At 48.4% G+C, this 71,763-nt stretch overlaps 1 protein-coding gene and 2 long non-coding RNA genes across 3 annotated transcripts in view; all 3 read right to left on the bottom strand.

Annotated features, from left to right (window-relative positions):
* The window catches only part of AR (androgen receptor), a 49,585-nt gene extending 36,728 nt beyond the window's left edge, over positions 1 to 12,857 (bottom strand). Inside the window, exon 1 of the mRNA XM_021405900.1 lies at positions 11,881 to 12,857. Within this exon, the coding sequence (XP_021261575.1) occupies positions 11,881 to 12,857 (977 nt within the window). The remainder of the gene's footprint in view (positions 1 to 11,880) is intronic.
* LOC110403085 lies at positions 17,092 to 19,073 on the bottom strand. The gene is made up of 3 exons (XR_002441495.1): positions 19,045 to 19,073; positions 18,831 to 18,895; positions 17,092 to 17,855 (listed from the first exon to the last, which is right to left on the bottom strand). It is a non-coding gene; the product is annotated as an uncharacterized LOC110403085 (long non-coding RNA).
* LOC110403405 lies at positions 49,440 to 64,259 on the bottom strand. Its single transcript, XR_002441648.1, has 2 exons — positions 64,221 to 64,259; positions 49,440 to 50,668 (listed from the first exon to the last, which is right to left on the bottom strand). It is a non-coding gene; the product is annotated as an uncharacterized LOC110403405 (long non-coding RNA).

Below are 71,763 nucleotides of genomic sequence, written 5' to 3'. Positions count from 1 at the left end.
CTCCTTTCAGCAAACACGTATCTGTTTCTGAAGGAATGGCATGACTTCAGATTTTCCATTCCGTAACACAGAAAATGCTGCATGGCACATTTTTTATTTATTAGATGCCAGATGAATGCTTAAATTGTGATGAAACGGGTCCATAAAATCAAAAGAAATGTGAACATTTTAAGTCGTTCTTCTGGCAAGTCAGGACTAAATTCACCAAAACAGACTGTTTCTCACATTAATTGTCTGCTGAAGCCAAGAAACATCATTTGTAAGCTGTAAACTGCGCTGTCTCATCTTTGTCTAAGGTTTCATGCCGCTGTTTCATGTCTCATACTTCACACAGGCTGGAGGAAATCCTCCTGCACTTGCTGTCTGCTCAGCCCTGAACAGGTCTCGCTCTGGACGACCACCCTCCCAACTGCCCTGACTGAATACATTGGTTTGCCTCTGGCTACCTGGCCACTTCAGAGCTGGTTTAGCAACACAGCGAACTCCTAGCATTGACTTCTCCTGGGAATCTGGCCTCCTGCAGACTTCAGCAGCAGCTGTGCACCACCTACCATTATGTCTGAGTCAAACAGATCCTAGTAAACATAGGTTTCCCCATTCTTTCGCAATGAGAAAGTAGGAATCAGGCTCCACACCTTGCTCTGCTTGCAACATGAGCATAGCAGCCCTCCTCTTACTGCTCGCTTAATGGAAGACAAACGGCCCTGTCAGCTCTGCAGCTGGAGACAACATCTTCTGGAACTTTGTCTTTATAATCCCAGCCCCTGGTTCTCGCCCTGTGGAAGGGGTTGGTGTGCGCAGGGCTGAGCCCATCAGATCCCAAATGTAGCTCCTGCAGCAGGAAAGCAGTGCTCTGTGCCTGGCTGCTGGGGATTCGCTTCCAGGCTTGGATATTTAAAACACATAATATTTTCCCCACTTTATTTGGCAGTGAAATATTGCTACGGAAACCGGCGTCACAAATTCTGCATTTTTATGCCTCTATTGGATGAAGCTTGAGTTGAAAATGGGCAGATAATAAGAAATCTGGCACAGAAAATCCAGAAGACAAACAGCGATGAGAGCTCCGGCCCAGGAGGCACAGCACTGCCCACGCAGGCGGCCCCGCAAAGAGCTGGGGTGTGGGGAGGAGGTCCTGGGCGCACGGCTTCCCCCGGGGCACCGCAGTGCTTGGGACGGGAACAGCAGCGTGCAGTGCAGCCACACTCCTGTTATTTTTAGGCATGTTTATACCAAGACCAAACCCCTGCACAGATACAGTTGCTGGGGCAGAGAGGGGGTTTGGGATATTTTGTCTGGAGAGCAGTGTAAGCTGTATCTGCAAAAATTCTCTCTCACTCCACTGGCAAGCCACTTGTTTTCTAGAGAAGACCTCGCAACTTATGCAACGACATGATCTCCCAGCGTCCTCAAAGCAGATCACGCTCTGAGTCATCTCAAAGAACAAGCGTGCAAGTTATAATGAAGGTTTCATGCTCTTGTGGCCTTCTTGGCACCCTCAGCCTCGCACTCAGCTGTGAGCACAGCACCCAGAGGCACGTCCCTCTGCACCCACACCAGCAGCTTGCCACCAGCCACGCTTCGTGGTCCTATGCCGCACTGCAGCACACACCGCTGCAGACACCTGAGGGCCCCTGCTGCTATCCTGCACCTTGGAGTGCATGGGCCTGTAGTGAGCGTGTGCAGCGCTGGAAAGGACCCTGCGGGATGCTCAGCGGTGACCCTTGAGTGCAGCGGCCCCAGAAGGATGAGGGAAGCTTGGGCTGTGGGTAGCACGCTGTATCCAGGGATGCATGCCATGGAGCACGTGCCTGCCGTATCCAGAGGCTGCAGGCATTTCCTGGGAAACGCAGCTCCCAGCACAGCCCCAGCAGAACACGGCTCCAACGGGAGCCTCTCCCAGCACCGTGCACCATGGGAGCAGCACCCGCCCTCCCAGCCGCTGTGTGCACTGCAGCACTGTGAGGCCACAGCCCTCCTGGCCCCGCTGCGCAGAGCAGCACTTTGCCTGTTTGCTCTTGCCTCTCCCCTGCCTCATGCTCCCCCAGCAGTGAAGCCAGGAGTCGTTTTCTTCCAAGCCTGCCTTGCAAACCAAAACACAGATGTCAGGGCTAATTTTAGGCAGCCAGCCTTGAGAGCACTCACTCAGCTCTCTCCTAGGCCAGCAGCAGGATCTCAGGACAAATCCACCATGGGTGTAGGGTGAGGATGGGGCCAATTTGCCCCTGTGCTGCGGGGAGCGGGTGAGTGCAGGACCGTGGGGCAGGGGGTCTGAGGGGACACACAGCAGCATCAGGAAAGTGAGGAGCTGGAAAACAGGGCACTATATCCATTGGAAAGGGCTGAGCTTCCTTGAACTGCCTCACATTTGTGGAACGGCAGAAGCACACAGACTGACAAGCCACGCACCTGGAACTTGCCCACAAATGCACGCACACATCCATAGAAAATCCAGATGCAGATCATCTGAAAAGCACTTGCATGTGGGATCGTTCCAGTTAATGTGCCTCGCTGCCGCCCAGATTAAAGCAATTAACCGACTGGCAGACAAATTACTTTTCTCCTTTTCTATCCTTCTAAAACTTCTAAAAAGGGAAAGGTGCTGCAGAGCCCATTCAAGTCCCCCCAGCAGCACCCGCACCGCACGGCCCCGAGATGCAGGGGGGAGGAAGGAACCTTCACTGGGAATGTCTGATACCAGGACTCGTTCCCGCGCTGTTCTCAGCACACCAGCCAAGGTCAAAGTGCTTTTTCTGCCATTTCCAACCAGCAAAGAAGCTTATGCAGCTAAAATATGTAGCAGGACTCAAACTGCTAAGGAGCCAGGGAAAAAAAAAAACAACAGAAAGCCAGCAAAGAACCATCTTGGTAAGGTAACAGTGGGAGAGCAAAGCACCATATGTTCCTGCCCTGTCCCAAGAGCTGAACATGTCTCAGTGCACCCAGCAAGCGCTTTTGGGAAAGCTGCCCAGACAGCACAGAAAATCAGCAGGCGCTGCACAGAGCCACTGCAGGGACACCTGAGATGCCGGGGGAGCCCAGGGGCCGACCCGGTGGGATGGTGCTGGCACTACACACAAACACCTGCCAAGCTGGGGCTGGGCTTCGAGATGATCTCCATTACCATAAAACCACACCGCGCTCTGTTTGTGTCCTGACAGTTTGTACTACTTCTCAGGAGTGTCAGCATCTGACTGTGTTCTCATTCTGTAGACAGGCTCTCCCAGACGCAAACTCTGGCATTTCCAAGCCCCAGCAGGGCATGGGTGACCTTGCTCCTCCTGGCTTCTGCTCAGATCGCATTAAAAGTAAAAAAGCAGAGGGAGGAGTGCTCTCCTGCAGTACCGTGCCCCGTAAATGCTGTCCTGGTGCCAGGCTGCACAGGGCCAGGCTGTGCTGGGGTGAATGGTGCTGCCAGTGGTGGCTGCAGTGCACCCCTGCCCTGCGCCTCCAGAACCGCCCTGGCCCTACAGCTCCAGGAGCCCAACCAATGCCAGCAGTGCTGGGGCAGGCAGCGCTCACACCTGGAGGGACTTCTGCCAAAGCACCCGCTCACCAAAACCGTGCTCCCCCGCCCTATTTATTGAGAAGAAATCATACCTATTTTGCCTGGTTGCCTGGATGCTAAATGAGCTGCTGCTCAGCAGTGCTTTTGGAAGTGCCATAGAAGAACAGTAAAACCCTTGTAGCGTTTTTATCACTGTTAGAAGATATATTGAACTTCACTTATAATCACTCCTGAAGAGGAACCAGGGCTGTAATCATTGTCATTAAAGCAGGGCAGAGCACACACAGGCAGTGCCGCGCCGGAGCCCGGGGCTGCAGGAGGGAAGCAGGGCTGTGCTGGGTGATCGCACAGCCGGTCCAGCAGGGCGTTTGCCATGACAACAGGGCCACTATCTTTTACTTTAACAAGCTTTCTCGCAGCACCATTATTGTTACAAAACAAAAGCAGTTCTGGTGCATGCAGCATGCCGTGACTGCTGATCCCAGCACCAACAGCACTGAGTTAAAATCCCAACATGAGCAGACTGTATTCTGCAATCACGCCGGGCCGGTGAGCACTGCCTGACCCGAATCAGCTCTGCTCTCCCAGACTGAGAGCGACCAACTGCCGTCCCTGTCCCCACACCAGTGCAGGTTGCTGTGTCTGCCCGTCCTGCAGGCACTGAGGTGACATGGGATGGCGGCACTGCGCTCCCACCACTGCCAGAGGAGGATGAAGGGATAACACCGTTGCATACACCCAGTTATTTCCTCCCAGCCCCCCCAAGCAGCACAGTCCTGAAGCTCACCGGCAGCTGCCCTGGCTCTCCCACTGGGACAAGAGTGGGGTTGCTCTCACCTCATGTTATCACCATGCTGCCAGAGCAGATTTCTCATGGCCCTGCTGTCACAGCCAGCATCACAGAGTGCTGAGAGCTGCCTGACTGATGGGCAATCAGAGAATCACAGAATCATGGAATTTGGAAAAGCCCTCTCAGATCCCCAACCCCAGCCCACCCCACCATGCCCATCACCACATCCCTCAGTGCCACATCTCCACAATGCTGGAACACCTCTGGGAACGGTGATCCTACCAACTCCCTGGGCAGCTGTGCCGGTGCATCACCACTCTTTTGGAGAAGAAATTATTCCCAGTGTCCAACCTGACCCTCCCCTGGCACACGAGGCCACCACCTCTCATCCTATCACTGTTACCTGGGAGCAGAGGCCGACCCCATTTTACTACAACTTCCTTTCAGGGAGCTGGAGAGAGCGGTGAGGTCTCCCCTGAGCATCCTCTGCTCCAGACCAAACCATCCCATTCCCTCAGATGCTGCTCATAAGACACAGACCAGCACACAGCACCAGCACCAAATCTTCCCTCAAAGCATGCCGTGTCTGGGGATGCTCAGGGTGTGCTGGCTGTGGGCTCACACCACTGCACGTGAGATCTGCATCCTCCCACCACCCCAGCAGTTCCTTGGCCACGGGCTCAGGCCGAGCAGGAGTCGTGCTTTCCCCCCATACATGTTTGACTCTCAGCCACACAAGCAGTGCATGCACCACAGGGATCTGCCCAAGCAGCTCACAGCAGCAAGGGTTTCTTTCTAGAGAGTGTCCCCCAAAACAACTGCCTGTCAGTAAATGCTCATCTGATAAATTTGAAATGTTATCAGTCCCGGAATGGTAAAATATGAAGGTTTTTGCTTTTGTGTTTAGCTCTGCAGTGCTAACCTACAGTCACAGGAAGAAAGGATCCATCTGCAGCAGAGCAGCCAGGCAGCAGCAGAGCACCCTATGTGCACCAACAGCAGATCGCAGCAGTACCCAGCATGGAAATCGGCATCCACGCCTTAAGACCAACTATTTCTACAATCAGAATTAAATGAAACGGTGAGACAATGCGAATGGCAAAAACTACAGACCAGAGAGCTACTTCTCTCTATTACAAATTATTTTTAACTCTGCAAAAGGAAACTGCTTTCATCATACTGGGACAAAGTGTTCCCATACAACCACAAAAATCTGCAATATGTTTTAGGAAATTTGTGGATTCCTTGCTGCAAGAAGTGGCACCGCGTCCCATTCTCCGGGGGGTTCGGGACGCACTGGGACTCGCCCACTCCCAGCACCAATGGTGAGCTCCCATCAGCCCCCGTTTCACTGCGGGTTTGCCCTGAGCCCGAGGCACTGCTGGCTCCGCTGCAGCCCCGCGGTGCCGTCCTGGCTCGGGCACAGGGCAGCGGTCCCTGCCCGGAGCTGGGAGCGAGGAAGCGCGGCGCTTCCCCGGAGGGGGGGGGTATCTGGGGCACAGATGGCATTCAGCTGCGATACAATGTTTTGTTTTAACTGCCGCACGGACCGTCCCACGCCCCTCGGCCCCAAGCCAAGCACGGGGGCAGAGACTTCCAGGAACCGTCGGCACCGCGCTGCGTCCCGGGGCCGCCCCGGCCGCTGCTGCCGGCACCGCGATGCCCGAGGACGGTGCGCGGGGATGGGGTCACGCTTCGTCGCTGGGGGCTGCCGCCGAGGACCCTGCCCCGCTCGGCTGTGCCCCTGCATCCTGCCCGAGCTGCAAACTGCACCTCATCCCACAGACACTGAAATACACGCGGCCCTTTTAGCCTCGGCAGGAAGCTCCACCGACGTTTCACTCGCGGTCTTGGGCTGGAACGGACTTTCCCCACAGCGGCAGAGCTGTGCCTTGCGCTGCGGACTGACTGCAGAGAGAAGGAAGAACAGCGGCGTCTGTGTAACACAGTAACACCGGCAAATACGGTAACCGGAGCAAAGGCTGCAGCAGCTGCCGGGGGCAGACGAGTTGCCTCCAGCGAAGCCCCGCTTTCCCAGCGCTGTCGCAGTGGCCGGCCGTGCAGGACAGAGAATGCAAACAGCCCTGCAACTAAGCCCCACCAGTGCTCTCACACCATTTTATATATTATTCCTTCGGTGAATTTTTCCAAGTCCTCAGACAAGTGGAGCTCATCCTTCCACTGCATCAAGCGCTTTAGGGAAACTGGGGAAGAAAATCACTGAACACACCAGGAATGAGACTTTGGAACCAACCTCCAGAGAGTGAGAGCTCAGCAATGCAAGAGTTGGGGGGCAGAAGGGGGAAAGCACCGAGGAGGACAGGGGGAGTCTGCCCTGGAACATTTTTGCAGTGAATGGATGAGAAAGCACAGGGCTGCACAGCACCCATGGGGCATGCACCCCACAGCGTGTGGAGACAGGGCTGGGCAGGGGCATGGACATGGTGGGAGAGAGGAAACCCTGTCGTGGCACTTGGTGCTGGTGGTAAAAACAGGGGGAGAAATCCAGAGCCAGACCAAGGTGAGTGTGAGAAGCAAACCGGCTAATAAGGAACGGTGGAAACTGGTGGTTTTCCTTCATTCACTCCTCGAGGGATTCAGGAGGGGTCCCATGCACCAACAAGCACTGGGAGGTGCCCGGTGCCCAGCGGTGGCACAGCTGGCCCCAGTAAGGGCACAGCTCTGCAGGCTGAGCAAAGCTAACACTGGGAAAGAGAATCTCATTTTGATAAATGAGAACTAACATGGAAAAGATGAAATAAATGAGCAGCATCAAAATGAAATGAGAACAAATCACCCAGCTAAACATGAAGTAAATGAGGCCTCACCAGGAGTACTGCTGAGGCCTCACCTGGAGCACTGCATCCAGATGTGGAGTCCTCAGTACAGGAAAGACACAGACCTGTTCAAGCACATCCAGAGGAGGGCCACAAAAATGATCCCAGGGATGGAACACCTCTCCTATGAGGACGGGCTGAGAGCTGGGGCGGTGCAGCCTGGAGAATAGAAGGCTGCGAGGTGACCTGAGAGCGGCCTGTCAGTATCCAAGGGGGAGTGACAAGAAAGAAGGGGACAGACTCTTCAGCAGGGTCCATGGTGACAGGACAAGGGGAAATGGCTTCAGTCTTAAAGAGGGGAGATTTAGGTTGGATATGAGGAAAAGGTCTTTTCCAGTGAGGGTGGTGAGGCACTGGCACAGGCTGCACAGTGATGTGGTTGAAGCCCCGGCCCTGGACACTCTCAAGGTGAGGCTGGATCAGGTGTTGGGAAACCTGATGGAGCTGTGGCGTCCCTGTGCATTGCAGGGGAGTTGGACTAGATGACCATTATAGGTCCCTTCCAGCTCTAAGGATTCTTTGATTCTATGAAATGAGCTTGGCCTCACATGTTGCCATTTTGCAAGCAGATCTTGGGAGAGCATTGGAACCTCAGATGATTTGCTGCCAGCACTGTGTGACCCCAAGGGTGCTGCCCGGTGCTGCTCTGCAAGGACATGGTGCGGGCACAACAGAGGAGCAGCTCGGCATGCTTGCTGAGGAGGCAGCTCCTATGGAAGCGAGTCTCTGTTCTTCTCAACAACAGTGCTATTTGGGAACCAGCTGCATCCCATCCTGTGCTCAGAGCAGCCTCCTCAGCCCATCAGTGGGGAACCTCTGGAAGCAGCCTCTGAGTGCTGCACCCCGTGGGGAGCTCAGGTCCAGTCCCCCCTTCCCATGCCTGCCCTGCATCCCGCTCTGCACACTGCCAAGGCCTTTGCCCCAGCCCCAGCCCCCTGGCTCTGGTTGCACACGGAAGTGGAGCTCTGCCAGAAGCAAGCAACAGGGGCTACAAGAATTTAAGACACTTTCCAGGTGTGTCCTAGGGATGTTATCTGCAAGCTTGCTGTGATCTCTGCTGCAGCCTGGAGCACTCAGCACTGATGCAATTCACAGCCTGCTGAGTGAGATGGAGCATGTGGCACACTGCTGTGCACGGGGCTTTGCCTCATGCAACAGTGTCAGAATGTAATGCCCAAACTCTCCTGGAAAGAGGCAAATACTTCCCTGTGTGGTGGAGGAGGAATCCCAACCCACCTGAGGGAACTGACAATGGCAGTGCCCAATGTCTGCATTTACAGAAAAAAAAAAAAAACAAAAAAAACAAAAAAAAACCAAGAACTGAATGGTGATGAGGAAGAATTTTTCTTATGCTTTTTCCTCTCCTTTTATCAAGAGCCATCAGAGTCGTAGCACATCAGCGACTTTCCCAGCTGCCTGCGGCTCACTGTCCGTGGGATCTGTACCCACAGCCGTGCACTATTTGTACACGTTACAGAGCTGCCCCCAGGGATGGGCTTCAGAATCAGCATTCCTCCACGCACCGCTCCTCTTCAAAAGAAGCATTTACATAATATTGCCATTCCCCGAGCAAAGAGGTCAGGTTGGCAACAAGGGGAGGGTGAATCCCACTTCTGCAAAAGCTTTTGAGTTCTTCCAGCACAAAGCTGGGGATCTGCAGTGCAAAGCCCAGCAAAGGCGAGCACGGTGCGGGCTCCTGGCACGCAGCCCAGCACAGCACAGCTGGGGGGCACGGCGCAGTGCAGGGGCAAAGCTGAGAATCATGGCATGGCTGGGGAGCCCAGCACTGCAGAAGCACGGCCTTCTGCTTGGCCTCATCTTCTAGGGCAGGAAGCTGCCCTTGATCTCATTGCCAGAGCCTTATCTCCTCTAACAGGCAGAAATTGTTACAGGTGTTATCTGCGAGTGGTATCATGATTGCAGGGCTGGCCACAAAGAAGAGTGTGTGGCCATTGTGCCAAGTGATGCATAACCCCACGGCACATACCCACACGGATCGCAACTGGACAGGAGAACGGAATCTGCAGAGAGGTACAAGCAGCACACACCGGGACACGGAGCAGACAGCGGCGATAGGAAATGCCCTGTGGGCACTTCAGAGTGAGCGGGGTTTTTCTGAGCCAAGTATCCTCTAAGTTCATTTATCACCTTCATACCCATTATGACAACAATAGTTCCCTCTTTGCATTTATTTTAGTTTAAAACAAACAGCCTAAGCCGTTTACTTGCTTCTGTGTTTTAATCTAAATGTCACCTTGACCCTGTGAGCTTGAATTTATTCTATCTAGTCAGAGTCTTGTTCCCGAACCAGGTTATGTGGTCAGCTCACAGACGGCAGGCGACAGTTACTCAACAGACAGAGCAGAGACCAGCAGCCTCGAGCCCACAGTGGAACAAAAGCTTGGATTAATTTGTTAATCACACATAAGCATTACTGCCACATTCACATACACTGTATCAAAAGCTTAATGTTCAGTCAAGTTGTGTTAATGCCCGCTTTGTTTCCTTTGTGACATACCAGTGCCTCTAAACACGGGCAAACCCTTGCACAAGCCCAGGGGCTGGCAGCAATGCTGCATCCATCGCTGCTGCTCCAGCCCCATCCCACACCACACCCAGCCCGCTGCCCACAGCGAGCGGCAGCAATGGGACCCCGGGAGCAGCATCCGAGCGGGGTTAACGCCGGGCCTGGCTGCTGCTGACAGTGTCACATCACAGCCATGTGCCACCAGCAGAGCCATGGCAGCTGCACATCTCAGCCCCACCAGGCAGCCGCCTTCTCTCAAGGCTCTGGAAGGGAAAACCCAAAACTAAACCCATGGTGCTCTATGTAAAAGGGAAGTATAAACAGTTCCCCACAAACATGCTAAGAAACAGAGGTCGTGTTCAGGTCTGGCTGTTGCATACAGGGTAAGGCATCTGCTAAAGTGCCTGTACCTAACCCATACTTTGCAAGCACTCAGAAAAGCAGACTGTAGTGCAGCTGCCAACGTTGCAAAGGCATAGGATCCTGAAATGCAACAGGACAGTGCCGCTGCTGCGAGCCCCGCAGAGCACTTGTGCCTCCCAGGGACACAGCCAATGCATTGGGCTTTCTGTGCCAGCTGGCACCCCACGCCAACTGGGGTAGGATTGCCACCAACTGCCTTTGGAAACCAACAGGGTTACATGAGGGCCAAGCAGAATGCCCTTCAGCACGGGAACTTGACTGTGCAGTGTTCCAGCTCCCTCATCCCTCCCTCCTTAGCATTGCTCTGCTTGAGCTGGGCATGGCACGTTGCCCCCAGCTCCAGCCCACTACTAAGCCAGGAGAAAACAAACCCAGTGAGCAGCAGCTGAGGGGCTGCACGCAGCACAGCGAGCAGAGGTTTCACGCAGACATACGCAAACCCGAGGGGACCAGCCTTGGTAGCCTCAGCCTGAGCTGAACATAGACAAGCATTCCACTTCCTCCCAGCATCGCACCGAACACACAGCAGGATAAGCACTGCCACTTGCTCACTGTGGCTACACAGCAGTGCAGGAGCACTGGGTCCAAAGCACAAGATCAAGGTGTTCTAAAGATTGGAGGGTTCCCACTGAGCTCTGCTGCAGAGGTGTCTGGGCACAGGACAGCAGGGGACAGGGACGGAGCACCACATACACCCAACCCCACCATCCTTCACCCAGCATTCCTTACTTATAAGCAGTTCTATCACACGGACTCACATTCAGACAGCACAGCCCAGGGCTTAGCCCACTGCACCCAGGAACATCCATCTCCAGGTGTCAGCATTTAGAAAGCAAAACTTCAGCTGTAACCATCCCCACCAACCTCATGCTGCTCTCAGCAGCTTTATCTGGCTCAGGAGCAGTGCACTATGCACACAGCTCCTGCTGCTGGCGTTCTGTTCACAGCTGCACTCAGTGGGACCCTTCCTCACTTCTATCCCATTCTTTTTCCCCAAACTGCTTCTACATAGAATACACAAATTCGTTATTGTGTAGATGACAGTTAGTACACTAGCCAAATACAAATGTGAGTGCTTCGAAGCAGCAGAACGAGCACAGCAGCGCAGGTGGGATGTGCTTGTTCGGAGCTCTTTTCAGGGAAAATCCCATTGTGCATTCCAAGCTCTGATGGCAGCGCCCGGCGAGGTGCAGCGCTGCGCCCCGGCTGGGGCTGTGACACCACCTGTGGCTGCTTCCGAGCCTGCAGTCCCCACCGGCGCTTTTTAGTGTTCGAAATTCAAGGAAAATCCCCTCACCGTTGTTTTCTCACTCCCGGTTCTATAAGCTGCAGCGACTCTGTCCGTCAGTAACGCTCTTAGCTATGAGGAGCAGATCTCTCAGAGTCACACAGAAGCATGATGTTTGCCCGCTGCTTTGGACTGCGTGTGCCTATCATACAGAGACCAGCCATCTCCTTTTTTGAGGTTAATTCACCAAGAAAACTACTTTTGACCCAGCGCGTCTTCTCAAACACATCAAGGTTTCCTCCTTTTCCATACTTCTGAATACCGCGTTATCTCGACCCAGAACACATCTACTCGTACACAAACCGGCGCCGCGAAGCCCGCTCGGTGTTTCGGCTCCCGCACACCGCACCGCTCGCGCTCGGTGCAGAACGCCGGAGCTGCGTGCGGCTTTCGCACACCGGCGCCGCGCGGTGCTCGGGGCGCAGCGCTCCGCCCGCACGAGGCACCGAGAGGAGCTGCGGGAAGAACGGGGCAGCGGAGCCGCGAGCGGCAGCGGGCAGCACTCACCGGACGTCGCCGTAGGCTCCGGCGTAGCCCTCGGCCCAGGGTCCCAGCTCGCTCTTGATGCAGGCGCCGGGGGCGGCGTAGGGCGCCCGCGCCACCGGGTACCACGCGTCGGCGGCGAAGTCGGCGTTCTCCGCGCGGCCGCAGCCGAAGGCTCCGGAGGGCGGCTCGGCGCAGGGCCCGTACAGCTGCCCCTCGTCGGCGAAGAAGGAGGGCCACGGCGGCGCGGGGACCGGCGCGCCCCAGGCGCCGACGGCCGCGGGCTCGGGTGGGCTCTCCAGCTTGATGCGGGCGGACGGCGGGAGGACGAAGCAGTCGCGGCCGGCCGGCTCCTCGGGCGGCGGGGAGGCGCGGTACAGCGGCAGCCCCGCGGGCACCTCGACGGCCAGGGAGGCCTCGACGCCGCTGCCCTTGAAGGCGGCCGGGGCTGGCGGCTCCGGCGGTTCGGCGGCGTCGGGGCGCGGGGCGTGGGGCGGCCCCCCGGGCAGCGCGAACATGCAGTCCTCGCGGGGCAGCGGCTCTCTGGGCGCCTCCAGCGCCTCCACCGCCAGCCCCATGGAGGCGGACACGGCTTTGCAGAGCTCCTTGGCGCTGTCGCCCAGAAAGTCTTCCTTGGGCGCCGGCTCGGCGCGTCCGGCCCCCGGCTCGGCCTCGGGCGGCAGCAGCGGCAGCGCGCCCGGCTCGGCCAGCAGCTCCTTCAGGTCCCCGGCGCACGGGAAGGGTGAACCCATGGCCGGGCGGGCGGGCGGGCGGGAGACGGCGCGGGGCTCGGGCAGCGGCAGGAAGGCGGGCGAGGCGACGGGCGGCGGGCGGGGGCTCTGCGGGCACGGGGCGCCCGGTGCGGGCAGGCCGGGGCCCGGCTCGTCCCGCGGCGCCTGGAACGCTTCGCACACGCTCTGGAAGAACGACTGGAAGGCGCCGCGGAAGGTCCGTCCCGGCGGCCGCGGGTACACGCGCCCGATCCCCAGCTGCACCTCCATGCCCGCGGCGCGGCCCCGGCGGCGAAGCGCGATCCGAGCGGCGGCCCCGTTAGCGGCGGTTCAGCCCCGCGGTTCCCATCCCGGGGCGGGGGCGGTGCGGAGTGCGCGGGGCTCCACGCAACAGGCGGGGAAAGTTGGGCCGGGAGCTGCGCGGGCCGGGCCTCCGCCGGCGTCTGCGGCGCGCGGCTCCTCGTAGCGCTTTTGATCGGCGCCCGGGGAGAGCGGCGGCGGGAGGCAGGCTCGCGCGGAGAGGAGGTGCAGCGCCGGAGACCGCCCCGCGCCGCGAATTCGGTCCTGGGTCTCTGCAATGATTAATCCGGTAACTCGCGCCCGGTCCGGCTCGCGGGCGGCGGCGGGGGCAGCGCTGGGGGCGGTGAGAGCGAGCCCCGGGGGCGGCCCCGCACGGCGCGGAACCGCAGCGCCGCCGCCCGCTCCGCCGCTCCCGGGCTCAGCGCCCACCGCCCCCGGCGCGGCCCCCGCGGGCGGAACGGGGCTATCGCGGGCTCTGGCCGGGGGCCGGGACCGCTCCGCTCCCCTCTCGCCCTCCTATGCCCGGGGGCCGCTGAGCTCGATTATCCCATCCCCGCTCTCGCCCATCTCCGGCACAAGGCAGAGTGCCGCACGTCGCGCCTCGGCCCCGCTTTGGCCACGAATGACCTGACCATCTCTGAGGTCCCCCCAGCCCTAACTGTTCTGCCCTTCGCCTGCTCCAATCTGTGCAGCAGGGCGGAATTCAGGGAAAAGCGTTCCCCTCACTGGGCTCTGGCACGGCCATCGGGACTTAGCTCAGCCGCGCTGCCCTAAAGTGCCCCTTTGCACTTCAGTATCTGCACAATTTTCACTCTGCACCTAAAGAAGCCCAGCGCCCGTTGTCGGTGAGCAGTGAGGGGGCTGCGCCCTCCGTCCCCTGCTCCACCTCTGCCATGGGAGCAGCAGTGGGTGCCCGTGTCCTGCAGGCAGTGCAGCGCTGTGCCCACACGGAGTCATGGCCAAGGAGCCAGCGGACCCCATCGGTGTAGGACCTACTGCGGACAAGACTTGAGCTCCCCTTACTGGCCCCATCAAAACAGTCCTAAGGCCACTTTCTGTGGTAGGCGCCATTCCCAGGTAACCCGATAACAGAGCTGTGTGCAGCTGACATACAGTGGAATAAGCCCATTAATTCCAACTCATTTGGAGATAAAGGGGAAAAGAAAAGCAACGGTTTGTTGCAAATGGATGGGAAGCGCAGCCAGCTGGGAAAACGAAGGATCATATTCCATCTTTTAAAAGCATTTTTACAAGCCAGAGAAGATGGAAAGAAAGAAATCAAAACGCAGCCCCGCGGGGTTTGGCCATGTCCCCACACCCAGGGCAGCGGAGCCCCATGGCCGGGTCGGGCAGCACTGGGCTGCAGCCCTGGGGTGAGGGCGTTGCGTGGGCTCTGGGCACACGTGGGACACCAAACGAGTTTATGACGGGTGGCACAGCCCTGTGGGGGAAAGCACAGCTGAAACCTCAACACGTAAGAATTGAGGGAGATACCGTAACACGTGTGCACCATGTCCATCCAGACCCTCCAGAGCTCAGCGGTCCCCCCCAGCTGCATGCGGCTCCGTCCCGGGGCTCTGCGGGGGTGGGGGCTGCGAGGGAAGGAGCCACCTGCGGGTATGTTCACATGGAAAGGGTTTTCCCGTAGGAATACGCTGACATGCGTTCTCTCAAAGAACAGGTACAAGGCTTTACTTGGCTTTTCTGAAACAATAGCAGCAATATTTCAAATAACTTTTTTTTCCCTATTTTTGCACAGGTGAGTGTATGAACTCACTCTGTCACAGCTGCGTGCTGATCGTGGCCTGGCCCTGCTGAAAGCTGCTCTGCGCTCCAGGAATGGCGGCACAAAACCAGGATCCACAACCGAACCTTGCAATGGTATCCCCTGAGAATGATGGAGAAAAGGAACCAAGTGTCTGGAAAGATCCGCTGCTGCCCCAAAAACAAGCAGACACCTGCCAAGTGCTGCATATTCCTATGCCTTTGCTCCTCCAGCAGCCAATAGCTGAAAAGCTCCAAAGCAAAATGTATGGACTCTGGAACACATCAAGGGGAAGATTCTCACTATTGGCACCTAGAAATGTATTGGAAAAAAGTTGAGGGTCAGCGTTGTAGTGTAATATCACCCAAGAACCAGATGGCTCTGCTTTCAGAGAGCGGGTGTTCCCATGTGCGACGCCGACAAGCCGTGCAAGAACTGTGCTGGACACCACTGCGGCCACCAGGAATGTGACGTCCTCAGCCTGCATGCACGGAGAACACTGGGAACCATGGGGACCTGGGAGAAGTGAGACGTCTTTTGTTGAAATAATCCATTCAGTTTGGGACTGGATATACCTGTGCCTTTGCATGCGTGTTCCTGGCTCTCAGCTCTGCAGCTGCTGTTGTCCTGCTGCCCCTGGTGCTCTCGGGGCAGCTCGTCCCTTTGCAGTGTCTGTGGGTGAGTGCATTGTGCCACATCTGCAGCTTGCTGCCTGTCTGTGGGACGCCATCAGATGTGCGTGGAGGAGGGCTGCAAAATGCCGCGTTCCTCTCGGCGTACAGAGCCAGCATTCTGGTTTGGGCTTTCTGTCTGCTTGGTTGAGATTCACTGCTTCTTGAGCAATTTTGTGATTGGAACGTCACATAAATGTGAAGAAGATTCTTCTTTCTCTCTCTCTCTCTTTCTCTTTCCTTCATTTCTTTCCTTCCTTTTTCTTTCACTTCTTCCCTCCCCTCCTTCCTTCCTTTCCCCCAAAAAGCATTTAATTTTCCTCATGTTCACGGGTTTCTTTGTAAGTATTAACTGTTAATGGATTTTCTGGTGTGTGAGTATATGACTGTGAGTGCTATTTTTTACACGCTTCGTGTATGTTAATCTTTGCAATTATATGAAGGAGAAAGTTCTGCGTTGCTGTCGCACTCACAGTGCTTAGGCAGTGCTTTATTTGCAATTGTTATCCTATTAAATGTCGCTGTCTTCAGCATTTCAGAGTTTTTTTACTGTTTTTATCACAGTTTTCCATGGAACCGCTCTCTGCGGTGCAGCCGTCGTCGCCGTATCTGTTTCCATCCCCCCCCTCCGGGCGCTGTACTTCAACCAAGTGAAACAGATGTGGTTTGCAGAGCAAAATCTCTGCAGCGGATCATTTCTCTGTAGGTAAGCTGGGCTGTGGCTTTAATTATCAGTTAGTTAGAAATGGGCAGCTGCACGATCCTGTGCATTTTTAGGAAAAATGCCTTCTCTAAGTGAGCCCGTGCTTTTACAGCGCATCCCAGAGCGTTGGCTCAAACCCTCTGCAGCGCTCAGGGCCCCGGGCCGTGGTGTCCATGCTTCGCCGCGCGGCATTGGTGCAGCACAGGAAAGCTGCAGGCTCATTGCTGGCGGTGCCGTGTCACAGACACCGCGGGTTCTGCAGAACATCCCAGTGGGATTGTGTTCTGTGCGTTTGATCTGAGCTTAAGCAACACAATTCATTGTTTTCTGTGATGAAAAATAACATGGAAGTAAGTGGGGGAACCTTTGCATCTGAAGGCTCCGTGGTTCCAGTTGGATGAACGAACCCTGTGCGAGGCCAGGCCGAGCTGCAGGCCCTCCTCCTTCCTGATCTTCCTGCCTAACTCGCGACGGTTTGGGTGGAAATGAGCAGAGAGCGAACGTACTTTTTTCACCAAACAGTTTCATTCCAGCAGAGGGATCTGTGTTGTGTAGTATAAAACCACTTAAAACCTCGGGCACGATGTGCAGCAGCGCCCAGCTGGGTGCTCACCGGCTGCCACTGCTCCGCGCTGTGCCGTGCCGGGGCCGTGCCGGGGCCGTGCCGCTCCGCGCTGCGCCGTGCCGGGGCCGTGCCGCTCCGCGCTGCGCCGTGCCGTGCCGCAGAGTCCCTGCGCACCGCGGTCTTCGCGCACCCGCTCGGCCGGGGCAGCCCGCGTGCTGCGCTCTCTGCTCACGGGGACGCGCGGCCGGTCCGAGCACGGGTCGGGTGTCCGCATGCGGGACGTGAACCTTTGCGGGAGGAGAGGGAGAGATACAAACGAGTGAAACATTTCGACACGGGGTATGTAAGGTGCGCAACAGCGCTTTGAGAGAAAGATCTCCTCCTCCTCTGCGCTTTGGGAGCATTTTCTTGACACAAACAAAATGTATATGGATGGAAAAATGCTTTAAAGTTGAAACTCGGGATTCCATTCTGAACTTAATACACGCTGTAAAAATCAACGTGACAGCACAGCGTGGCTGATTTTAAATACAGTTTGATACAGCACACTTATGACAGGAATATTTAATGCATTGCATTCTCATGTAATTAATGCTGAAAACCCTGAAAAAAAAGAAGTTGAAGGTGTACTTTGATGTTTGCAATACTCTTCCCTTTATGAAAGCAGAGAACTGGAGCCCTTGGCAGAGATTCCCCTTCCACCAGCACGGCTCACACAGATTGCGGGTTGTTTCCGCAGCCAGCGAGCTGCGTGTGCTGCAGATCCAGCTGTGGGACCGCGCGTGTTTGGGCGACTGGGAGGAACCTCAGTGCCCTGCTCTGTGCACGTCAGCGTGATCTGCAGCGCACAACAGATGTCTTAATAAAAGAACCAGGATGTTTTCTTCTATCATCTTTCAGAAAATCTGTTTGCATGTGTTTTATTACTCCAGCTACATATCTTAGAAGCAGTTTCCCCATTAAAATTATTTGAAAAGGACTCTTCTTGCCTTGAATTTAGACATGCCTTAAGCATATCCCAGAAATGGAGGGAATTATTCCCTTTACTCCACGTTAGGAAAGCTGGAGGTTGCTGTGCCTCTCTTTTTCAATGGCTCCATTGCTGCAAACTTGTATCCTCACTGGCTGTGACGCACAGCTCCATTCATTTCCTGTAGCTCTTCCCCTGGTCAGTACCTCTGGCTTTGCTCTCAGTAAGAACATGCCAGTGGATTGGCCTCCACTGGTTGAAGGGCTCCCGGGGGCTGTGTCAGTAATCCAAACCCTGTGGATTTATAAGATGGATTTATATTTTTGACTGTAAATGCCACAAGAAATTAGGCAGCTTCCTCTGACACTCAGACCAAGACAGTAGATTTTCTTGTACGTCCACCAATAAGGCACCCATTTGCACAAAGCTCCCTTCAGGCAGCCGGCTGTGCATGTCCACTGCGTACAGCATGCTATACAAACTTCTGTTTTAAAATAACTGCAAGAAAAATAAATGTTCAAAGCTGTGTGTAAAATTTCTGTTTCAGCTTAACCACTGAAATCATCATTCTATTTTGCATATTTTAGGTTTTGTTATCAAGATTTCAGGAACTGAAAATTGCAATATCTATCTCACTTCAAATCATTTGGGCTCTGGTAGAGCAAACAGTACTTACATGGTATTATCTTTAGACAAAAGAGTTGTCATGTTCAAGTCTATGAGGATTCTACATTTCAAATTCAGCATGCGTCAGCTATACTTAGAATTATAGGATCACATGTTTCAGAGGATCAGGGACTTTGAGAATGGTGGGAGGTGTATTACCCCATGAGAAGACTTCTCCTTTCAGTGACAGGCAGCAGGGCTGCCGTAGCACAAAACAAAGCAAAGAGGGTAACACAAGTACTTGCTCTTTGGGGTGTAAGTAACATGAACAGCATCCAGTGCTGATTCGTTCTGTCTTAAACTGAGTCCCTCTGCACAGGAGCTGAGCCCCAGTCCCACGGGTGGACTCACTGGGATTCACCCCAATCAGAACCTCCCATCAGAGCCAGCTGTACTGCAGAGACATGCAGAGCTGCTTGGGAGAGGAGAACTGTTGGGCAGTGATTGAGGATTGTGACTATTTAAAAACATGCTTCCACATTTCTATAGTGGAAAAATAGACCTCTCTGTTCAGGAGGGCTGAAGAAGTGCTGGCAAACAGGCCATCTTCTCCATACCCTCCTCTTTCTGCCCCATTCCAGCAGCCTAACAAACTAGATTCACCTGTGCAGACTCTGCCTTGTGCTGTTGGCACCCCCGCACTATGAGCCTCTGGGCTGTGTGCAGATCTGCAGAGAGAGTAAGGGCATGTAATCCTATAATGGGATGGAAAGCACAGCAATAACAGCTGGGTGGCAGAGTCCTAGGCTGCAGCAAGTGAAGATAAGCCCAAATGCAGCAGCCATAGACACAGAAATAAAGAAAAAAATCTGCTTACCCCTGAAAGGCCTCAGATAGGGATCTCCAGTAAGATCCTCTTGCCTCCACTGCCAACCCTTAAATGAGGTGTGGGAAGGGGTGGATCCTGGCTCCACCCCTTCTGGTCACTCAGGTACATCGCATGCACCTGAGCTTCCCTGGGCTGGCCCTGCCTTCCCACCAGGTGCTCAGTAATTGGTTCAGACCAGGACTTAGCATTTCTGCTACAGAGCTTCTGTCTCAATGCAATGCAGAAGGTGGGAGAAGAGCTTCCCTGCTGCAGGAGTTTCCAGATGCCCTTGGACACACTGCCCAGGGACCACCCCTCCCTACAAGGAGCACGTTCCTTCCTGTGCTACATTCAGAGCTTTGCTTCTCCCTGATGCTGTCAGCTAGAGCTGCTGGGAAAGCATTCTTTAAAAAACTACAATTTTAACAACCATGAGAGTTTCCATCAACACTTATAACTTAACAATACTGCCAAACACTGAAGTGCCAGGAAAGTTTCAAACTAAAGCAGCACATTCCAGTTCTCCCAACCCATGGCCCCAGCCCAGGCAGGGGAGGGAGCGGTGCTGATCTGTGCAGGACGGTGCCGCTGTGCTTTGCTCCAATGGCTTTCCATCAGGGGCTCAGTTCGCTCAACAGCTTGCAGAGAGTCTTCAGATTTCAGGCAACCTCTGACTACCCACAGCTAAAAGCAAGGTATTTTGAGTCCTTTCCTAAGATTTGGAGAAGTTGGTGGGGATACAGATGGATTAATCCCTATCCCAGAGGCTGACATCAGCAGCCTTTGGAAATTTCATCGCTTTGATCAAATGGGCAGACCATGGTCAGACATCTCTGCTGTTCCCTTCCTGCAGTTTCACCATTTGCGAGTGGCAGGATGCTTTACAGCCTTTTTCAGTTTAAACCCCATTGCAGATCTGGGCAGAGGGAGCCGTGGTACTGTGATTTATTTCAGTTTTCTACTGGCAGAGACCGATGGTGAGTCAGCAGCAGGGCTGCGAGCAGCGGTCCCCTCCTTCCTCTCTCATATTCAGACTCTGAGCTGTTTCCATACATTTCTTATTGCAAATCAGTCCAGGTAAGGAAATATACATATTTGGATATTTCAGATTTCTTCTCGCTCAGTCAGTCCCAGAGACAGCTTGGTCAATAATCACACAGGATTCTTCCAACCGACAGCACCACTAGGTCAGACGTGCGTGGCATCACCCAGCCCACAGCTCCATCCCTCCCTGCCCTCCCCAGCAGTGGGGGCACGCAGAGCCCAGCACCCTTCCTCCCCCCATACTGCTGGGGGCACAGGAGGCAGCTGCACTTCCCAGCTGAGGCAAACCCAGAGCCCCGAGCACAGCACCATGAAGAGCCGTTCCCTGGCACTCCCGCTTCCTACACCACACCGTGTTTCAGAGATGCCCCGTGCTCAACTCAAATTTGAGATATTTAAAATTCTATTTTCCCATTCTCTCAATAGCATGTATTGAGGTCATTTGTCTGTGAATCTTTTTTGAAGGACGAAGCTTAAGGTATTCATAAGGGACAATCACCATAGGGTTAGCTTTGGTCTGTGGATGTTACTGAGGGTTTTGGCTTTCATTTCAGAGAAAGTCGAATTAACTGCGTGAGGACAAGGCAGATAAATGACAACGGACGTGTTACTGAAGGCAGCAGGCCCCTGGGCTGAGTGCAGCACGGGCAGATCTGGCCGGGGGCGGCGGGGTGCTGGGGAGACCTGACCCAGCAAAGCACTTCAACTCGTTCTCGTTTTTAAATATACGAATAATCCCAGTGAGATCTAGGAAATACTCATGTACTTCACATTTTCACTTAAGTGCTTTGCTGGACCAGTACCAGGATGATTATTTATGAAGTCTGTGAAATATATCATACCCCAAGAAAATACTTTTTTTTCTGATAACATCCTTTGGCTCAGAAGATCCTTTGTAACTGCTCAGAAAAGCAGCAAATAACATTCTTCAGAAAGACAGGGGACATTCCATTAAACATAATCTCTCTAGAGATAAGATTTACAGCTGCTCCTTCATTTTGTTCCATGAAAACCACCAGGTGATCAGCAAGAGCACAAGCACACAGCCGCTGAGAGCTCAGATGATTTCGCAGTGCAGCGGAGATGCCAGGAGCAGAATCAATCATTTTTTTTTACCATTAGTGTCCAGTGAAGTCAGGCTGACAGCACGCAGCTCAGCAGTTCTCTTCCAGTCCTTCCCTCTCACCCGAGGCAAGCCGTAGGCACAACCCACCAGCCGGCTCCTTACAGCGCTGTCCTCACCGCAGCGCTGCCGCGCCGTGCCCGGCTGGGAGCTGACCGCCCGCTCCGTGGTGCAGCTGCAGGAGGCACCATCAGCGTCCCAGGGATGCTGGAATAACGAAGCCCTTGCCAACCACAGTAGCCTGTGCAGGAAAATTAAAAATTGCTCTCCATTTAAAATGATATATTCGAAGAGCACCTACAGCACAAACTGCATCTCTCTCTCCAAAGTTTGGAACTGGGTGATCTTTAAGGTCCCTTTCAGCGCCGCCATCCTATGTTTCCACGGTTCTGTGCTTCTGTGATTCTCTGCCTGGTGCAGATGCTGCTTTGTTCGCCAGCGGCTCTTTGGAGTGAGTGCTTCTATTTGTCTGTACTTGAACTTGTTGCTGTTTTCAGTCAATTGTCACTGGAAGCAGAGGATTCAGCAGTAATGAAGACCATGAAATCTGAGGGGAAAGAAATGCGCAGTCAGGTGAAAGATCTTCCATGTGCCTCTCCGCATGCTGTTGCTGAGGGAACCGCAGTGCACGCGGAGGGCTGAGGGGATGCGGGTGGACAGCAGCAAGGAGCATCCTGCAGGGCCGGGCCGTGCTGCTGCCCACAGCTTTCTCCTGATGTTTGGGTGCCTCTGCTACTCTCAGATTGCTCGGTGATACACAGGAGTAACACATCTCTTAGCATTTTAAATATTTTGGCCATTTGTATCAACTGCGGACTGCCAACTCCTCCCTGTCTTCTCAGATGGATGAGAGCTCATGTGGGTGTGCTAAGGGACCTCAGCAGTTGTTCTTGCAGGAAGTGCTTTCATCTTCTTCCATTTTAATTGCGAAAGGTAACAGTGTCTTGCATCTATTTTTGCTCAGTATGTTCCATCCCTGCAATTTAGGGCCATAGGCTGCTGAACTGTCCCTGCACCCCTCCTTGCTGTCCCACCTTCACACTGCTTGCACCCAGGAGAGCCCAACCCTCGCCTGCTCCCTGCAGTTTGAGCAGTGGTTGCCCTGCTCCTCGCTGCTGCCCGCGGTGAGTTTTGGTCGTGCATCCAGCGCAGACCAGCGAGAGCATCCTGCTGGGTGCCCTGCAGGTGCTGCCCCAGGGCAGGGAGCTGGGGGAGCCCCGTGGTGAGGGGACCTAGGGAGGATGAGTGCCCACCCTGGGCCGGGCAGCAGCAGCTGGAAGCAAAGCAGCACACGCTCACACCTTCAGGAACAGCTCTTCTTTAAAGTGAAGGGCTGAGCAGGCAGCAAAGGGAATTTCTTTGAATAGTTGCAACCATCTGAAATGTTATTCTTTTTTTTGCCCATATTCATCCCCATCATCTCCAAAGAATTGCTGGCATATTTTCCTTCTCCTACAAATTGGAGACAGATTTTCAGAAGAGCCTGTGCGTGTACCGCAATGAAATGGCAGAAGTGCTTGGTCCATTTGATCAAAGGCAATCCCTATGGCACTGAGAACTTTGAGAAACTTCGTCTATAATGAAACACACATTTGTACTTTCCATTGTGCTTTACATAACTGTGTTTTTGGCAGAGTTTCAATTTTCTTAGGAGCTGGGGAGGTAATGTATAAGGTTGCGACTTCTAAGTTACCATATGAAATGTGGTCCAGGTGAGCAGTCCTGACAGATCAGTTTTCTCAGCATACAACCTGGATATACACGGGATAACCTGGGGTAAGGCTGCTTCCACTGCTGGATAGGGATGGAAACCCAGGGTGGGATACCAAGGCTGACGGAGACACACCAGCCCCACTGCAGCCCATGGGGGCAGGGCAGCTGCCTGCAGCAGACCAGATTTGTTTCATCCATGCCTCAATACATAGTGGACATTAGGTTGTTGCTGCTTATTTGAATACCCTGAGGATCCCAAAGAAGCATCGGACCGCCATCCTTTATCCAAAGTTGCTGACGTTACCAGTCCTTGCCCCATCTCAACAGGCACAGCTCTTCCTCAGCATGTCTCAGAGGCTGCTTGACGCTTATTCTCAACACTACTATTTAATGACCCTGTAACATACCTAGATATTATAGAAGAAAAATGTGTCATGGTTCAGGTGGGAGTGTGGCTGAGGGACTTCAGTTGTGTCCATTGCAGTCTGAGCTACTGTGGGAAGGAAACTGCCCACTGGAAACTGCAATAAAACCACACATCTGTATCGTGTTGTTACAATACAAGTCAGAAAGACTCTGATGACCTGTCTTACAGGGCTGTGACTGCACGCTTAAATTTGTAAGCATATTTTCACTATTAACTGGGCACTGAAGACTCCAACCTTTATCAGGCAAATATACTGTTGACTGAAGAAGTAGTTTAACGCATCCTGGATCAGTACTAAAGCCTGAGACAGCGCAGTACTCTTACTACTGCACTGACCTATTTCATGAATCTGGACAGCCGTGCACACAGACTGGAGCACTGTGAGCAACGTTCTTCTACAGCCCAGATCTCCGGAGGTAACACTGCATGAAAAGAATCAAGAAATGCCAGTATGGCAGAGACTGGTGAGTTTGAGCACAGGGATCGATCCATTGCCATTAAAAGATGGAATAGATTTTGCCCAGCAAACAAGAATCTGTTGTTGGTTTAAAACCACCATGTGGTAGTACCATTTCTCCAAAGGGTCTCCAGTGAACCGAAATAAGGAAACGCTCCAGTGCAGGAAGCAGAATTGACTAGTACTGGTTTTCAGTGCTTTACCTCCCACTGCCCTTCAATTATAGGGAAAAGTATTGGATATAGTATACCAAGTTGCTGGTGACAGCAGGAAGGGCAGTAAGCCTCGGCAAAAGGAGGCAGTAGAGCGCTCGCCTGTCTGCTTCCTGAGCTGCATTTCTGGAACAGAGCTCCCAAGGGGAGAGATGCTGTGCATATTTCCTGGGTTTATCATTGCTGCTCCAGTTCCAGCTGTAGCAGCTCACACATCTGCACACATTGGTGCTCGTGCACACACACACAGTCTGCAGTTCTTTCAGCCTCTGTGAAGGCCGAGAACCCAGAGGATGCAGGAGGTGCCTGCATGCGTACACAGGACTGGGCAAACCATAGGACATGCTGTAACAGTCAAAAGCAGCCTTCTCAGATTCAAGTCTCCAATGCAAGCTTTGCATGTGGCCGGCCGCACCCTGTCCTGTACTGATCAGTGGGATCAGGAGAGTGGTTAACGGTTACAGGCAGCCCTTCACCATGAGGGGGACTGAGCAGAGAGCAGAAATGCTACAAGACTGAGTGTTGTTCTGTGCCTCACTCAACCGATAACTGACACCTATACATTTCAAAATATTACATAGTTGTGCTGAAACTATATTGTCAAAAGCACCCGTTTTGGAGCTGATTATTGTTCATCGTATGATGTTCTGGGTACTTTCCTAAGCTGTTATTGCAAGTTCATTTGAAGAGACTTTTGGTGCTTGTAAAATATTGGCAGAAGTCCCATCTTTCTGAAATGTCAAGAAACTGGCAGCTTTGCTAATAAAAAGAAGAAAGAAGGAACATTGTTGTTGTTGTTACTGTAGCTCCTATTAAAGAAGAAAAGCCCTCAGTGCTTACATGTATTTGTAATCTGTTGTTTCTCAGTCCTTGCCACTCCCACCCCCACTCCCCTCCTCCCAAGGAATTTTTTTTGCCATCCAAGCCCTGCTCTGAGAGCAGAGGATAGGAACGCCATCTCCATCCACTTGGGTTTTCATACCTTGCCCTATCCCCATGGTGGAGAGAGATTTCCTCCCACAGCCTTTGCTGGCCTGGCACCCACCCCTCCTAAAAGCCTCGCTCACTGTCAGCCCTACAGACACTGTGTTTCTGGCCCCAGCATCCGGTTGGCATCCCCTGTAGATGCAACACACTGCTGTTTTTCACTTAATGAAGTGAGAGTTGAAGGTATTTTTTCCTGTTCCTTTGCACCTGGAGACCAAGTACCAGGTATCCCTTCTGGCATCTGCTGTCCCCTCCCTCTCATCACGGAGCAGAGCCCTGGGCACCTGGCCATGGTGGGCTGAAGGGAGGGGTGGGGAGCCACGGTGGTGCAGCTCGGTCAGCTCCTGCAGGGCTATGCTTTGTTTATATGGAAGAATTCTCTGTTTCTTGTTTTTATACTGTCTAGATACAGTTGTAACCTTTCAGCAGTAAGTTGATGCAGCCTCGTCTTCCAACCTGCAGAGAGTCAGCCTGAAACGCTCTCTCTCTGCTCTTGTTTGTGCCAAAGAGGCAACTGTCACTGAGCACAGAGACCGTAAAACGGCTGCTGGATGCTCTCCTTGCAGCAGGTCAGCCCAGACACACAACGCAGCCGGTCCAGCTTATCAGCACACACTCGACACTTCTTTCAAGCTGGTACATTCTGAGATCCCCTGAAGCACACACTCCACAGTGTCCGTCAGCTTTGCTGCAGAGGCTGCTGGCCGTGTTACGGATGCGATGCTAGTTACACGCATTCAGGAAGGATGAATATTGTTTGTAAATCTGCAGCAGAAGCGGAGCCAAACAACCAACAAAAAAACAACAAAACAAAGCTGAAAAGGAAAATGGATTTCCCTCATGTCAGGATCTCTGCCAGCTGTCCGACAAGCTTGTTAATACCTTTACTGGGAAGTCAAGAGATCCAGCCAGTGATTTTGCGCTTCCCTCCTCTTTACTAGTGCTGATCATACCAGCTCATCAGGGGCGTTTCCTGGTCCATTAGACAAAGACCTCAATGGTGTTAGCAGAGCAAAATAAAGTAGAAACAAACAAATTGAGCAGTTCATTTCAGAGTGATTGCCACCCTTCAAGCTCTGCCTCGCAACTGATCTCTGCGTCCCTTCAGTCTGCACTGTGTGCTGAACATGAGCTGAATTGAATTGCTCTTCACCTGGTAGTCAAAAAAAAAAAAAAAGTTTTCATCATTTTCAGCTGGGGAGGAGCAAGTTTAGAAGAAATGCAATAAGTGCATGCCCAAAGACCACAGTAAAGCAATGCAGCCGATTTTCCCCTGATTTCCATGGCTACCACTGGAAAAGAGAAAGGCAAATGGCTCTACATTATTTAGCAGCTGAAAAACAGAGATAAACGAGCAGGCTGCTCCTCCTTCCTTTCTTTCTTTCCTTCTTTTCATGCTTAGTCCTTCCTTTTCAGTCTCCCCATAGCATTGCAGTGGGGCTGTAACCCCTGCATGGCCCCAACGCCTTCAGGGCACTGTGCTTCCTTCAAGACAGGCAGCCCCGCTCCCTGCCCGCTCCCTGCTCGGTGCTCATGTTTGTCAGATGCTTTTGTCTCATGGGCACATGTGTGCAGCCATCCTGACAGGAACCCTGTGGTGCTCATAAGATTCCCCAGCCCAGAAACTTAGCTGCTGTGAAACTGGACTCCAGATTTATCTTAACGAGGAAATAGATCCTAACAAAGAAGGATGGAGCTGATTTAAATATAAGCGACCCTGTTAGGCCTGGAAACACAAACACGTCTTGTAGATGATGAGCCACAAGGCAAAAAGGAATGACATTGCAATTGCCTGTTTCCAGCTTCAGGTGTGACCGCTATGCAAATGAAGGGCAAAGAGCAGGAATGGAACCCAGGGCACGGGACTTCGGTGTCCGTCATCCTCGGAGGTTTGAGATTTGTGTGAAGTCCCAATCACCCGAACATTCTGGCAGAATTCACCCAGTCCTGAAGATCAGAGACTTGATTCAAAGACGCAGGAGTCCGAGTCTGCAGCTGCCCAGGTTAGAGAGTTTCCAAAGCAAACCAAAATGGCCTCTGCTTCTCCCCCATGACTCTGTGCTGCATGCAGAGTTTTGACATCACTGCAAACTGTCTGTGAGAAACTTGGGGCCCGGTGGACTCTCCTCTCAGCAGCACCGCCACGACATGAGCCAGCAGTGTACTTCAGCTGCACAAACATCAGCACCGACCCCGGGAGTGTGGGCCAGCGTGCGTGCTCAGACCTGGGCTCTGTGAGCAGTACAGGCCAGCTGCATTGCTGAGGAAATGAGATCTTGAGGATGAGGTAGGTAGGAAAGGGAAAAGAATAGAACTTATTTACTTCCTCTGCCATCTGATCTCAGTAGAGATTAAACCACACAGCTTATGCTAAACAGGATCTGAGCAACTTCTTGTTCCGTACAAATTCCAGGAAGAGTTTGCATAAACTAGCTGAGGAGTTCCCTGCTCTATGGGATGCACAATTTCTGGAGAGAGCTCAAGCAGCCACAGAGGGCTGTCAGCTTGCTGATGGTAATTTGGAAGAAACCATCTCATGTAATGCTGCAGGACCAACTATCTAATGTCTTTAAAACGAGCAGTGGTCATCCCTGACGTATTTTAGTTAGTTTTAACTATTTTTTTTCCTTATCTACTGCAAAAATTGTCCCTCATCATGACCGCAGACTCTATGTACGCTCTATTAGAGCTCCTCCCCATTCTAGGCACCACAAGCACATAACTGAACAAAGCCCAGGGGTCACGGAGAGCTCTTCCTGTGCATTTCAAACCCTCAGTGGACTAGGAAGTCCTGCAGCCTCCCCTAGGACCCACTCTCACTGATTTCTAACCTGAAATGCTTTTCTTTGGGAAGCTGGGAATCACCTGCCCTGCAACACCTTCTCTATTTCCTGGAGGCAGACAGGTGGCACAATGTAACGAAGGGAATCTCAGCAACAAGCAGAGAAGGCAGGCGAATTAGCCAGTGCACTGCCCTGCACCAGTGCAGCTTTGCAGCTTCCAGCCCACGGGCAGAGAGAACTCTCCTGGGGGTGCACGCGCTGCACGCTGTGTGCGAGGAGAGGAGTTCTCTGACTCTCCCCAGCCCAGCAGCGAGCACCGCCCGCGCAGTGCCCTGTGGTGTGCTGCCTCTGACTCCACGATCCCAGTGTATTCTATATTTCTGGCACTTGGAACTCCTCTACTGGAAAAAAACAAAGACTGAATAGATAATTCATTTCACTCGTCATTTTGTTTTAGCCTCCCATGTATTTTGGCACTAAGTGCTGTCAGTAGTCAGCCGCTGCTGTCTGCTGAAGCAGCTTGGTGGCCGTCCCTCGGCCCGCTAAAGACAATAGCCTGGAAGCATCTTTTTAAGCTTCTTTCTAAATATACAATTTTCATTTATTTTTACATTTATCTTGAAAGTTTCTGCAGACGCTTGCTGGCCCTTGGGAAGCCGAGTTTCCAGCTCTTCTGCAAACTTTCTCTCCTTATTGATTTTAAAGGTACCGGACTTGGCTGCTGGAGAGCACAAAGTAGTCTTCCCTGTGAACAACGCTCCCTCTGGGTTGCACAGTGTATCACTTCATGGGTTTAATTCTGAACTGTGCTGACTTCCACCACATGAGAAATATTCCCCTTGTTTTCCTTAAAGCTAGAGCACTCATTTTCTTTTTACAAGGCAAAGGGATCGTACATTTCAAAAACACAAAGTGGCTTCAGGATGCAGGAGCTGGGTTACAGGCTGCAAGTTGGCTGGGGCTGAATTTGGCCCTGTGAGCAGCTCCTTTCTGAGCACTGAGATGCAAACACCAACTGATACCAAACTTCCTGATGGTTCTCAGCTAACACGTGGATCTGCAAAGCTGCAGCAGGTTTCAGCAGTGGGGAAAATGGAAAGAAATCCTGTGTCATTCCCATTCCTTCCTTGTATCTCAGCCGTTCCTGTTCCCATTCAATTTGCAACGTGTACTTTATATCTTACTAGCTGTGTCTCCTAACACCTTTCACATGCAGAGAATTATGAAAAGAAGCCCCAGTTAGCCTGAAAAGGCTCCTTGTAAGGTCATTGAGTGTTACGGTCCTTTGTCTGTCCACGGTGAAGTTCTCTGCTTTCTCCATGCTCGCAAAAATGTCAGTGTCAGAGCCAAGGTTGAAGCTCAGAAATCCTCAGCTCCATTCCTGGGATCTGACCTCGCTCCTCTCGCTGAGAGCTCCCCTTGCAGTTCGGGACAGGCTGCATGACCCACTCCTGCACACATCAGAAACAACCAGGGGACTTTAACCCCTTCCTGTTCACACTGCTTCAAGGAAAAGGCAGCGGGTTAGCCATGCCTCAGAGGTGGGGAGTTTCCCTTCCTTGTCAGAGGTAGCTTTTCAGCTTAGCATGAAATATTCTTGTCTGATTTTACATGTTCTGGAGCAGGCATCCTTATTTGCACTGGGGGAGTGTATAATTATCCTCCCTATAAACAAAGAATTTAATATGCCAGGGGGAATTTACTTAACTTGGGCCATGGCAGATTTATAGTTTTTAAATGGAATGCTAGAAGGTTGTTGGCACTTAGAGAATCCTGGTTTGTTATTTCATAATCACATATTTATGGTTCCCACAGCACATTGTTTTTGTCTCGCAGTTCATTTACTGCAGGTCTATTAAGCTGTCACTGCTTAGCTTTGAGGCACTGTAATATGATTCTGTTTTGTGATTGTACTTTCATTCTTCTGGGACTGTTTTGATGGAGACCAATATCAGCACCTTGGGTAATACTGAAGGAGCAAGTTCTGCCCTAAGAAGCAGGCACAGAAAAAGCAAAGGCTGTGCAGGAGCCATTGTCCGAGGTACACTCTCCTCAGCAGAGGGCTCAGGTGCTGCCTCTTGGAGTGCACTTGCTGATGAACAGGATCCCATCTGCCAGGAGCACCCAAGCAGTCACATACTATTCTTGCTGGCAACCAAGAGTAAAGTAGGAGATTGATATTTACTTCCCTAGAATGAAAAAGAAAAAAAAAGAAAAAGAAAAAAGAAGGAAACTTTTGTGTACTTCTTTTCTAGGCCAGGATTCTGCTGTTTGTTCTTGTCCTGAACTTTTTCTCTTCCTACTGGATGATCACATTCTTCACTCCATTTCATAAAAGGATCTGCCTGGTTGTTCCTGGGAAGATGAGAGTGACCTGGAGCCCCACGCTGGACTGCTTGCTGCTTGCAAAAGCACCTGAGAGTGAAGGGAGACGCTTTGCTCCACAGAGGATTGTGCGTGTGTGTCATGGTTTTATGATTTTTGGTTATTGGTATTCCACATCATAACATCATGTAGTGTACTGAGAGTTAAAGAGTTAATGCTCCAGTTCCATGGATAGTCCCGGGTACCTGGTCCTCAGAACTAATTACATTTCCCGGGGGACTTTGCTGCCCTGTTACCATTTCCGTTCAGAGGGAAAGATAAAGCTGTTTGCAGATCACGAGGCGCTCCCTTCTCGTCCCATCTCTCGTCCCGGCAGCATCTCGCTCCCCAGCCGTCTCACCGTTGGCACTAGAGTAAGGCCTACCTTAATTCTGGACACTCTCTCTCATTGTATTGGATTTATTCGCTTAAACTGTAATTATATTGTATTATATTGTGTTATTTTGCATTCTGATACCTCATTTAGTAAATTAGTTTGTTTCTCCTCAGATCATTGCTGCTGTTTTGTTTTAGGCCCATCTCCCTGCCCTTTCCCTTTTTCCCTTTTCCCTTTCCTGGGGCGTGGGTTCGTGGGTCCCCCGCCCCATTCGTCACAGAACCGGGCTGAACCAGCCCATAAACAGCTGACAGTGTGTAATGACAAAACAGAAAAACTGGAGCCTGGGAGTGCTTCCAGCCGCAGCTCTGCACGTGGGCAGCGAGGGTGTCGTGTGATGGCCCCATCTCCTGACAAGGGAGAGCAGATGGGGACACAGCGATTGCTGGAACGACCACATGGCTCCCAGAGTGCCCGTGGGGCTCCCTTCACTTCCAGCAGAGCTGCTGGTGAGAAGAGGCTGATTGTTTGCCTCTTGGCCTCTGGATCTGGACCTGAGCCCTCAGTTTCCAAACTGAACCCTGGACACGTTGCAGAGCCTTGTGAGACCTGAGCAGGCCTTCCTACCTGCTGACAGCTGGCCTTGTGCTCAAGCACCATGGGTTCCCACCCAGCACTGCCAGCACGTGTACAGAGCCACACCTGAACCTCCTCCAACTTTTTTTTAGCTCTTATCCAAACTTGCATTTTTTTTTTCCTGCTGCTGATTTACCCTTCCTTGCCTTGCAGCTCTGTTCTCTCCTTCTCCATTCCCATCATGGTCTCGGGTGTCTGTGAAGCTTTGCCAGGACATCAGCCTCAGAACACAGTACTTTTACATCATGCCACCAGTCCATGTTTTGGAAAACATTTTCTTGTCCATTCTTTCCCTCCAAACTCTGCCATTCCCAATCACAATGGCAAGCCCAGTCCAAGGGCTGAGCACCAGCAGGTCTCTGGCAGCTCCCAACATAATTCTCTCCTGATGAGCTCATCACTCATCAGATCCTACTTATCGATCTGTCACATGGACACGAGTTTCCCCTCCTCCCCTGCTGCTGGAGTGTCTCTGCTGCCTTCCAGTTCCCTCTGCAAAGGCTCCATCTCCTCCTGCCCACCCTCCAAGCACTGTCTGGCTCTGCTGCTGTCCAAACCTCGTTCTCATTTCTCCTTTCTCACAACAGGCATGCCCTTGGCTCTATGCACTTTGCCTACAAGTTCACCTCCCCCTGCCCTTTTTGTCTTACTTGTTCATAACCCAAATCTCTTCTCCACTCTAATAAGGCAGCCTCCCTCCTTCCCCAGAACAGATGTATCTACATGTGTACACCATAGGTATCTACATTTGCCAATAATGATTAAATCAATTTGTATTTTTTCTTAGAACCAGATCCCACTGACACAGTCTTGAAATGTCCCTTCAGAAAGTCAGAGAGCCTGGTGCGCGTGTACCCTGTGAGTTAGATGTTCTCTAATTTGCACTGCTGGAGAGATTATGTCATTCAAAAAGCAAATAGGAATTTTGAACAGCTACCTTCTTCCCCACTTCTTAATAATGTCTGTAATACACAGCCAGGGCAGCTGCCCTCCTCACACAGCATCACTTTTTGCTGAAGGCAGGAGGAAGTTCAGACTTCAAGTTCTTTGACCACTGTGAATACTTTCCATTATTTGATTTGTGCCTTCTCCAAAATCAACACAATCCATTGTTGTTCTACATTCAATCTGGCATACTCAATACAGCCTTATCATACGGACAAATTAACGATGGCATTGACAGACAGTTGCCCGGAGGAAGTCTATGGGTTGCAGGCTGCCACTGAACTACGAAGCCACAGCCTGGTGGGCAATTTCCCTCTGTGGCAGCTGTGCTGCAGCTCATAATTGTGCTGAAAGAATCAGCTTGGAGGCCAAGAGAAGAATGTGGACAAAGAATTCTGAAAGAAGAGCAACAGGGAACTGCTGGTGGCTGGAGGAGCCCACATGGATGTTCAGAGGCAGCACCTCTCCTAACTACATGGGCTGACAGCAGCAGGATGGGGGGGAAAAGTTTTAAGCTAAAAGAGGGCAGTTTTAGGTCAGATGTTAGGAGGAAAATCTTTACTCAGAGGGCGGAAGGCCCCAGCACTGCTGCCCAGAGCTGTGGGTGCCCCATCCCTGGAGGTGCCTGAGGCTGTGGGTGGGCCCTGGGCAGCCTGAGCTGGGGGGCAGCCAGCCCACGGCAGGGATGGGGCTGGGGGCGTGGGAGAGCCTTTCCAACAAACCAGGCTGTGATTCTGTAAGAAGAACTCTGGCCATGTTATAGATAGACTAGGTATCTGAAGAGTGTCCTGGGTAGAAATGTTTCCATTCTAAAAGCATGATATAAACTTGCAATTTTTTCTCATTTTCTCCTGGCAGAGCAATTCTCACTATACTGATCAGCAACAGCGCACAAGGCCTGATCAAAGCGTGTGTGGAGCAGGGAGATCACTGAGCTGATTCTGCAGGACCCCGCCAAGACCCAGCAAACCAACTCCAAGTCACGCATGCAGCAGAGTGTTTTCTTTTACTTTCCTGCTCAGCATTCTTGCTGTTGCTCTCATCTGTCACAGATGAACATGAGTTTACTTGGCTTCTCCTTTCCAAATCTCAGAGGATACTGCTCACAGACAAATTAAAACAGGCACAAGTTTCTGAAGCCATTATTTGTCATAATAAAACCCTAAGGCAGCTTTATTACATAAAGGTTTGCATAAGCTCTTATCAGCTTACCCAACTGCTAATCACCTCAGTTCAGTGCGTCCCATGCTGAAGTGCGCATCCCAAAGAGCACCGCACTTGTAACGCAGACACACACGTACATTTTCAGCCAAAAAAGGCAGTTTGATTTTTGTCTGAGAACAGGAGTCTTGGTCCATATTTTATGAGAACTCCTGAAAGCTTTTTTTTTTCCCTTTTTTCATTTGAGCAGAGATTATTTGAGGAGCAGCTGCTCAATGCCAGGTATTTCTTCCTTATTCTTACTGATCTAACATCATGCTATGTATTAAAAGTTCTCTTCCTGATAAGATGGATGTTTTGTGCAAGTAGCCGCTTCTTTCACTGTAATACTTCTGGGTATCAAGGAAAAAAAATAAATCCGATTAATCTGACCTGCCTCTGGAAGATACAGCCACAGCTGTCCCTCGCGCTGTCACACAGACAAGGCACCATAACCTGCTAGAATCCATTAAAAGTACATCCCGAACCAGTTCCACATCACCTAGAAAATATCATCAGGACAGTGTGAGTTTAAGAAATTCTGTTCTTAGAGAGCTGCCTGGAGTTGGAGACACACAGTGCAAGTCTCCATGGTTTGTAAATTAAATGTTAGAACACAGCAGCGGTTCGGTTACTGTGCCTTCCCACTGTAAGGCACCAAGGATACAATTTCTCAAAGTGCTGATGAGCAAAAAAGAAGCTTGAATGGATTTGCAGTGACAAAGACTTATCCCAGGCTGTGCAGCTGCGCTGATCTAAAAGGATACATTTCTGATGTCTGTTTGGCCAGGTGACATGCAGAATTTCTCACCATAGGCTAACACCAGTCCTGGGCTGCTGTCCTTTCCGGTTCATTTTCTCCACCAGATTAAAAAGATTTGGCTTTCAGGATAAGGAACTCTTTCATTTAAGCAGATAACAGAGCCCACTGAAAGCTGCAACTTTCATAAGGAGTGTTTGTATTACAGTGAACAGTGTCCTGCTAGTCGTAGCATATTGCAGCAGACATTCATGAGCACTCACTTGCTCTAAGGTTCAGATCCAGGTAGATGTCATCAGGTTTCTTACCCATGGAAGTTTCCTAAAACATATTTTTTTCCCAAACGACCTCAAGTTGGCATGCTGATGAGTGGCCCCCGAAAGAATCATTAATTCCCTGCATCCATGCTTCCTTCCTTTCTGCCCTCAGCAAAGTAATCACTAGGATCTATCCGTCCTGTCACCAGGTTGTGTGGCACGGGTCAGGTGTGATGCACATCTGGAACTGTGACCAAATTGCCCATTTATTTGCTCCTCACCTGCTCTGCTGATCACGCTGCAGTCATGCCTCACTCCTTGCAACTTTTTCTCAGTAGTTTACCACTCTCGTTAGTGACACTCTGGTATTTAACTCCTATTAATTTCCCAGGCCTGCTTCTGAACTAGAATTGCTGTCAGCGTGGGCTTGAAATCCCCTGATGAAACACGCAGAGAAACGACACTGATCTTTGCCTGCAGCCTCTTTATCACCAGGAGCTCGTGGGCAGCAGACGAGCCCCACTGGGCAGTTCCGTGCGTTCCCAAAGGCGGGCTCAGGGCTCAGCAGTGTGACAGTGCCGCTGGGCTCTGGTGGCAGCGTGCTCTGTGCTCGCCATGGTTGGTCAGTGCACCACGGACCCATCTGATGCTCACAGTAAGTGTTCCCTGCAGGGGCTGTGCGAAGTGGGGGCTGAGGGCATTCTGGAGTGGTTAAGAGTGCACCTAATCTTCCAAAAAACAAAGTTTGACCCTAGAGATGCGTGGTTCTGGAAAGGAGGTTACAAGATATGGCTTGCTTTAAGGAGGTTGAATTGCACAGTAAACGACCCCATATCTAAGTCGTTATCTGACATCACACCCCGAGGAAGCACAGGAAATTCAGGGCAGCCCAAGTCAGCACAAGATCTTCGAGCACTTAGAGCAGTTGGCCTTCAAGCAGTGAGCAATGACCAGCCGTGCTTACAACGGAGCGGTCACAAAGCTGCAATAAAACCTGGGCCGCAGCAGGGAGCACAGGGCCCTGCAGCCCAGCTCCTGCCAGCGGCAGCGCCCGCAGCCACTGCGCACAGCGTCTCTGCCCCGTCTGCTCGCTGCTCCTGGAGCCAGGACGGCTCTCTGAGCTGGGTACGTTCCTGCTTTGGAAGAGGATTACAGCCCTGCTGTGCTGCCCCAAACTCAGGAACTAGGCGAAATAGAATGATCCTGAAAACAGCTGGTATTTTTAAAGGGCCTCAAAGAGGTGATCTTGTCTCAAAAGAAATACTAGCTCAGAAATTATATCAAATTCAGGCTGCCAAGGTGCAACTGCTCTTGAATGAGGACAGCGCTTAGGGCAGACCTTCAGAGTGAGCCGCATTACTTAGAGATGACCCTGTAGGAGATCCCTCCTCTGGGGATAAACAGATGCTGGGATTGTCAGAGATGGACACTCCAGCACTTCTTATCAGCCTTAAATAAATCTAAAGTGCAACTGGAAAAAAATCATCTTTCCAACTCTATTTTTTTTTCTTTACCTCTGCTCTTTTTCTGCAATTACAAGAGATTGAGCTGATGCACCATGTCCGAGGTTCAAATGGTTTCAGAAGTGTTTTAAAGGCAGAATCCTGTGCTTCCATAGTAGCCGAAGTTTTGCAGATGACTCATTCCCTCCCAGGGAGGGACCTGGGGAGGGCTCTTGTTTCTCCCTTTAACACCTCTGTCTGTTCTTCAGGGGGAAAAACCCAGAAAACACTGAAGTTAAAGGATAACTAGAACTGTACGACTCTTTAGGAAGGTCAGAAAAGCAAACAAACCAAAGGAAACTCAAAATGCCCACTTTTTTTGTTTTGCATCCAAGAAAAAGAAGGGAAAAAAAAAAGAGCAAAGTTCTTCACTGTGGCTCAAAATCAGCCCTCAACTTGCAGACATGCTTCCTCATAAGGACAAACAGCCATTTCTCAGAGCCTTGTTTTGATCTGATCTGAGTAACTCGCGGGGTCCCCTTGCTCAGTGGATCTACGGCATTCACGGGTCAATGTACAATAATGGATCAATGAATCCATGGCGTATAGTAAAACCCCTGAAATCATTTGAACTATTTCAAAAACGGAGAACTGACCAAAAATCCAAGAAAACAGGAGAAATCTGTTTTATTTTTTTTCATATGTAATTACTATTTGAGAGAACTCCTGAACAGTGGTGGAGGCTGGGGCAGACTCAGGGCCCCACGTACTCTGCCGCTCCCATCCCCGAGGCTAAGAACAAGTTTCCTCTGCAAATCTAACGTTCATTGCTAGGAAAAGGAGAGGGATCACCAGGAAAGGTAGAAGCTGTTCCTTCTCATGTGTAACCAGCCCGGCTGGACTAGAAGCATTGTGAATGGGGCTTTCTCAAACAGGTTCAGGTACCACCAGCTTAGGGAGTATCTACACGAGCAATAATAGTAACGGAGTAATTATCATGGAATAAAACAAGTGAGCTAGGTGCCTTGACTGGAACAGGAATGATCAACAAGTTGATATATTCTTCAGCAGAACCAACTCCACCCTCAGCACAAGTCTATGTAGATGCTGCTTGATTTGTGGTTTTCAGTGCCTAGTTTCTTGGGCTGGGTCAGCCTGGCTTGCCCAGAAACAGACTCACACATGTCTGAAGGGACTGCAGGTCAGACAAGGTGCCTTGTAGCCAGGGGGGTGCTGAGAGCTGGAGCTTCTCTTCCTATTAGACTGCAGTATCTCCATTAGGTTTCCAGGACGTGCCAGCTGTTTTTCTGATCGAGGCTGAAATGAATGACACACGGCTGAGGTCAGAGGCAGAGCTGGGGGGAGCTCAGCAGCGCCCGGCTTCCAAACGCTGCTCCACAGCTGCGCTGCGTCCTGGCTGTGTGTCACGAGCCGCTTTGGGCTCTCAAGCTGTCGTCAAGCAGACAGTCTGAACATTACCTCTAATTATTCCAGAGCTTTTCTCTCTCTGGGTTATGGTTTCTTCTTAGTGTGAATACAGAAACTGGTCCGTGTGGATGTGTGTAAAAGATAACAAGCCTTTCTGATATTTACAAAGAGTTTAAAACTATTTCTTTGTGTTTGAAAAATGAAGAGGTGCAATTGAAATTCTGCTCAAGAATCCAATTAAATAGAGGAAATAGCGACCATTGTGTAAATAACTGGGAGTGCTTAGCAATTATTGATACGATTTTTCAGTATTCTGAGGCTTAATTCACTCTGGAAGTTTTTCTGTGAGACCTGGACTTTCCGAAGAGACTTTTCTGCGCCAGCAAATCAGTATTACTGATGCTGCACACAGTGCTTGGCCCTCACCCCACCAAGACGGAGATCTTCTCTGTATCTCATCCATGCGTGGGCAATTTAGAAGTTCAGCAATCTGCAAACAGAGGATCACTGAGGTCTTTGTCATTGGAATGGAACTGATAACCTGAAGTGATGCAGGCAGAGCACCCCTGCAGGAGGCAGGGCCTCCAGCTGCCATTCACACTGTGCCTCCCGCTGCACACATCCTGCTCAGCTAAAGCCATGCCTGTGTTCTGAATGCCTGCTTGTTTTTAATCACTTACTTGATCATCCAGGAAGGCTTCCAGGACTTTCTAACAAGAACAGTCATTTCTTGTGCCTCACAAGCTTAAGTTTTGTTTCAAACTGACATAAAATTCAGTGATCCTAGACACAATATGCATTTTTTTCTGTCCAATTACATTAGAAGGCAAAAAGATTTAAATAAGCACCAAAAGAGGAAAAACAAAATAAATACCTTGTCAGCCTCCTACAAGCTGAATGCTGAGGCTGGCAGCCAGACAGGGGTGGGCCAGGGCCAGGCTGAGCTCCCTAAGCCTCACTCGCAGCACGTGGATGTTTCACAAGGGTGTGCTTCCCAGCGTGCTCCAGTAGCACAAGGGACTCGAGACACGAAGAAGCATTTAGGGAAGAACAGCTATCCCGCTGCTTGTAAATAGTCAATTTCTTTTTAACATTAATGGCAAACAAAGGTGTTGTTAGAGCACCAGCTCACGGGCAGCACACAGGTAGCTGTGCAAAATACTGGCAGGAGAAACGGAGCAGCAGAGCCACTTCTCGGCTTCCCGGGAGAGTACCCACAGCTGTTACCTGCAGGTTGTGCTCTAACAAATGTACCAGCTGCACCTCGTTAGCCCATTTCCCAGCTGGCCAGCTTCGTGCCCGTGTTCTGGTACAGAAGGATTGCTCCTAGGGGGCCATGAAGTTAAATCCTGGAAGTTTTGTGAAAAAAAACCTGGATTTGTAGTGGTTGGAGAACCTGCTGATGACTGAGCAGAGGTGAGGGGCTGTGCAGGCATAGTGTGGATCCAGCCCTGCTGCTTCCAAATCCAAGAGAATTTCTTTGCTGGTTTTATTGAATGCAGGGTCCCAAATGCAAATATACACTTTTCCACGATGTTCCAGTGGAGCCTATATTAAAGACTTTAAATATTCGAGAACTTATTTTTTTCAGAATCTGAGTATTTTAAGTTTTCACCCATACCCAAATGCAGCCATACAGGGCACAACCAGCTCCAGGGCAGAGTACAGAGTCGTGTTCATAAGTCCAGTTTGTCCTTGACTAACAATCGATCAAGCGTGTCACAATCACCAGTTGAGATGTATTTAAAAGGAAAGCCATGCCCATAATCTATCCAAACTCTCAATTTCAGAAAAGATATTGGCAAAGAAAAGCATTTGTACCTCGACTTTAGTATGTAGATGGGAAAATCATTTGTTAAAGAGGTGACACAGCTTTATGGTTTATTATGGCCGTGTGACTGTAACATTGTCACCCTCAGATGGCCATACAGCACTGTTTATGGGTTGCTCAGTTTGAATGTATGTCACATGAATTACATCAGTGCAGTAGGAAGGCTGTATGTTCCAGGGGCACTTATGGATGTCACCACCAGGCTGGGTGCAATGCCTGCAGACAGATTTCACTGCAGGGGATTAAACTGTAACAGAGCAATTCTGTCTGTTATTCAGACACCTCTCCGGGGCTATGAATTACCTGCCTACTGTGCAATCTCTCGCTCTTCAGCACATAAAAACCTTCAACAGGCAGCGCTACCAGCAACATTAGCTGCCGGATTGGAACCCTCATCTGACCAAACGTCATCTGTTTTGTCTGAGTCCTCCATTCCCCACCTTATGGAAAGGAGAAGACCAGGCAAGAAGCAGAGGACTGTTTTGCAGTAGGGAAATTAGGAAATATGCCCGCATTTATCTAGCTGAAAGCTCCATGAAATCTACTTTTAAATAGCTGTTAACCTCTTTCAAACTAACTGGTACTTTTTTTATCATGCATATTCCTCTGGACCTTTCTGAACTTATGAAATATTCATCCCAGATCTTCTGTGTTGGGATATGAAACCAACACCTACGCTCAGATCCTGTTGTTCTGCACAGGCTCATCAGAATTCACAGCCTATGCTAACAGAGAATCAGGCTCACAACCCTGAATTCGGTTTTCCAGTTTTAAAAAATATGCTTTGCATCCTATGCACTTTGTTTCCTATCCCAGCTCTTGAGTTTAGGCTTGATACCTAAACAGAAAGGGTTACTCGCATGTATTGAATTTAATTACACCAACTCCTTGCCAATCCATTACACTTATTTGATATAAGTTTGGGAAAGGCTGTAAGTTTAACAGGCAGTAACCTAAGCTCCATTCTGGAGCTTAGGGAAAATCTGTATTTTGTTGCTCTTATTATTGCCAGCTCGTAACCGTTCCTGCATCTGAATGTGAACCCGGTGTGAACGTTGCCCGCAGGTTCCGTGGCAATGCCATGAGGCCGATCTGTGTCAGACCCTTCAGATTCTCCAGGAATGCTGGCAGTGGTGGTATACGTGCTCAGCACAGATCTATTATTTGTAGTGAATCTGCCGTGTTCTTTAATACAGCAAAGGCAGGAAGACGAAGCCACAGCCCATCTGCCCTTCTAGAGAAGAGGAGCGCTCACAGCCACACCTGAGCTCAGACTGCTGCCATGGCTGTCTGTCTGGGAGCAAGCTGGATCGGCCAGAACCCGGGGTTATGTTCAAAGAAAAAAACCCACCTTATTGTCTGTTACACTGCCGATTTATTCCAAATTATTTTAAAACAGGGAAAAAAATACCAAAGGCATGTTCCCCTGAGTGCACCACAGTCCTCCAACACACGAGGTGCAGCGTGGTTACTTCATGACCCCTCTGCTCCTGCAAGCAGTTCAGAAAGCAGAAGCCTTGTCTAAATAAAGACAACCTTGGCGAAGCACGTCGTTCCAGCCGGTGATCTCTGTCAAGGCAGCCTGCGGTCACAGCAAGGCCGTGGAGCAGGAACGGAGAGTAAAGAAGCAGAAAAGGCATTTTTGTTGAAATAAACATGAGAGAAAATGCAGCCCAACGGTGAGAAACACATGTAGCTACCACAGGGAGTGTCTTGTTACTGCGTCTGAAGGAATAGTTATTTCCAGATAGGGTCCTCTCCGGAGCAGGGGCTTTCAGCCCATGGCCTTTATGCCCTTTCTGAATCTCCAGTCTAGTTCTGAGCAGCCAATATAAACAGAAGAAGGAAAGCAGGCACACGCATCTCCTACATTTGCAGTGCTGCCGCACACAGCAGATCTCCCACAGGATCTGATTTCCCTTGAAAAATGGTTATGTCTTCACAAATTCAGAATTCAGCATCACAAAACCCAGACGTGGCTCAGGGGGTGGCACGGAGGGGGCACAGGGGGCCTGCCCTCCCACCCAGCTGCAGCCTCAGGCAGGCTTCTCCACAGGCACAGTCCAGTAGCGCAGCAGTCTCTGCCATGATGTGCAGACAGCGAAGGACAGCAAGGGACACTGCTGGTCCTACATACAATCCTTCTGATCCAGCCATGTGGCTGCACATGGGCTCTAAACTCATTTACTTCTCTATGTCAGTTCCTTGGAAAGCAGAAGCCCTGTGCACCAATTTCAGCACAACCGCCGGGTCAATATAATCTTTAGATCAGATGGAACTATAGTTCAAGGCAACTGCACATTCTGTCTGTGGAACTTACTGTCGTTCTTTCTGAAAGTGGGATTGCCAGGCGGACTTTCCTGTCTCCACAGAGACTCGTGATAAAAGACACTTGGGTGCTCTTTCTTCTGCTGAACATGGCTTCTGTTGCCCTACCTAAAGTACAGAAAAGCGTAAGCAGAGTGATAGGGGATGGGAACCTATTTTCATTAAGAAATCTGTTGAATCCAGCTTTAAGGACAGGTTCCTTTACTGAGGGTGTAACACATTCTGCTAAATTCTGTTCTCTCTGTGGCTTTTCTGAAACTCTCCTTTATACAACGCTCATATCAATGAAAATAATTCTGTTAATCTTAGAGTATGTAACATACCCGTGATTTCTTATAGAAGCCGCATGCAGCAAACTGACGATAGGAATAACATACTGGACAATACAGTGCAGATCAAACAGCCTTTCTTCTCACTCCCAGCGCATCGTCAAGTTTTTGTTATATTGCAGAGATGCTCAGAAGATGAAACCCTCAAGGGTTTTTGGTTCTCACATGCCTGACCCAGCGCTGGTGTTAAAATTATCTCTAAAGAAGCAAGGTCACATCATTCATGCTGTCCTACCAAGAGTCGGAGTACGGTCCCGTGGGGCACTGGGAGGTATATGTGCAATTAAGGAATAAAATAGAAGTGTTCCCATCCTTTGGTCAGAGGGGTTTTGTGGCTGCTGTTCTTAGATGAAAAATACTGTGTGTTAAGGGAAGTGACGTAAACAAAATCCAGTTTCTAATTTTGTATTAGATTCCCACATAGATTTCTAAAAGGAGCAGCAAAAAATATGCAGCCCAAGTTCAGGAATGAACAAGATGGAATAAAGAGGCAAACACCTTAATTTATCTGGGTTGCAGTCCCTGCAAAACAACTACTAAATTCAACAGGATGAGTAAACCATCACAGTTTGGCATTTCGGAACATTGGCAACAAATACCTTGCAAAGAAGAGTGATTCATCCAAGTACTTGGAGAAAGGGAGCCACCTAAAGATTCTAAAGCTGCTGACCAACATAAACAGGCTGCAAACTCAGTAGGTAATAGTGCAAATTGGAGAAAAACAGGGAGAGGAAGAAAGATAACGAGTCACAGTCTGAAAAGCGAATAGAAGTTTGAATGGGGAAAACATATTCGGTAGTTCAAACTGAGAAATGGTCTCTTCTGCTTAATCATGTGCAATAAATCGTGCTGAGAAGATAATGTGTGACATTACTGCAGGCAAGCAGTTTGAGAGAGACTCAGATGGAAAACTGAGTTCGAATAAGTCTGGCCGTGCAGTAATTGTCAGATCTGCATCCTCACCAAGTGTCAGGCAGGCACCTGAGGTGAACTCTGAAGAAATCTGGACAAAAATGCTGCGCCCACCCCTCACTAACAAACCCCGCCAGGCTGCTCTGGAGCGCGCTCCTTAGCTGATGGAGGAAGACAGAACTCAGCGACTACATCCAGATGTTAAACTGTTGCAGACTGAAGCCTCCTGTTCATGAGCTTCATCAGCATGAAAGACATTATGTAGTGCGACAAAGCCACGAGTAACTTCTTCTTCAGCTGCCAAAACAGCTGATGCCAAACACAAGCACTTTAGTGCTAAAAAATGCCTTGTCAAGTAGGTAGCAGGCAATAGAAAACTTTTTTCCTTACTGCATAAGTTCTCTGGTGAGCAACGCCTTCTCTTGAGGGGACTTTGCATCCCAGCATCATTTCTTTCTTCTCTTTACAACAACAAACTCCTGTGGTAAATGAGAGCATTTGCATGAAAACAGTCAGATGTATGCAGCTTTGCAATCGCCTGAGCAAGACATCACTCCTAATGGCAGAACTTGTTCACCACTGACAATTAACTGTCTTTGAGATCTAATGACAAAAACGTTTACCTGGAAGCCTGGAATATTGCCACTAACTACAACAACACAAGGCAAGTTACATATTTTTCTGTGTAAAATGATGTGGTAATGTATAGTTTCTCCATTTGGTACCGAGAATTCATGTTAGTAAGGAAACCGAAATGGACCGAGGTTGTGGAGCAGACCAATGCTTGTCAAACTCTGCATAGCAGGGACACGTCCTGAGCACCACCACACCTCCAGTTCGTGTCCCTTGTGTCAGGACAGCGGTGTCTCTCCGCACTGCACTCCAACCAGAACATACCCGGTTCCAAGTGGTCGCTGGGATGGAGTGCTGTGCAGCTGCTGTGAGCGGGCACAGAGGCGGCGAGGTGCTCCGTCAAGCACTGACCAGGGAGCCCTGCGCTCTCCAGGCAGCACAACGAAGGCACCCAGTTGTACTGCAAAAGAAGGAGCTCGTCTGGGTCTGCTGAGCCAAGTCCAGGCTTGCAGTCTGCAAGGAAATGTGGGGTTAAACGCCCAGTGTGGATTTACCAACTGCCAGCCAAGCTTCCAGGCAGACAGAAGGGGAATTTGGGGTCAGTGTTTGGGAAAACTGATGCTGGCAGAAGAAAGGAAGATATCGTAGTAAGGAATTCAGCCTGGAGTAAGGTTTTTTTTTGGGAAGAACTCTCTGTATTTGCAAGCCTGGTGCATATTGATTGTGTACAGCTGTGGACAACAGCTGAAGCGTATATCTACCTCCTGCCTGAACAAAAATCATGGGCTTGGACGGTGCTTATTCTGGCAAGCAAGAAAAGAAAGCTGACGTGACTGTAGCTGGGTGGCATAGACACAAACCAGAATTCATAGCTAATTGTTAGCGTCGATTTACCCTTTGTCCTTATTACTTTGCTTTTAAACAGACATAATAAATGCTGTTCGTTACTTAGATTTATTCTGAAGGAGTCTAAACTTCCCCAGTTCACTCTTTAATCATTTTCTGGCGTATGCTTTTGTCCTTCCTTCCAAAGTGCTTGTAATAAATAAAGCTCTTGAAACAGTTGCTGCGATGTGGTGAGCCTGTGAGCCTATGCATCTTTTTGTCTCTGTTGTTGGTTTGCTTTTCAAACAAACATGTAGCCTTTGTACCGCAGTTTCAGAGCCCTGAGAACATCAGTATTGGGCAGCTTGCATTCTGCATCAGATGTCTTACGAAATGTCTGCTAAGAACTCATCTCCGATGTTAGTAGCAATGACAATCAGTGGTGCTTGGCCATAGGATAAGGAGTCAGGGCAATGTGCTGCTAATTTGTTGTCATCTTGTCTTCAACAACTGAACATGAATAGAAGGCGTGTGCTCATATCTGATGTAGATTTGGGGCACAAACCAAAATACAGGATATACCATTTAGACAGAAGTAATTTTTTATTTGTTTGTTTGTTTGTTTTCCCATGAGTACTGTCAAACGCTGTAACAGGTCATCCTGAGGAGCATCCCTCATCTCCATCCTTGGAGACAGCCTGCACCCACCCGACACAGCTGGGCATCCTGCTGCAGCTGGTCCTGCCTTCAGCCAGGGGGTCTGGACTAAGCAGACTCCAGGGGCTCCTTCCACTCTCAACCATTCTGTGACTCTTCGCTATGTCCTCGCTTGTGAAATACTAACAAATGCTTCATGTATTGTTTTATATATTATTTCCATCTGTAGAAAATATCCATTACTTCTTTTGCTCTAGTAGCAATTAAGAGTCTTTACTTACAATATTCCTTTATTATTTTTAAGCATGCTGTGGTTTTTGGATGGAAAATAGAAAAGTTCAAATGATTTGGCTTCTAGCTGTCTGAATCATTAATGAATCTGTCCATCAGATGATGTCACCTGCATCTACACAGGCAGATGCAAAAGAAATTCAAGACTTGGGAAGAAATTCTTCACCATGAGGGCGATGAGGCGCTGGCACCGGCTGCCCAGAGGAGTGTGGGTGCCCCGTCCCTGGAGGTGGCCGAGCCAAGCTGGGTGAGGCTTTGGCCAACCTGGGGAGGGCTCTGGAGCACAAATCTCATGAGGAGCGGCTGAGGGAACTGGGATTGTTCAGTCTGGAGAAGAGGAGGCTCAGGGGAGACCTTACAGCTCTCTACAGCTGCCTGATGGGAGGCTGTGGCGAGGTGGGGTTCATTCTCTTCTCCTGTGCATGTAGTGATGGGATGAGAGGGAATGGCCTCGAGTTGCACCAAGGGAGGTTCAGGTTGGATATTGGGAAAAATTTCTTCTCTGAAAGAGTGGTCAGGCACAGGGTGGAGCTCTGGTTTCCCCAAGAAACATCTCAAAGATCAGGGTGTGACTTCTTTAGATAATGTTCAGGATGTGCTGGGCAACTCTTCAAGCCTTCACAAGAATTGCAAATCTCAATCAAAATTCTGAGGAACTGCGAGGTAACAGCATACTCCCTAATTATTTTCCAAGCACTCAACAGAGTTAAGGCTTCTAATACAGTTCCTCCACAGTCTGCCAGAGCCAAGCTGCTTGGTCTAACTGTAAACCAGAGGTAATGCTCCATGACTCTCAAACACATGAAGGAAAATACCGTAATTATTCTGTAATACTGGGCCTTGAGCTAATTACCAATCATCTGCTCCTGGCTGACAATGTGTTTTCATAAGCACTCAAAGGTGCACTTGGAGAGTCCTTTACGCAGTCAAGCTAGGAAAGGTTCTGGTTTGTGAAGGAAAGCAACCACCAGCAGCCCCAGCTGCTGTAGGAGAACTTACTGAGATACCTGAGAGGACACGAAAAACAGCTAGCTAACTTTTCTGGTTTCTTGGAAAAGATCACATTAAAGACATGAGAATGTTAGTCTGTTTGAAAACAAAAGCAAAACCTGTTTGGTGGCCAGAGCTGAGTCTTTCCAGCGTACGCAAGGGACCATGAAATGAAACACCAGGAAAATATCACATCTCACAATCGTGGCTGTAACAACATCAAACTTTCTAAATAACACTTGATGAATATGTTCAATAAATTAAAAAACAAACAGAAAAAAAAAAAACAACTCAGGTGAGTTTAGATAACACCAAGCTGGAAAAAATTAGGAATGATATCAACAATTAAACAGAGATTTGCCAGCCAGAATGATAATATAATTCACAAACTTCTGCTGGCTAAACAATGCTTTCAGTGATTTGAGGAAATATACCCCTTGGAACAGGAGATAATGGAGACCTGGAAATCCTTGGTGTATCAGCAGAGGTGACAGAGTGACCCAGTGGCAAAGGTGGGAAAAGGTCCCTTCATCCCCCTTTTACCATATAATTAAGTTGGCATAAAGCAGAAATAAAGTGGCTATGAATCAAAATCCTGCTCTTCTGCAGGAGTTATCAGACACTGGGCGTTCTGATAAACCATTTCTGTTCTCTCCTTGGTAACGCGACTTTGTCAGGACATCAATATTTAAGAAGTGAATGTGAGCACTGAGGAGAGAACTTGTAAGCAAAACTCTCAGATGACTCACTGATGTATTTTAGAATGCTGTGAACCCAGAATGCTTTGAAAAACAATGCTGTACTAATGCTATCCTTGGGTTCTATGGGAATTCTGGGAAACACGGGAGAAAAGGAGCCAGAAAAAGGAACATTTGTACATTCTGTGGGCAGTGAAGGCCTTAAGAATCACTCCCTCAATCTTAACAGTGGAAACTGTAAACATTCATTTATCCCCATCCAAGGCAAAGATACCAACTTCTGTTTAACTCAGCCATTGTCTCAGATAAATAAAACCTGCAGGTGCTCTCCTGACTTCAGATATGCTGAAATGGTTGCAGGGTGACACTGCAGCACAACACCTCCAGCAGAAAGGACTCGGGGTCTCTCCCTGAGGATGGCAGAGCTGCAGCACGAGGTCACGCAGGGACGCAGAGGAGCGGCCTTAGGCTCAGCTCTCCCCAACTTCTGGAAATGAGAGCACGTCTCTGCTTCAGTGAAGGCTGTGGAAATCAGGCACATGTGTGGAGAATATGCTTAACTCGATCTTCTTGGCCACCGCCAAGGATGAGGAAGTGCTGTTTTACAGATTTGCAGGAAGGCTATGTTGTTACCAACTACATGGCATCATTGAAGTCAGTTTTATTACGGTAATAAAACACAAAGCAATGACAGCCTCTGATACTTCTCACCCTTCCTTTTGGTATGATCTGCAACTCTCAATTTACACCAGCAGTCAAAAATAACTTTGTTAATGCTCTTAACTTTAATATCCGTCCCAAGCCACTCAGTTCATGCTGCTTCTGGCTCTGCCTTCATCTCACCACTGTTCTTTGTGGCTGCTATGGAGCATTCTTATTCATTAAGTGATGGGGCACGTTCCAAGATCACAAACCAAATAAACAATTAAGGATGTCTGTACCAAATTAAAATCTCCCTAATCTTTCTACTCGTATCTGTATTTATTCTGCTAATTTCATGGCTGGAATGAGCCTAAATATAAACACAACTTCCTCCGCTGCCCATCGAAATGGACTGGACAAAAGGCTTCAAGAAAAGAAGCTGAAACAGTTAAAGAAAAGCCTCAGTTTGAACATCCAGCTGCTCTCAACCTTTCCTACGTTCTCTCTCACACAGTGAGGCAGTGGAATCATAATCTTCTCTTAATGGGAGTGACTGAAATATCCAGCAGCCGTTTAGAAGTGAATTTCACAACGTGATCTATGTATAAACAGATGAATGGACAACTTCGTGAGCTCTTTGCATTTCCAAACTCCCAACTCTCCTTTTCTAAGTGCAGTACTAGATAGCCCACTCTGGACAAAGGAGGAAATGCATCGAGGCAGGAGTTCTTGAAAGACACTGACAAATGAGTTCTAAAAATGGATAAAAATTACTACAGTGTTCTAGATAATGAAATACTTGGGGAAAAAAATGGCTTACTTATATAATTTGTTTTTGAGAATGACTAATACATCATTTCTATTGGCTCCAATACATGCAGGTACAAATTAACACATAAGATAAGGGAAACTTCTGTTCTTCCTGAGGCTACTAGCCCAAGACTGCGAGGTTTATAGTCCTCTGTTTCTATCTGTGCATTAATGGCCTTTGTATGTGGTTGGCTGCCCAACCATTCTGCCTCAGAAAGGAAAGTTTTGTTGTGTATTTTTTAATTCTAACACAGCACGAAGTCTGAGTCACCTGGGTCATCACGGCCCTCTGAATCTCCTTGGGTAGTCACTGTAGTCAATCTTTAGTAAACAGGACAACACAAGGTAAATTTCATCAAATTGACTGAACTTTTACCAAAATAACAACATGTGAAGGAATATTTCAATACCCAATCATCCTAATTTTCTATGCATATGTCACTGCAAGCTGCTGCTATGCTAATTAACACACTCATTAGTGCTCTTTTACAGTAACCAAAATCCACTGTGAGTGTTTCGCAGCCATGTGCTAACTGGCTTTTTGTTCATGGTGCTGTACAGCCTGGTCTAAGTCCTACTAATGTCAGATCACTGTGGTGCAATCCTGCCTCTTACAAGGGAATAGTCACTGCTCAAAAAGCAGATTTTTGCATTTTTGTCTCTCCCAAGCCCTTCCTGTCTCTTCCACAACCAAGGTTAAGGAAGGCCACTGTCATCTAACTTGATCTCTGAAACACGAGCTGACACAATTTTGCCCAGTAGTACCTGCAATGAAGAACATTATGAAGGCTGCTTTGAAAGTAATTCCTCCTATTTTATGACGTTGGCCAATCCCATCAGTGGCAGATGTTGGTGGTTCAGCAGCAGAGGTTGGACGTTCCTGCCAAAATTCATTTGGTTGCTGTGTGGCAGAGGGCAGCAATGGGGCAGTCTGACAACGGTGCCACATGTGGAAGTGTGGATGGAGCAAAGGGGTGGAACTGAATTCCTTTGAGAGGAAAAACATGCACCCACTGACATTCATGGACACTTGCTGAATGTTTATGGAGACCCAGCAGAGGCTGCTGGCGCAGTGAGGGGTGGGTGGTGCGTTTCAGCCATGGTGTCAGTGACGTGAAAGACAAGATGTTGTGGATGACCATGTAGATGTTTACCAGCATGGCACACAGAATCTTGCTTATTGCTGGTAAAAAATGCACAGCTAATGGTGGTGACTATGTTGAAGAATAGTGTTTTATAGCTGAGAACTTGCTCTTTCAAATTGTGTCATTCTGCTCTTTTAATCTGTTCCAGTTTCCATGGGAATAAATAGGAGCCATTACTTAGTATGCCTTGGTGTGAGTATATACCATCAACACACTCAATAACTGCTCATGGAATTAGACAACATTTTTTATGGAAGCTTCCAGTCCTGATTCCCTTTGTCTGTAGTGCTGAAAATTTAACTGCTTCTCTCTTGATAGGTGGTTCCAACGGATAGCACTGCACCTCTAAAAACCCACATCATGTTCCTGAAGTGCATTTTCCTAGCTTGAATTTTCAGCCTTTTCATTTTGTTACGCCTCTAGCAGACATAAATAATTGCACAGCATGTTCTTTCCAGGAATGTCTCTAGTGATACATCGCTATGATAAGTGTTTCATTTGCTTCAGACAAAAACCATGGAGAAAATTAATACTTTTTCAGATCAAATTCTCACTGTGCAATAATCAGTGCCCCACACTGCACTCGGTACAAAGCTGTGAGCCTGAGCTCAGTACCAAGCTATGCTTTAACACTTGTCTGTTACACACAGACACACTCTGATTTCCACATGTCCAGTACTGCTGTACACAAGTGCCACACTGCTGGCATGGTTTTGTTCAGAAAGTTATCCTTTAACAGATGTACTTTTGTCCAGGGCTAATCCACACAGTTCCACTTCCAACATGGATACCCATGCAACATATCCACCAGCTTCTGTCCATGTTTTTGTGGGAAGAAGTAAAGCTGTGTCCAAAAAATTATCAGAGGACTTGACAAAAACCTGAGTATTTGGTGTGAGACGATGTGGGAGGAAAGAGGGAATAAGCATCTCTTCATTCTCCTCTTAAATGACTTGCACTGCATTTACATATTTCTGTGTTCTAATCTTTGTAACAAAATCTATAACATTGAAATTGTGTGTGCAAATAGGACAGGCACTGTATTGCTAACTTTGCAGCTCCATTGTTTTCTTCTTTTGGACCAGACTGTTTAGGCTTTGACCTTTGGATCTCATCAGCCAGCTGCTGAGCCCTGAATTACTGTACCATCAGGAACTGTGTTTCTCTGCATCCCGTGCATAAGCATGTAAGTCATCACACTTCCAGATGTGAATATGGTCAAAGGAAAAAAGCCAGAATGTCAGAGTACTCAGCCTCCTGTCGCGTCCAGAAGGCCACGTGGCTTTCCAGAAGTGAGAACCACTGCCTTCCCCTCCACACTCCTCTCTACATTGCTGTTGAATGCACAGTTCTTGTAGTTTTTGCAAGTGGTGCAAGGTACAGGTTTTCTGCAGTGGTACAAGAGTAGACGATGGTGGTAAGATACTACTGTTTTTTCTGGTGCTTGCCATGTTGATAGAACAGGAGGATCACAACTGCATGTTCTTCTTGAAAAAAAAAAAAAAAAACAAGGATATATATGAAAGCCCTTGGGAAAGCAGCATCAGGGACAAATATTCATGTTTTTGTAGACAGCCCAGCAGAGTACCTAATAGAAGAGAAACTCTGGGCTGGTTTGTGAAACAAGTGAGGCTCAACTATTTAATGCCTTTCAGAAGGGGATAGTCCTTGCTTCAAGGCTTTCCAGTGTAGAACAGAAGCACAGACCAGTGGAAGAAATTCACAGGAACAAAGGAGAGTAGCGATATCTCAGTCATTAAATATAGTCCTTTTTTTGTTGTTGTTGCTGTATCATAAGATCCCATTCAGAAATTCATCAAACACCCCTGTATAAAGTAATAGGGTTGTTTTTTTCCTCCTCCTTTCTACTCCTGCCAGAAAAGGAACCAGGCACATTTATTCACAAAGAGTTTTCCTCCTTTTATTGCTCAAACTACCAAGTTTAAAGATAAATCAAAACACCTCTAGCCCATGTGGCAGTTCACATTTTGAATGCAACTCTGGTCTCCATTAAGCTCTTCATTTTCCTGCCATCCTAATATTCTTTCTTTGCACCTGCTCCAGTTTGATTTTTAATTAGTAAATCTAATGCTAAGATAAACATGTTGGAACAATGGCACAATCCAGGCCTGTGATACCATTTAATTGCATTTATAATCTGGCTTCTCATGCAAGTTGTTATTTCTCAACTGCCTCTGACTGAGTAATTCTCATATATGACATAGAAAAGACACACCTCAGAAACACAGCGAAGAAGCACTTGGGGAAATAATCCCCCAAATGAAAAACAAAAACAACAGCAGAATAACAAAATCCATCTATTTCCTCCTCCTCAGCATCTTGTGCCACAGTTATCGGTACCCATCGGACCTCACACAAACAAACCTCTCTGGTCTGTAGGCTGTAACACTGCTTTCTGCTGAGGACACAGTGATATCTTTGATCAGCTAACCGCTGCAGACTTTATTCATTTATTAATTTGCTTCCCTCACACTAGACATAGTTTTGCAACCAAAGGTCATTCAACTAAAATAATTTGGCATGTGCCCAGTGCAGCAATGTTGACCACAGTTCAACTGTACTGATGCTAAAAATTTCTGCCTTCGCTCTACAAGGAGTTTTAATCATCATTACTATCACTTTGATTTTTGGCTATGTTGCTTCTTACATCAGCTTTTGAATAGAATGGAATAGGTCTCCGCCTACGAAGTTTGGCAAATGCCTATTACATGCTTATTAACTTAGCGCTTGTTTCACTGACCAAGATCACTGCCCATTCTGTGTTGCTTTGTTGTTTTGTTTTTTTTTTTATTAACTGCTAATTATTTGACCTCAGATCCATGAGAAAACCAGTGGGCAATGGCAGACTACCTGACTTAGTGCAGCTGTGTTTGGAGACGGGTCTACCTCAGGTATTTAAACTCATGCAATAGGAACGTAGGACTGTAATTACCTCTGTGGCACAATGTAAGAACAGAATGAGTTTCTTTTCTTTTCTTTTTCCTTTTCCCCAGTCCTACTTCCACCATTAAGGCAGTGCTCTTTTACTTATGTTCATTCTTACACTACAAATCTACTCCCACTGTGGGATCAGAGTCCCATTGCTTCCCTGGAGGGAAATACGGCACGGCTGCCTTCTATCCTCATCTGCTTTGCAGGCAGCTCGGGAGGAACCTGTTCCCTCAGAGATGCCCCAGGTTCCATTTCAGCGCAGCGTGCATGGCCTTAGTTCCACTTTGCCTACAGATACACCTCAGTCTTAACTGAACCTTTTCCTCCTTTTGTGCAGTTCTTGCAGCATTAACATCTAGGCACCAAACAAAACTTAAAGTGAATTCTTAGACCATCTCTAAGGCAATTTGCAGAATAAATCCTGAATTATTATTCCTTTCTTCCTTTCATTACTTTACATATCCTTTTATGTAGCAATAAGAGTCCTTCCCTTCTCTGCTGGGATATAACTTAACAGAGGTTTACCTGCCATGGAAATCACTGCATCATCTCCCTACCCTGTCCCTTCTTCTGGATCAATATCTCCATCATTCAACAGTGAGATAGGGGGAAATACAGCAAAATACTGATGAAATAGGCAATGTGACTGTAAGCTGAATGCTTTCCAAAACTTGACAACAAATTGATACATGTTATTCTTACTGTTACCAAATCGGGGAAATGCTCGTTAACCTAGTTAAAGCCATGCTGAGTTTACACCAGAGACGTATGTAGTCCATTACCTATTGCTTAAACAACAAGCAGCAACTCAGCCATTATCAAAAACAGATTTGTGTGCAAGAAGTAAATAACTGTGTCCAAGTCAGCTGCATCAGAATGAAGCTGAAGCAATACATTTTGTGGAGATATTCACTGATTACTGACTTTTCTTCCAAAAGAAAATTTTCCTATTTCATACCATCCACCACCAAAGAGCAGAATAGCCTAATTGTCATGCTGGGAATATATTAAGAGTTAATGTTTGAGTACAGAGCTAAACTCAGAACTGCTGGCATTTTAATTCCCTTTGGCTCTGGCAAGTCCTGCTCTGCCTTGCATTTAATTTCATTTCGTAATTATTATTTTTTCACAGTTACTCAAGAAGTGAGATATAACCTCTTTAAACAGAACTAAACTTTGGATGTGATCCTTTTTGAACAGGCATGTTACAGGAAAAATCATGTTGTTTCTATTTGATTGTGCTTCAACTATCCCTTTATCAACATAGCTGCCATCTTTGCTAATAAATTCATATGTGGACTGATGAGAGAAAAGAAGCACAGGCTGTATGGCGAGAGTGCAAGACACGAGCCAGCAGCTGAAGAGCAAGGCAAAAACATACACGGTTTTGGCTGAGGTTTCATAAAAATACCTCAGCTGTCCCATTCCTGCTGTGCCTGGAACATCTCATTCATGAGCTCAAGAGAGCATTGACAAATTAGATTGAAACTCATCAGTCTTCACTGTCAATCATAGTTTGTAAATAATGACAACTTACCCTTGGCACCATCCACCACACCACGGGGTTTACAGGAATGGGTTCACACTCCTTACCAACTGTCCTACAGCACACTGAGCCCCAGGGAAGAGTGCCCCAATGATGTAAGATAAGGAATAGCATCGTAGAAAACAGGGCTAGGAAGGGCCTTAGAGACCAGACAACCCAACTGTTTGCTACAGAGTTAATCACAGCCAACCACTCCTGACAGATACACATCCAACTTTTCTCAAACACAGGCAGTAATCGATACTCCACCACCTTCCCAGGCAATCCATTCTAATGATTTTATTGTCCTTTGCCAATATTTTTTTACTTAGTGTTTCACTTTTAATCAATCTTAATGCAGTTTAAACTTAAATTATTTCTTGTCTTATCCAGCATGAACACAAAGAACAAAATATTCCTTTCCATGCAAGAGCATTTTATGTATTTGTGAACAGTTATCTGCCTTTGTATGTTATGCAGACATGTTCCAGGATCTCTGATCATTTGGCAGATGCCTATGACAAACTTCTGCACTTTTTGTCATACTGCCCGCAGTCTCTCCAGGCAGTTTGCAGCTTCTTTGGAGAGTGGTCCCAACTGGATGTTTTATTTGAGGATTTACCAAAACTTAATTGAGCCTCAAGATTACTTTACCTGTTTTGCCAGCAGGATTCTTAATCAAACATTGTATAATCAGTATTTTAGTGAACAGTAGGTCTTTATTTTGTATGGGGCTTGTGCTCCACTATAGCTCTCCATCTGTCTCTAGCCAAACATTCATTTGCCATCTTGGATCTCAGCACTCTGTTCCTCCTCCCATACTCTGTTGTTCTTTTTGTCATCTTTGTACTATGTCCTACAGCTTCCCAATCATTCTTCCTATTTGTCAAGGGTATTAAGAACTCTAATAATGTCTTTTACCACCTCCCATGCTTTCCAGTTTCTGCAACTGCAGTTCTAATACACACACTTCTCATTTCATCCCACAGCACATTAAGGGAGACACTGAACACAGCCAAGCCTAGAATAGAGAAACTGAATTCCCATCTGAAACAGTTCACCAAAAATTATTGATGAAGGCTTCCATGGTGCTGGTTCCAAAGACTTCTGTGCCTGATAAGCTTCCTAGTAATCATGTCTCCCTAGCTTGCTTATGATAATATCATCTTAAATCACTTTCAGCTCTCCCTTCAACCTATAGTGTCTATTTAGCATGTCATGACAAGAAATCCAGCAGCTTTGACATGACTTATTTTTAGCACCTGCATGTCAGTGGCTGTTCTCTTCCATCAACTTCCAGCACTCCCACTCTAATCTTCCTGTATTTACATACAGCAAAGTCTGCAAGGAATCGTGGGTGATACTACAAAATTCTCAAAAATCAGAACAAAATGCAGAATCAAGTTACAGCCAAGAAGATTAAGGGTCAGAGGGAATGTTTTTTTTTATTATTATTGTTGTTGTTGCTATGCTTGTTTCAAATTAAAAGGAACAGTTTTTAGGAAGCATAGTGACAGCTGAGAAAACAGATCTATTCCAGCTAGACGGAGGCGTAGGCAGAAGTGCACTGCAGAATGTGGAATGGTGGATTCATTCTCTGTCTGGTCATGGCAAACACAAAACTTTTACTTGGCAAACTCCTACCTTGAGCAAGTATTGTACCAACACCAAGAGATTACTCTGACTGCCGCTGAATCCAGAACTTCACAATGCACAAAGGCACAGCACAAGGCAAAAGTTGTAATCACGGTCAGATTTTGGAGTTCTCAGATTCTTACTTAACCATGAAACATGATATGCTTTGAAATGCTGTTTTGTTTCTACAGTATTTGAACATCATCCAAAAACTAAAGAAATGTTTGTTCGCAAATGAGGACAGCAACCATTTATAGACATTCTCTTGGCCTTGCTGTGTTAGCTGAAGCTGGTCACTCTCTGCTCTCCCAGTTCACTGCTGGAGCACTGCACTAACCCAGCACACTGCGTCTGGGGGACAGTGCTTGTGTGATCCCATCTGCCAGCAGACTTGTGGAGGAGAGAACTTCAAGCTCATGATGGAGGCTGAGCAGCTGGGATAGTGCTGTCTTCAGGCAGCACAGCTGTCTGCAAAATTAGTGTATTTTTGTAGTCTTTCAGGACAGGTCACAGAGGAACACAGTGCTAGCCTCTTACACTCAAATAACAGGAGAGAGTGTAAGAAGGTATAATTTCGGCTTGCTGCTCTCAGGAAATGTCTACAAAAATAAGGGCTCACAAAAGCTCATTTCATTGCTATCAGCTGCATTGGTGAATGTCATCAGAAATGGAAAATGAAGCAGACTGCAACCAAGTCCAGGTCTGAAATCCCACATAGGCCTCAAGGAGTGCTGCGCAGCTGGAGGAGCCACCTCCCACCGCAGAGAGCAGTGCAATTCCTTTGACCCAGGGGAGCACCCCTGGGCTCCGTGGGCCACCCAGTGAACCAGAGAGCAGAGGATAGAAGCTCCCAGTCCTCATACAGTCCCTGAAGCTGTTCTTATTGCCCATCCTTTTAATGCGAATGTATAAATAAAGATGCCATTAATTCAAGGGGTCTGACAGTAAATAACTAGGAAGTATCGATACCAGACAACTACTGTTGAACACTGGCAGAATAGGAAAGGAAGAAGTTCGGCACAAAGGGAGCATAAATGAAGGAAAGACATCAGACCAACAATACTGCAGGAGGGCTCCTGTCTTATGGAATTGTGCTTTCGTGGAACCCCGTATGAAGTAATCCAATAGAATGTGTGTTACAAAGGCAAAAATGTCTGCATATGTTTTGTAAGCAGCTATCATGTTATTGAAACAATGAGTCCATTACATAGAATCAAACTGAATATTAGTCAAATGTATCTATTATCTATTTACCTTACCATCTTAAAACAATCTCACCAGCCAAACACAACTGTCATTTGTTTTCATAGGAGTATGCAACAGAGGCATGAGTAGGATGCTGCTCTGGTTAAAGTATCTGCATTGACACGTACCTTTGCCTACATACACGGCAGAACACACTGTCACAATAGTCTTTAAAATCAGGTTAAAGTATCTTTGAGAATCATCTAACTACAGCTGATTCTCTCTGGGGAACAGGGGTATGTAGAAGAAGCTGCCCTGTCTATTACACCATTATAACAGACCAGAGATTTGTCTGTGGGCAGAGGTTAAAAGGAAAATCATGTAATGGGGGGAAGAAGGCGGCACAGCATACAGCCAGCACTGCAGCTCCCACGGCAGAAAACACAGATCACTGTTTTTTTACCTGCCAAATTACAGCAGACATCTACAAGCTTCTTATGGGGAGGTGAAAGAGATGGTAACAGCACAGAAAGTAAATCTGAAAAAAAATCTGAAGAAATTCCAGCGTTTAACTGGAGCTTTTAGCAAGTCTCCAGTAATCCCAATTTTGGACTAAACCTCGTAACATTCATAGTTCTAGAGGAGTTATGTCATTCAGCCAGCTACACAGCAAACAACTTGTTGGCAGCTCCCCCACGTCAGCTGGGTGCTGGGCCATCCTTCTGGAAATGCCACACTTAATCTGAACATCCCATTGGGTGCGATGTGCGTGAACTGTCACAGTAAGAAGGAAATCCACACCCAGCAGAGTCATATCCACAGTGGACGTGCCCCAAGAAGCGTGACTAAAACCGAAGATCCGAAATGTTGTAGAAGGGCCCTATGGCTACATGCTGTCTCTGCTTTTTCCTTTTGGGAGCAATGAGCAAAGCATTTAGCTGAAGCATTTGTGCAGGCAATGTCGCCTTGTTACTTTTGTTCTGAAATGACAACTGAATGCATTTTACGCCTGAAATATGGAGCACAAATACTGCTGCATCAAGGGGAAAACATATTATGGTTGTGGAGAATTCAAAAAATAAGTGGAGATTAGAGGGCCATTAAGTCTCCTGCGTTGGCTTTAATAGCACTAAGTCACAAATATTCTTGCATACTGATGCACTGCCTTTCACCACAAATTCTAAGTGCAGACTGTGGGACTACTGAAGAGTAACATAGCAGAGGTCAGTGTTCTGAAAGACTTGAGACAATTGTACCAAAGAACTGAAAAAAAAGTAAAATTTTAGGACTATTTGTTCTGCTGTTAGCAGATCGAGAAAGCTCAGGGAGGGCATAGGTGCAATTTCAAACTGTAATGAAGGATGTTAGAGCTAGAGAACGTCTGGCAGATGAGGAGCTCTGCACTGCTTCTGTGGATGTTCCCACAGAGATCACACATGATTGGTATAGAGCCCTTGGTGATGGTGTTAACTGCACGTCCTACCTGTGTTGTTTATCCTGGCCTCACACATTTATTCATCCTGCCTCCATGCCCCTACCCTCACTCACCCCTTTGCTGTAGTGACTCATATCCGACACCCAGCACCAGTGGCACAGCAGGGCTGCGCTCAGTGATTTCCTGATGAGCACAGGTACACCTGAACCCTCCAGCCACTGCCCAGAGCGCAGTGAGGAGGAGCATCTCACCACGAGGTGGAGGGGAACGGGGCAAACACCTGCTCCAAGGAGCAGCTCTGCAGCAGGGAGAGCTCTTTGGCTGCTGCAGAACAGCCCCCAAACACTTTGTGTGAGCTCTGTCAGCCCCAACCATGAGAGAACACACCTGTGTGCATTTCACAGGGCAGGATCACTTGGCCAGCCAGACACAACTGCCGGACATCGCAAACACAAACAAACTATTCCTTCATTTCCTACAGAGAATCCCACTTCTGTCTCCCAATGATGGGAATCCATTTTATTCAACATGGGGCACTAATTGCAACTCTTTCATCAAAACTGCCAGAGAAAAAGCCCAGTGCGGCCCTGCTGCCTGCAGGAGCAGCAATGCTGTAACAGCTCAGGCTGCTTACCCAGCCCACAGGGACTGGGAGCCAAACTGCTACAGATAGCCCGAACAAAGCAGCAAGTGCCCAGATCGTCTTCACTACAATAGTATTTCATCCAGTTTAATGCAAAAACAAGTGTTCTTGTAAGAACGTGATGCTATATGCCAGCAAACTTCCCTGTTGTCTTCTCTGGGGTCTAGCAGCACTGAGGTGGAGGTTCAACAAAACCTCAGAATGATTTTACTTTCATGAAGGAATAAATCCTGGAAGGCACTGCTGGCTGTCACCTCCTACCAAAGGCAGCTGAAGAAAATGGATATGAGCTCCTTCACTGAATGCAACCGTCTGATTAAAGCAGCAGAGTGTGGGCAAATAGGGAATTCCTGCCTGCAGAGCTCCCTTCTGATTTAAAGTCAGCGCCCCAATCCATCTGTTAACAGCAAGTGTGATTTCTGTCTCTCAGCAGACCACATGGTCCCACTGCCATTGTCTCATTCCTTCAGTACAGTGAGGTGGGAGCTGCTCTACAGCTGCATTCACTGCCCATTATCAGAGACATTTAGAGCTCTCCTCCTCCTGCCAGGATTTTCATTCCTCCTTCCTCACACCCCTTCCATCCTTGCTGCTATGATTCAGCTTCACACCAAACATTTTTCTCTGTGAACACCGCCTGGGAGCCAGCAGACAACACACCACCAAGGAGTGAAGGCCAGGCTGCACCCAGGCTGCTCTGAGCACTTGGGGTGCAGGAATGGCTCATGGGCAGCTGATGCTACACAGCATGCTGAGAGCACAGCATCCTCACTGTGCAGGCCCTGCAGGAGTGGGCACACCCTGCCTCTGCCAAGCTCCTCAGGTGGTCTCCCACTCTGCCATCAGCTCCTTCCTGCACAGATGCCTTTCTTCTTTCCAGGTCAAGAAGATATCATCCTGAGAAGCTAAGATTTCTTTGCTGTGATGCTGGTGCCTGGTTTCATTGTTAGCACAGTTTCCTGGCTTGCTCATGCTTCTGAGTTTCCCTTCAGTGTTGATGGAGAATTCACTCTACCTTCCGGTTTTGCTTTGATTTCCTTGGTTTCCTTCCCACAGGTTTGGGATTCCTGCCCAGCACACAAATCCGTTGCATTTGCCATGGTCAGATAGTAATGGCTCAGCACAAATATTACACACATACAGAACTGTCTTCCTCATGAGCTGTATTTTTCTGCCTCTTTCCTCCCCTGTGCCTATGGGTATTCTAGCACAGCACTGAAGAAACGATGCAGTTCTGGTTAGGTCAACCAAAGCACACCAGCAGTGTCTCAGCATCGATCTTCCAATTCTCTAAAAACTCCTCTCCTGCCCTAAACAGGATCTCACCAGTGACTTTTAGAAGCCAGCAGAGAATGCTGGAATTCAGGAGTTGCATACGGCTTCTCACCTTCGCATTTCAGAGCTTTCCCTGCCTCCCACCAGCCCAAACCACCTCCAGATGGGTCCAAGGGGTTACTGCAGAGCAGCATGCAGCATTCATTGCCGCCCTGCTCGAGCTCCACAGAATGGTTTGCAGCCCTACTGCTGCTGCAGGGAAGAAATTCAAGCTCTGTGTTCAAATCCATTGCATATTCATGTGTGTAGTGCCACTGGAAGGCCTAGCAGAAAAAACATAATTGTTTAATCTTTAGAGGTTGTGGTATTTGAGATCAATACAAAGGCTTCTAGTATATGTGGAAAAAAAAGCAGTTCTACATTCCATTTGCTTGATTGCTTTGTCATGCGTTGGAATTTGCTTGAAAACTAGAGAAGCAAGTCAGCAAGGAAGTCCTCCTGCTTTTATCTCTTTTGGTCCAGATCTTCTCTTTCCAACTTAATTGTAACACGACCTTCTGTTAACCTCTTCTCTTCTGTGACTAACATGTAACTGGTTTTAAACTGAAACATAAAACCAGTAGAAATCAAACCAGAAAGGGAACATTAGAATCAGAGTCATAGAATCATAGATTCTAATGCTCCCTTCCTGGTTTTAATTTTTACTGTTTTTACATTTCAGTTTCATTCTGTGGTAGCCTATATCTGAAGTCAGGCTGTTATTTATGACTTATGTGCCTTTTCCACTTACAATCTAGCTACAGAGCACAGTGAAGATCAATTTTTGGAAATAACCAATTATTTCGCTTTACTATTTCTCCAGTCATGTAATAGTGTGATAGGTGTTTTCCACTGAGCGATAAATCATCCCACACACAACTCTCAAAAAAGGTGCAAATCACAATTTGAAGTCTGCCTACATTTGGAAAGAGCTGTTACATAAAAAAAATAATAATTACAGCTAACAAACATACTTGGGATGTCGGCAGCCAAAGCACCCAGTAAAGCCAATAGAAGAGCTGGCTACCTCTCACCCCAGCTAAATGGAAGCCATTATTACACATCTTTATGTAACAACAGCATAAATAAAAGAACCCATTGCCCAAAATGAAATGCTTTTGCATGTCCTGGACAAGAGCTAACCGTGGTGAAATCAGATGCTTTCAGAGGAAGCTGGCTGCCAGTGCTTGCGTGGCATTGCAGCTTTGTCTGGCTTTCTGTTAGAAGCAATTGGAGACCCTGGGAATTCATTGGATGCATGATGCAAGGAGAGAACAGAAACAGCTCCTCAGGCCACAGAGCTGGCTGGAAAAGCACACCTGAAAGCTTCCAGCTATTGCTGCCCTTCACTGTGTTTACAGAGGCAGAACTTGTAACACCTGTAAATAGAAACGAATGAACAGAGAAGAGTTGACTTGCATCACCATTTTCACCTCTTAACAGAAACAGTTCTGTGTGGCTTCAAGTACTGCCATGGACCAAGAGGCAACAATGCCTGAAAACAAGCTGTCTTTTGAGCACTGCCACCTGATCTCTTTACCAGCATTCATTCCACACTCCTTTTTCCTCTCTCTCAAAATCCTGACGTCTACAGGTGCCAAATCCACCCATGCCATCTTATTCCTTTCTGTTTTCCATCCCCCTGACTCCCTTCCATTCTCCTAATCATTGCTGGACCTGGCAGCTGCACACAAGGCAGCTGGCTTCAGCTGGGAGCCGAGCAGACAGCCAACAAGATAAGTGGGATAGATGCACCTGAGCTCACACCACATCCTTCCTCTCCTGAGAAATCAGCCGAGGTCTCTCACCTGTCACAATCACCACTGATATCACAGAGCTGATGGCAACTCAGTGTCTGCAGCTCTGCTCTTCAACCACACCCCAGTGAAGGGAGCAGCAGTTGGAGAGAGACAGGGGAGGCTGATAATAAATCAGTGTGAGCATAGAGAAGCAAAATAGTTATACAAAACCCTGCTTATTTAGGAAACCAGGTTAAAGAGACATCGACAGACAGCAGCTGTTACTTTCTAAGAAACGAAATGCTGGCATTTAGTGACTCAAAAACAAATGTGAGGCTCTAAAAACATCAGGAGGCAACAGCTGAAAACATCTATTATTCATATATTTGACAAGAGCACTGTGGAGTTATGAAATGCTTTTCGTTGGGTTTGAATTCTCAGACAACCTTCGGGGTATCCTGTGTAGCTTGGGGGGGCTGTGCTTTAAGTTCTGCTTTCAAAACAGAACAGTGAGAGCTATGTTTGGCCGTGCTCACCCGGCAGTAGGAGCTGAAACCATGGAGTTAATGATGGCCCATTGGGAGCTGCCAGCACTGAGTGAGGGAAAACCCAGCTGAAATCTAAGTTTCTCACAGTTACTGCTCTGCACTCCCTGCTCCTCAAAGCAACTATGGCCTCTTGCTGCTAAACATTTAGCTCATCTTTCTGTACAAAACAACTTGTGACGTTGAGTAAGAATAAGCTTTGGGCTTTTTATTAACATCTAATTGCTACCAGAACATGACCTTGCTCAGCTGGCTTTTTTCCCTTTCTGAACTGGGCTAATTATATAACTGCAGCTCTGGGGACTTCCTCTATCTGTAGAATACCAAGAACTCTGAAGTCTGTGGAATGGTAAATAAATAAAAATAAGAGGATAACAATGTTTGGTTGGTTGTTTTTTTTTAAATTAAATGTGAGGTAAGACTAATCATCTACGTAAAAGCCAGAGGATATTTAAGATATTAATATCTCATCAGTGCCAGTCTGTACATAGCAAGGAGACATATGGGTACAATATTTCTTGTCTGTAGAGTTTAAGTGAGCAAATGGAAATGAGTGTATTATCTCTGTGCTCTATGGAGAAGACAGCAATTCCAATGGTTATTAATTGTTACTAGAAATAACTGCTGTTATTTAAAATAACTTTGTGAAGTACAAGATGCGCTATTTCCATACAGGTAGATTTTTTTTTTTTATTATTTCAAAATGTTACTGTCAGTCACATGTCTTCATAGTAAAGCATTGCCTTTGATAGGATAAGATTTCGTTATCAGACTCAGTTATTTCTGAATTCAAGACTAATTGATTTCTGGAGAAAGAAGTGAAACAGAAAAGTGACATAAAACCAATCTGCTATACACTCACTAAGAAGCCAAGAAATTCCTGGGTTATCATTCAAACAAGAAATGCATCTCAGCAAGGTGAAAGCTTTTTCCTCCCTAGATATTTAAGCGGTGGAAGAAAACCAGCTCACTACCCAGCTTCTCGGTGCCCTTATGCAGGTCTTAGTGCCTGGGTCATATCCTCAGGTTCGTTAAGTGCCCTCAAGCATCAACACAGAGGGAGAGAGGAAGGCTACGGAGGCACCAAAGCTGAAAGAGGAACCTCTCCCACTCAGCTTCACAGCATGCCCAGACAGGCAGGGCTTAGTTTGATGATAAGGATAGGATTGTGAAGTCTCCCCCTCCTCTATACTTCTTTTTCTCATTTTTAATTCATTACGTAGAGCTTGGATTAGCATTTAAGTCACACAGCAATTGTCTTCAAGAAAAAGGAGCTCTCTAAGCTACGCTTTCTAGACAAAGAACTTCTCCGACCGAGCGATATCCTGTGAAACAAAGCTATCAGCGAGGGAGGGGCCCTCCAGCCTGACAGACACAGACCCTGCACCCAGCTCTGCTCTTCCCTCTCTGGGATGACCCCTTCCTTTCATATTCTGCTCACTGCTGCCGTTTAGACCAAGTTGTTTTCTTTATGGCCACTGGAAGCTCTGAGTACTCAGTGCCTCTGAACAGCCAGGGCTGAGATCTTAGCTGCTCTGAGGAATCGCTGGGTCAGAGGTAAAGGTACAGCTCCAGACTTTTTGATCAGTGAAACAGCCCAACTGGCATGAGCCCTGGCACAGGGCGTGACATAGGATCCGGAGTTCAGCCTATTGTTAGCTTCTAACGTGGCATGTGAGCACCCACAAGTTGCCTCCACGCTTTGATCATCTTTGTTTATTGAAAAACAAGATTATCCAATACTGCTTTGCTGAAATTCTTGGAACCACAGATATTGAGCTCTTTAGTAAAGGGTCAGCAAGGTTAGCGTGAAAGTTTTGGCCAACAGAAATTATCTTCAGGAAGAAAATCTCACAAGTTTCTAGGCCCTTACTGCACTCATTAGAATACACATTTATTTTTTGGCAAGTATAGGGAGCACCTCCTCTCACAGTGCACCTCTGACTACGCTCTGGCATCTTGTAATGCTTACAATGACAGCAGAGCAGCAAAGTCCTAGGCTGCAGACTTGCTCAAGCACAACAACCATAGGCACAAAAACAAAGGAAAAAAAAAAATCTGCTTACCTTCAGAAGGCCTCAGGTACACAGGGGTCTCCAGCAAAACACTCTCACCTCCACTGCCAGCCCTTAAATGAGGGCTGGGAAGGGAAGGATCCTGGCTCCTGGCATTGCATGCACCTGAGCTCCCCTGGGCTGGCCCTGCCTTGCATCAGGTGCTCCATCACTGCTTCAGGCCCTGACTTAGCATTTCTGCTACACATCTGTTCACTGCTGTACCCTACAGCAAGCAGTAAGGCGTGTAACATGCTATAGCTGCCTTTTGAGAATGCTCGAGGGCAGAAGTACACATTGGAAAATATGGAAATGATTTTGGAAATGACCTGATATACTGCATGTGCATTTAACCACGTCAGCTGTCAGACTGCATGTCTAAGGCGGCACACTTTGGAAGTACTTAGCAGTACAGAACGGAAGCCACACGATCAGTGTGCTCCAGGAATGGGCCTAGTGATTTTGGAAGCACGCATGCGATAATTAACACCTCTGAAATGGTGCTGTTTGTAAAAGGCGTCATGCAGTGCAGACCTTTTGTTCACAGCAGACAGCTCGGCAACAGTTGCAGCCTCTTAAATGAATCACTCTTGTACTGAGACAGCTATTAGGATGTTGTGCACAGGAAAAAAGTTTTGTCTTGCTGCACTTGTGCAACGCTGTCCTAAATATTCTCCCTGACAATCAAGTGGTGATAGCACACGCCGCGGGGCTCAGTGGCTGGGAGGTCTGTGTTCCACGTTTTACTGTGTTGGAGGTTGAGCTGGGGCGAACGCTCAGAGGTACTGCCAGTTCTGCCTTCTTTTAATTGCAGGAAGTATCTCCTTCCTTATGGTTTTAGCTTTGTAGTTTTGTACTGTTCCTGTATTACTGCCTTTATCAGCGACTGCCATCAGAACAACTCGTGTAGGTGTTAATTCATCCTGCGGTAGGATAAGCGGAAAGCTTTTCTTCATGGTACCTCCACCACGTATCTTCCATGCTCTGCTGCCAGGCTCGCTGTGATGTGCTCTCTCTGAAGGGGAGCTTTGGGAATCCCTTCATGAGCAGAGGAGGGGACGAGGCTGCTCACTGCCAGCAGTGCGGTTCATAGCATGCCGATGGGCTGCCAGGGGTTCCTCTGGGGAAATGCATCTCTCGGTGCTTCTTCCTTGGCTTGCCCAGCTCGTGACGCTTGGAATCACGATTCAAATCTTACAGAGCATGAAGTGAGAAGTACTCAGAGAGCAGTACCTATTCTCCTCTCTCATCAGTTAATTTCCAAGACCTCACAGCTACTATCACACTGCTGTCAGGTGCTTGTACCTATCTGCAAGTTAATGTCTGCTGCTAGTACTCTCTTACAGGACACCACATCATGTCCAATTGAAATGGCAGAAAAGTTTATTAATATCAGACATTATACAGTGTCCCAGTTTGGACTATCTAGACAAGCCCTGTGTTGTATATGGGGGTGTGGAGTATCACGCCTGGGGGCTCTGGACAGACAGAGGTCAAAGGTGAATCCAAACCCTGAGGTCAGGATGAGGTAGTCAGAAACTGGAGGAATCCACGGGTGCTCCTGGCCAGGGGGCAGGGCCGGGTGAACAGGGCTTCTGCAGGAGCGGGAGCACAGGTGAAAGGGAGAAAGACATGACAGATAAGGAGCTGCTGTGGGATTTCCTGGTGTAGCATCGGGAAGATCATGGGGGTAGATCATAACCTGATCCGATTACCTTAGACTTTTCTAATATTTATCTGCCTAGTTTGTTCTGAATTTTCACTTTTTCTGCCTTAGTAAGGAAGTAAGCCTCTAACCGAATACTTGGGTCAAGCTCTGTTTGTCAATTTAATTGATTTTGGATATAACCTGAAGATTAAAACCTGCAAGCAAAGAGTGGAAAGAAGAAAAAGAGGCTGAATATGAAAGTAAGCGATCTGAATATGCATTGGCAACCCGGACTTGGAGCACCCTTTGTAACACCTGCCACTCGCTATGGTCACAGGGGATCACTTCAACTTCGGTGTAACGGGCACACTGCACACATCAGCCACACACTCGCCTGTTTTGCGGGCTGGGTCTGACCACAGGAGGCCTTCTTCCACCACGAGCAGCTCAGCTCCTCTGTTACGTTAATTTCACGTACTTTATGCCAGTAATGCTTCGTGCTTTGGTGTATTTTCTCATTTGAGTCTTGCCAGTAATATCTATGGATTGTAAGGGATAAGAAAAAGAAAAAAAACAAAGAATAGGAAAGGTAAATTCTAGGCGATGTTTTGTATCCATCACAGTTAGTGCTACACAACTAGGCAAAGAAAAATCTAGCTTAGTCTCCTACGAAAAGAAACATTGCTTATATTCAACAGAGATTCTGCTGCCAGTAAGAAAGCAAAAATTTGGCCTATTCTTTATATTGATTTAGAAAATCTGTCATTACGTGCAGTTTCTTAAAAAACAATTGTGCTTTTTTTTCTTCAGAGAAAATAATAGGAGTAAACCAGGAGTTTGGAACACACAGACACAGCTGACAGTGCCATATCAGTGTGCATATCGTCAGTGTATCTGCTGAGGAAAGGGAGAACGAAAATAGGTGCAGCTGGAGACACACAGCAACATTTGTCTTCAAAGGGATTATCATAAACTCGAATGACCTTTTTTAATTGGCCAAGTAAATGCAGTGAGAAATCAGTGTTACTTTCCATGTATAAGTGCTGCCGTACTGCAAATGTTGTTATTGCCAGAATAAATTGGCAGAAGGATTGAAGGGGACATGCTTTCCCTACCTGCTGCTCAGCTGAAGAGCTTTGTGTGAGTGGCAGTTACCCTGCCAGAGGGCAATGCTCGGGTTTGGTTTGTTGTGGGGGTGGCACGGTGCCGCTGCTCCGGCCCCGCTGCTGCATCTGTGCAGGGCTGTGCTGGCAGCACCTCGCTCTCGAGTGGGATGCACAGTGGGCATTAGGCGCTGCCTGGGCAGTGGCTTTTGGTGTACAGGGGTTCTCTGCAGAAAGCAGGGAGCATTTTATTATGCAACAACACATTTGCAACAACGGCAAAGTTGTTTTTCCTATGAGAAAATCAGCAGTGGAATGGGGGATGGAAGAAAAAGTGCCATTTAAAGTGGCATTAGAGAGACATTCGTTCATTGTATATTACGTTGGCAGCTGGAGAATTGCTGTGATAAATCCCACAAGGGGATGGAGATTAGTTACTGGTTGTACAAGCACAGTGATTTGTTTCCTTTTCCATTTAATAAATTACACTCTGCTTTCCACACATTTCCTGGTGCGACAGGCAGGACGGAGTGGAAAGATTGAAGGATACCAGCACTTAAGAGCTTATAAGAAAAAAAAACTGTGTCTAATTCATAATTGCATGTATTATTTTACTACTTTGCAATGAGACAGATGATTACTTTAAACATAAAAGTAATTATTTAGTTTTTTTAAAGACAAAAATTCTGTCGTGCAAAGAGGCATACACACCATCGGAGCTCGTGTCACCCAGCGGGTCCCTGTCGCTTGGTCCCAGAGGTCAGACCACGCTGGAAAGCCTCGAGCTGAAGCCGAGCTTTGCTTGGAGGACTGGCACCAGCTGCTGGAGGTGCCTGCTGCCCCTGAGCTGCCCGTGCACTGCGTGCCCCCCTGCCCTTTTGCTTCCAGCAGGCAGGAAAATGAGCCGTCCCTCTGGGCCAGAAGGGAGAGTTCCCCATCAGGGGAGCAAGGCTCCATTTAGCTGTATTTATTGCCTTCCTTTAGGTTCACTTCAGAGCCAGGAATGTTGCATGTGAGTGAGCAGCTACAAAAGAGAACTTCAATTAAGAACTGAACTCATAAATCCGTGGCAGTTTGTTTTCACCACAGCTGAAAGGCCCAAATGGTTTCACTTGATATTTGTCTCTAAAAGATTAACAGAGTCAAGGGCAAAAATGACTGTAATGAATGACATGATGGATTCATCCATTGTTTTCTCCTAGGCCCGGAGCAGTGCCAGCTGGCCAGGAAAGGAGGCCTTCTCTGTATGATCAGCAACGAGCACACGGACCCGGGCCCAAGGGTCCCAGCTCAGCGTCCCCTGCATCCGCTCCGCTCTGCACCCAGCTCAGCACCGCAGCATGGTGGCCGTGTCCATCCTGCAGCATGCAGCTGCACCAGGCTGCAAGCGCCATGGAGGCCGCCGTGCTCCTGCCTCCACACTGCACGCTCACACACAGAGCTCTCTCCACTCGTCCCTCTGCTCCCCAGGTGTCTTCTGCCACAGCTCCCATCCAGGCCCCGGGTCTTTCCACCCTGACTGACTGCGGGGCTGTGCTTTGTTGGGTTCTGACCCCCGTGCTCTGGGGAGTCTTTGATACTGTGGCTGTGCATGGATGTATTTCATCCTCTGGGGAAAACAGAGAATATGGAAAACATGAAGTCTGCAGTTAAGTGAGCAAAAAAGGATCTGTATAAAAAATGCTCAAATTTAAGCTAGCAAGAGGAGAGGCTGGAGATGGAAGGGGAGGAAGATCATCCAGTTTGCCTCCATCTTCCAAATGAAAGAGAGTGTAGGAAGGAACAAACAGAGCAAAAAAATTGCCAGGATTCCTAAGCAATGCTCCTGGGATCACTGACAGCACAGGGCAAGGAGAACTTCGCCTGGTTCACTCACCGCTTACAGGTGCCAACGTCCCTATCAGCACTCCCCCCGGCCTCCAAGGAGCCTGCCAGCCTCCTCCGCATGCTGAGAGGAGCCACAGCCCAGGCCCTCCTCGAACAGTGTCCTGTCAGCGTCCCAGCACTGCAGCTGTGGCTCCACCAGTGGCAGACACCCTGGCAGGAGGCCTGCCCAGTGTTCGTGGCCATTGTGCTGTGAAAATGACCTGGAATTCTCTCATAGACACAGCTCCTGGTTTATATTGAAGCAGGAAAGTCATCATCAGTGCCAAAAAAAAAAAGACAAAAGACCATCAAACAATAGCACAGCCACAAATGAGGGCTATAAATGTGAAGATGGGTGTCAGATAACTACAGGCTCTCCATCATGCACACAGCATCCAGCCTGGAAAGCAGGTTGTGTGGTTGCATGTTGGATGGGACATGGGAGGTAGATCCAGTCAGTGAGAGGGTATCTGTGCTCATAACCCTCCATCAGCTGCAGGCATCTTGCAGATCTGTATCTCAAGTCTGGAAATCCACTGGTGGTGCACTAGTCCATAGTGAAGCAAGGTTTGTCTCTTGCTGGTTCTTGAGGCTGTCCATCCTCACCACTCCTCCGTGTGCTGCTGTACCCATCCCTGAGGGGCTCCCGCTGCCCACCACTCCAAAAAGGTTGCCCAAAGATTCTGGTACAGAGCTCAGACTGCTTTGAGATGACTTTGTACTGTGAGTGCTCTTTGGAATAGTTCCTTGCAATATTCATCTGTTAAATGCTGAAATGTTATTTCTTTCTCAGCCACGGTTACTGCCAGGCAGTTAAGAACAGTTCACTGGTATTAATGCCTACAAACGCACTTTAGACAGCAGGTTGCTAGTGCCATTGCTGAGTTTCAGCTTAACTATTTATTCTGGGCTGCCAGGTTTGGCATCTGATGTATGCGACAACAAACACATTTAAGGTTGGTTTCTGCTCACCAGCAGATGGACGGGGTGTTCCTGAAGTCAGTGGAGTTACACACGTCAACACAGATGGAGTCAGATGGACCCAGTGGCAAAGTGAAACCCCTCCTTGCAGAAAGCTTAAGCTCTTCTCTTTTCTGTAAGCAAACTCGAGGTGTCACTGCCCATAGCAGGGGGGTTGGAACAAGGTGGTCTTAAAGGTCCCTTCCAACCCACACCATTCTATGATTCCATGGTTCTGATACATCTAAAAAGCTGCATCGTTTCTGCAGCTTCAATCTTGCTAGGTGTGTGGCAATCTTGGTGTGTGATTGCAGCAATCACACACCAAGAAAAATAAATGGTGTACAAATAGGGCTAGGCTGAAGTGTATCGAGGAAGTAATCTCTTCCTCCCTGTTCCTGAGCATGGTTGGGATGCCCAGGGATGAACCGCTCACTTTCACCTGTAATGCAAAAACCACCGGTACTCAGGTAAGTTACTGGTTTCCAGTTCAGAGCAAATAGAAGGAGTTTCCTTGGGCAGCAGGTAGCTGAGTTGTGAAGCCCCTGGTGAAAAGATTCTGTGGATGTTATGTTTGTGGATGGATTTGGGAGCAAACAGAGCATCCAAGAAAGAGAGTTCTATTAAAGATTAATAGGTAAACATGCTCTGCTTTAATCCCCTTCCCTCGTCCCCATATCTAGCTCTTACAGAATCAGGGTACTGTGCCAGAGTGTCCTTTGGTGTGGCCCTGGAACCTCATTCTGATATTCTTAGGTAATTGCCTTTCTGGAGTCTTTCCTTCCATTATTAAACCAAGTCCTTGTCTTTACCTGCAAAGTTTACATAATTCTGGTCACCTGCATATGGTCCTTTTTGTCATGTTCATGTCGCCTTGTCCTCCTGTCCGTGCCAGTGCTCTCTGCCTCACCTTGTGCTAGTCAGGTTTTCACACCAGCAGCTTTATGCAGTCCCTCCCAGAGCCCCAGTGCCTGGCTCAGGCTCCCTGAGTGCCTATGCCATCTTCACCCTGCCTGGGAGAGTCTTGAGCTATGACAGTGAGGCAATAGAGAGCAAGCAATGCAGTATGCAGATATCCTTTTCTAACAAGGGAGCAACAACTGATTTGTAAGCACATAATTCCTACCTTGCTCTAATACATAATCATTAGGATTTTGTAACAGTAATGTGTTTGCTTGTTCCCTGACAGCATCCTGGTACTTCCACAGATTGTCAATGGCTTCGGTTCTGCCAAAAAAAGTCTCCTAACATACACCCTCACGTCCTCCAAGTGCTGCAGGGAAAGATGTGTGACCAAAACGCTGTCTGTTCTGGTTTTACTCTTAATAGTGCTGAAAGAACTGTTGGTTAGAAATGGATGCCATGAAAAATATCAGGGGTTATGCAGAACTGTTTTCACTCCGCAAGTGAAGAAAAGTATTTTCCTGCCATATGCCCAAGGCTCTCAGTCCCATCAGATTTCCCTTAAAATGTTGGAAGGACATGAAGCTGAGGAATGAAAAGCTGTGGTGTATTTCCCCAAATGGCCAGCGAAGGGCCAGCCGCCTTCGGGCTGATAAACCTTCCACACAGGCAGGGTCATCCTCCCCAGCTGGAACACGTCACCCAGTCGATAGCCAGCTTTGCAGTTATTTCCTTCTGAAAAACACACAAAGCATCCAGACAGTTGTTCCAATGCAGCTGTTGGTTATCGTTTTTCCCTCTGAAATTAGAAGGCACCACAGTTCTCACAGCCCTCATCGATGTGGGATCTTCCTCCTGGCTGCTGACCTGAGCTGCACTGCCTGGAGAAGCGCCTCCTGCCTTTATAAACAAACCAACCCCAACAGAAAAACCAAATCCAAACAAAAACAACCAACCAAACAAAGCAAAACAAACAGACACAGAAACCGCCCTCCCTGGGAGGCTGACCCAGCGCTCTGCCAGGGCCAGCCGGGTCCAAACCTGCAGTAGTGTTTGCTGGGTGCAGGTGGGGCTC

This window comes from Numida meleagris, chromosome 8 (assembly GCF_002078875.1).
Source record: "Numida meleagris isolate 19003 breed g44 Domestic line chromosome 8, NumMel1.0, whole genome shotgun sequence".
Classification (NCBI taxonomy): Eukaryota; Metazoa; Chordata; class Aves; order Galliformes; family Numididae; genus Numida; species Numida meleagris.
Note: the sequence above shows the minus strand (reverse complement) of the source record. Positions and strands in the feature narration are given on the sequence as shown.